Source organism: Pollachius pollachius (genome assembly GCF_949987615.1).
Source record: "Pollachius pollachius genome assembly, chromosome: 6".
NCBI lineage: Eukaryota > Metazoa > Chordata > Actinopteri > Gadiformes > Gadidae > Pollachius > Pollachius pollachius.
In genome coordinates, this window is record NC_136939.1 from 8,284,903 (window position 1) to 8,337,402 (window position 52,500).

Sequence of the window (52,500 nt, forward strand, 5' to 3'; positions counted from 1 at the left end):
ATTACCTCATGGTGCACAACCAGGGTTCGAGTTATGAAGATGGGGGCTGGGGGCGGGGGGGGGGGGGGGGGGGCGTACCGGCCTTGCGCCGAGTTGTTGAAAATAAGTCGTAAATAAGCCCCTTCAGGTCGACGCAAGACACCTCCGTTTCGCGTCGGTGTCCGGTTCGCCCTGTCTGGGCTTATTTTCCCGATAATGACCGGCGTTCTATTATCCCTCACTTAACGTCAATATAAGTCTGTATGTGGAAGGGAAAATAGCTTTATTTGTAATTACAATATTATGCTGCTGTATTTTCAGAGACCCCCACCGATATTTGAGTTTGCTGCTTTCATGGGAGCCAGACCTCTCTCTATGGGAGCTCGAGCTCCCACTGGCTCTGGCTCCCACCTAACGCGAACCCTGTGCACAACTATACACAAGGGGCAGGATAACACTGACGTGGACGGGTCTCATCGAGAACAAAGACTTTATACTTAACAAATAACATTAATGAGATAAAAAAAATTGTGTTTACAAGGGAGTCGTTTATGTATTTGGGTCGTGACCTTAGGTACCTCTTCGTGAGTGCGATGGTGGCCCAAGTCCTCCCACCACGCCTTTTCTCCGGTCCGAGCTGAGGATGTCCTGACTGCATCTCAAAGTCATGTGTCAAAGATGAACATTGACTCGGTTCAAATCTATGAGCTACACTTGAACAATCTTGTGGGGCCAGGGACAGTGGTGAGGTGTGGGTGTTTGACTCTCACCTGGAGGGTTCTGGTTTCCTACCCAAATATCAGCAGGCATCCTTGAGCAAGATTGCCAAACCATACCTGTGCCGTAGTGACACATCTAAAGAAGAGTCCCCGTCGCCTTAGTCACTTTAGATAAAAGCAACGGCTGAATTACTACATTGTTATGAAGGGTGATAATGGGACTGACGCCTCGTTATCCAGCCTTACCCTGTGAGTGCATCCTGTGCGTCTCTGTAGCTCTGAGCGGAAAACGACTCAGGCTGTAATGAGATCCTTTTCCGCTCTATTCGAGGCATCTGATGAGGCTGTGTCGTCGTCTAGAGCCCTATAGACCCCATGTCCTCACGATGAGGGCCTTTCCCTCTCCTGTGTAATCTGTGTTTACCTTTTCAGTGGGAGCAATTAGAACCGCGCTTAGCAAGGATGGCGTTTGAGTGCATGCGTCTATACATGTCGTCACACACCGCAGGTAGAAATGTGCAAGGCTCCCCGCTGTTTTGTTAACTAGTAGGCCTTGGACTAGGGATTTATTTGGAGTAATTCATGAACTGGACACTGAGTTATTACAAGCCTCTCTCGCTCTCAAAAGTTTTCTTAAAATATTTCTGCATACTCCACTCAATCAAAAAATGTGACTTCCCCTTATATGCCATTTACACCCCTGTCGTTTCAGGTGGATCATAGGTTGTATGATCTGCATTTCGACTGAGCTAATGGTAAAACACTTCCCTCTGCTGGTGAGAATGTGTCATACCTTCGCAATTATACTCGTAGGAAAGCGCAGGTCATGTTTTAGACTTGTGAACAGGGGCGTAGCCAGGACATTATAACTGTGGTGTCCGGGGGACTGGTGTATGATCTATTTTAATGATAAAATAGATCATACACCAGTCAACAGCAGTCTAGTTTCTATAGATACGCATTTTAGGTTGAGATATAGCGTTGTGTCGGATAGTCTTCAATGACTTGAATAGTCAACTTTAAACAGTTTTAACAGTAAAATAAATAAAAACAAACACAGAACACCTCTGTATAAATAACAAGATAAATAATCTTTATTTTCATGTCTTTGTCGTTTATAAAATTATGTGTCCACATTTAATATTAACAAGGCAATACAGAGAACCCTTTTAATTCAATTTTAAGGTGGGATTCTGGCTCTAGAGACAGTTGATATTTTAGACAAAAGGACGAGGGACTGGGTGGTCAACATACACCAACCCAAGCCAAACTAACCTTTTAAAATAATATGGCGGGTAATTTTTGTTTTAATCGTTAACGGAGACAAGACCATGAGTACCATGCTTGAGGGAACACAGTCCCTCGTTAAATGGCCGACCGACTATGAGGTCTCTAGAGCCAACAGCCACATCAAGCCCTTCAATGCACGCTCGTAAAACGCCATTAAACTGTGATCGTCCCGTTTCGCTCATCAGTGTAAACCAGACAATGCATTCACAAATTCTTAAACATTCTCCCACCAGGTCACGCTTCACTGGATCCTCGATCAATAATAATCACCATCATCGTCGTCGTTGTCTTAACTCAAGCACGATTCCTAAACAGGATACACATTTCCCTACAGTAAAAGACACTAAACCCCAGCAACTGTAAAAACCAAACAGGAACAACAAATAACCAACCGTTCTATTCTAAAAAAAAAAAGAAAAAAAAAACTACAACCTTATAACAAATCATGTGCTCAAAGATAAAAATGGTTTCTCACAACTGTTTGTTTTTTGTCATTGATTATCGGTAAATAGATTTTTAATTAACGCAAGTCAAAAAAATTAAATATATATATACTGTATAGGTTATTAATTACAGTAACAAGGTTCCATGCTATCAGCTTCTGTACAGAAATGGAGGTTCAGTAGTAAATAACAAGGCTATGCAGATCTATAGTGCTTGGCGGAAGCCGAAGGGGCCCGCATGTTGAGGGGCCACAGGGGACCCAGGGGACGGAAAGCAGCCGACTAGAGGGTCCAGGGACCCCCATGCCACCGCCGGTCCAGACAGAGGTGGTAACACATCTTAAAAAAACGTAGCAACAAACCAATGAAAACCAACGACCTCTGACAGCCTTTTTTTGTCTTTTTCATTATTCTTTTTTTTTTTACAGCTTTTTGTGCAGGTTTTTCTTTTTTTTAAACAGTTATTGATATTGTAACATTAAAGTCCACACTGGGTTCAAGTCAAACAGCTTGGAAGTTGTTGCTGCCTTGTTTGGAAATCAGATATGACGTTTGACGTGGAGCTCGGCCTGCCACGAACCAGGCACGGTGGCCCGGGGACGCTATCGAGGAACTTAAAGAGTGGTGTTCTCCCCGTTGCAAGCCACTAAATCAGCCTAGCCCAGCGCACCAGGGACCCACAGAAACATAGAAAACACGATAATAATTAAGAACTTAAGATACAATCCGAAACCCCCTGGGCTCATTCAGTCATATACATTATTAGGCGTTATAAAAAACGGAAGCCAAGTGAGCCGGCGTTACTAAAGCATCTGAAGCTAACGCGCTGCAGGTAGCGGCGCTGAGCCAAACAAGCAGGGCAACAGGAGGGAAGACCCCCACGGTACATGAAGATCATCAACTGGGACCTTTAAGTGGAAAAATAAAGGGGTGGGATGGTTGAAAGTAATGGTGGATGGGGAGGGGGGACATTCATTCATCTTTAACCACATAGTTCATGTGCCGTGGGCTGTGTAAGGCATTGACGTTGATGCCATAGGGTCAGGTTCCATCTTTTTAAAAGGTGACATATTACACCACCAGGTGTGAGTGTGATTAGCCGTTACAAGCTCTTTTAAAAATGTGCCTCTTCTGACATCACAAGTGGGCGTTTCCACCTAGATGTGTGCTGGATAGATGATCAGGCTACCAGCCTACCCAGTGGACCGTAGCAAACATTGCTCATCTATCCTTCATACATCTAGGTGGACACGCCCACCTATGATGGCAGAGGAGGCAGAATTTCAAAACGGCTTTTTACGGCTAATCACACTCACACCTGGTGGTATAATATGTCACCTTTAAGGTCTAAATCACGTCTGAAGTCAGGTGGAAAAATGAAGGAAGGGTAGAATGATTGAAAGTAATGTTAGGGGCTGGGCAGAAACATTCATTCATCTTTAACCACATAGGTCATGTGGATGTGTGGTGGGCTGTATAAGGCATTGAAGTTGTTGCCATGGGGTCAGGTTCCTTCTTTTTAAGATAAGCGAGCAAGTAATTAATACACAAGTGCAGTCAAGTCTACCGAGCGACTAACTAGCCAAGCCCTGCCTCAATTCCTGCCAACGGTTCAATGTTGTGCCATTGACCGCCCAAGAGCTAAAGCCTCATTTCACCAAGACCTCAACAGAAGATCAGGGGGGTGGGGGAGTGAGTGAGTGAGTGAGTGATTGAGTGTGTGTGGGTGAGTAAGTGAGTGTCTGTGCGTAAAATTTGACACCCAAATCCGGCCCCCAGGTCGTGACTGTGAAGGACTGAGGGAACCGCAAGAAAGGGCAAGTGATGACGTGAAGAAGCACAGCCGTGGTACAGCTGGACAGGAGGAAGCCTGTAGTGTAGTTTGACGAGGCCTTACCCATGCAAAGCCAAGGCTCTTGTTGTGAACGCATAACGCCTTGTGTTTTGGCTTGCCTTAACCAAAAGGGGGCTGCAATGGAAACGTGCGTACACCGCTTGTGTGAATCCCAGGTCCTCATCTGTGTCTCCTCTGGGGGCCCTGAGCTGACGGCAGAAAGCCCCTTCACCCGACTCAACTCGAGCCCCCCACCCCCCAAATTAACCTTAAGGTTAATCTAACCTTTGACTGTGCTATCCAATAAAAACGAGCAGAAAGGATTGTTTAGAAGCACATGACACTCGGTCTGCATGGTACTGTACTGCTCTATATCTAGCAACAGCAAACATGCTGCCCACTGAACACACATTCGCCTGCTCACTTATTCACACATTCGCTCCCGCCGGTGCAACCGCTGGTCCACTCATGGGCATCGAGCACTCGCTTCTAGTGGTGGTTGGACGGCTGGAGGGAGGACTGATCATGCATTTTCTGGCTGGAAGTGTGTGTGTGTGTGTGTATGTGTGTATGTGTCTATGTACGTGTGTATGTGTGTGTCTGTGTATGTGTGTTCTAAGATGTCTGCCGTCTCCTATATTTGTGCGCGTCGTCACCTGTCAATCAAAGAAAAACATGAGGCATGATGGTTAATATCGGCACAGCAAGGATTTCCATGAGACAAGAAAGGAAAGCAAAACAAGAGAAAGGTTATGCATATCGTTATCACCCATTTGGAAAAATGAATAACCTTTTGAGTGAAAGGTTTATGAAAATTTAACTGGAATTGTTTTGGGGATTATACAAAGCATTCTCAATTTGAGATTAAGGTAAATCTCCCCATTTCCCTTTCCTTCCAAAAAGTGGGTGCTTACAATTCTAAAAATGCAAATTTGGGTGCAAACAATTATAAAAAAGAGCCAATCAGAAGAGCCAATCAAAAGTCTTTGGGCAGCCTTTAATATCGGGGTGGTAACACGCAGAACTTTGGTTTGTGTCTCTCGTACCAAAACATTCATGTCATGGGTTAAAAATATTTAACAAATTGGAAAGAAACTCTTAATTTCTACAATTGGTGTTACTAGGTGATATGCATAATCTCTGTTTGTTTCCTTTAGAGATCTGGTATCGTGATACTTTTTCATATTTATGGATAATTTTCTCATTGCAAAAACAAATCTATAACAATTGCAGAAGCAGAAGGAAGATTCAACAAGGACAACTGTAGCCAGAACAAGGCCTTGCTGATTTACAACGCTAAAAACTAAATTCATAGTATTCAATTATTTGGAGTATCGCTCTAAACCCTTGCTTCCAGAACAGAATCAGGCTGAATCAGTGTGGCTGGGCCTACCGTCCTGATGGTGCCTGGACAGGCATTTCAGCACCTCGTCCAAAAGGATGACCGGAATGGAAATCTTCAGGACCATGACCCACTGGGACCAGTGCAGAGGCGTCACCTGGAAGATCAACTGCAGACCATACGAGGTTCAGTGATGAGCCAATCAGAAGGCCTCGACTTGATGATCATCCAATCACAAATAAATAGGGGCACAATGTACATTTTTCTTTATTTTTCTTTTTTACGCTGAAGATTCTAGACGGGTGTTCCAAAATGTCAACCCTCCCCAATAGTGAGGAAATATGGAGGCCCACGCAATCTGTCCTTTGTGGACTAGGGAAGCCCTTTCTAAAACTCTGAATCCATTCGAATTTTAATATTTGGCCCTTTCTTTCTTTCTTTCTACACCTAATATTCAAAATATGATCACTAATTAATGCCTAAACACATTCTAAACCACAAGCAAAAAGTAAAGTATTAAAGTATTAAAGTATAAAATATTAAAGTATTACAGTTATCAAATGTGTGCATGTTGTAGTTACTCTAATTTGGCTGTTTTTTTGCCTGGGCCTCAAGAGACTGCCATTTAATGTTATTTCCGCCTGATGGGCTCAAATGAGTGTTCAAATTTGTGCCGGCAGAAGCCATCTTTTGTAGTAATCAACAACAATTGGCCAACTAATGTGTGCCAATTAGAGGGCTACATTGTAATGACCCATAATTTCGATGTAATTATTTTGCTATGGTAATGTTGAGTTTATTCAAACAAAAAAAACAAATTTTCCAATCACCACATGGATAAATAAAAGTTGATCTATGGACGACATTACCCCCTAAACGTGCGAGGGCCCGGTACTCACAGGCAGCGGCTCGACGTAGAGAATGAGGAAGTGGAGGGACATGGACAGGACGATGGCTCCCAGAAGCCAGAAGTTGACCCAGGGAGGCATCCGGATCAGAGACTGGTTCTCAGACAGGCTGTGGGTGAGATGAAGACCGAACCATCAGCGTTGGAAGTGATCAAACACACAAAACAACGATGCATGACCGGGAGATGTGAACGCACCGACTTTTCTCAGGGAGTTGGGACAACTGAACCCGAGTGGATTGGTAGCCCACTGAGATGTAAACAAACCATGTGACATTGTCGTCTTCTGTCGGTTAGGCAGAAGAAAACCAGCCACAAGAAGCCGTTCATCCTATGCATAATTGAAGGCAGTGCTTTTATGGGAAGGTAACTTCCCCTTTTCATTAACCATTTTAAATACAGTCACGATCTGACGCACTCCAGAAAAATGTATTTCACGTTTTCACCTTTTAGGTTTAAACTCCCATCATTAGCAGCAGCATTTGCGCTCCATGTTCAATTTGTTATCTGTTCTCGTTTAACCTCAAAGTGCGCTGACGACAAATGTATCACAGCGCTACGCTCAGAGTGATCACAATCCATGGCCTCCATGCAGGTTCAAGTACAGCTAATGTCCCCCCCCGAGAGGGGGCCGGCCCACTGACCTGTTCAGTGCGTTGAACATCTCAATGGTGACCAACACGGACAGCGCCATGGTGGTGGGGTAGCGGGACTCAAACACCTCGCAGTCCACCCCCTCGAATATGGGGTTGTCACCGCCGCAGTGCATGAAGTTCCTCTGTGGAGGGAGACCGAGAGCAATGGGAATCGGCTGGGAGTCAAGTGCAAGCATTGGGAAGATGTGCCTTTTGGTATTCTACTTTTCTATTTCAAATGAACTGAGCTTGATCTAAGAACACTGTTCCTTTGAGTCTATTGGTTGGATCTCAATGCTTTACCGTTTCCAATTAGGTCTTTTTATTTACTTTTACTTTATTTTATTGTATTTACTTCTTAGTACCCGCACTGTCAAGGAGAGCTTGGAACACTTGAATTCCATTGCCAGCAATGACTGCTACTGCATGTTTGCTGTGCATTTGACTTGATCAGAACTTGATCATGAACATACTGGTCTTTATTTAGTCACTAAATAGATAGAAAGAAGGTGGGCCTCTTGCTCAAGGAGGTCTACGGTTGGGCTGCGATTGTCAGGGATTGAACCCAGAAGCCTCATGCAAAACAATTAAAAACTTCAAAACATGTAATGGCCTTAAAAATAGAAAGATAAGGCGGAATGGTGTGCGAGTGTCCGTTCAACTCGCTGCTTATCTTACCAGCTGATAGAAGGACACCTGTGGACCCGTGTCGTCGTACAGGTACCACCACGTGGCAGCACCCACGGTGCCGAGACCCACGTACCCTGGAAGAGAAACCCCAAGAATCCCTCTCAATGCACAGGAACCAACATGGCAGCCTCATAGATACTACCACGGGTAGGGACTGTGTGTCCATCGTTTAGAACAGTCAATAATCAGAACAATTAGCATGAATTAAAAAAATAGGTACATGTCCTTGATTCAGGGTTTACAGGAGAAATAACTTTAGTCACGTGTGTTTCGTTCTTGCCCATTTTGACTCAACCACATGTTGTGCTAACAATGACTGTATCAAAATGACAACGCGTTAGCCAGTGAGCAGTAGCGCACCTCCGATGGCCAGGTATCTGAAGAAGAGCCAGCCGGAGATCAGGGGCTCCTTGGGGTTGCGGGGGGGCTTGTCCATGATGTCCAGGTCGGGGGGGTTGAAGCCCAGGGCGGTGGCGGGAAGGCCGTCCGTCACCAGGTTGACCCACAGCAGCTGGACTGGGATCAGGGCCTCGGGAAGACCCAGGATGGCTGTCAGGAAGATACTGCACACACACACATGCACACGCACACACACACACACACACGCACACGCACACACGCACACTTTAGTGAGTGTGTGCCTGAGAGCAGCGAGTGAGTCAATGAATCAGTGAGTCCAGTAATTCAGCCTCCAGTGAATGAGTGAGTGCAGTCATTGAGTGCAGTCATTGAGTGAGTGCAGTCATTGAGTGAGTGAGTGAGTGAGTGAGTGAGTGAGTGAGTGAGTGAGTGAGTGAGTGAGTGAGTGAGTGAGTGAGTGAGTGAGTGAAGTGAGTGAGTGAGTGAGTGAGTGAGTGAGTGAGTGAGTGAGTGAGTGAGTGAGTGAGTGAAGTGAGTGAAGTGAGTGAAGTGAGTGAGTGAGTGAGTGAAGTGAGTGAGTGAGTGAAGTGAGTGAGTGAGTGAAGTGAGTGAAGTGAGTGAGTCAGCGAGTGACTCCGGTCTAGGAATAAGCAAGTGACTGACGTGGAGTGAGTCGAGTGTGTGCGAGTGTGCGGGGGGGCTGCCCTCACCAGACCACCTCCCCCACGTTGGAGGAGATGAGGTATCTGATGAACTGCTTCATGTTGTTGTAGATGGCGCGGCCCTCCTCCACCGCCGCCACGATGGTGGAGAAGTTGTCGTCCGACAGCACCATCTCCGAGGCCGACTTGGCCACGGCCGTGCCGGAGCCCATGGCGATGCCGATCTCCGCCTTCTTCAGGGCGGGCGCGTCGTTCACGCCGTCGCCCGTCTGGTGGGGCCGAGGAGGTGGGCGGGGACATAAAGGCATATACTGAAAGCCTTGAAGCTCATTCGTTTTAAAAACGGTTAACCAGACGGCCCCCAAATCACAAAATACATGCACTCGATGTTCTTTCATTGTTAGTTATATTCATTAGATCATTTTGTATAGTGCCGCGTCAAAAAAGATGTCAAACGTTCCGAATGGCTAGTTATTTAGACCTCCTAAGTCAACACCGCCCCTTCAACGAACCCACGTCATTTCAATAGCCGACATGTAGGGGTAATTATTTATATTTGTCATACATAGACTCTCTCTCCTCCTCTGTGGCCGCTGGGGGTTTACACGAGTGGCGAGGATTAGATTGGAGCGGAGCGGAGCTGGGATCCAGCTCTGCTTGGGGTTCATTATGGTTCTCCCAGCGGACCGGACTTATCCGGAGAGAGATCAGCCTCTGCTCCCCCGACAGGCCACCACACGGCAGCTCTGCCTCTACCGACGCTACGTGACGAAGGGTCAAATGGTGCCATGTACGTCTTCAGTCCCCGTCTTTCCGTGCCGTCACGGCCCCCCCCCCGTGTCCCCGGCCGTGTGTTTGTGATGACAGGCTCTGATAGAGAGGGGCCGTGGCAGGCAGGACTCACCAAAGAGAGCGGATAAGCCGTCAGTCCCTCTCGGCGTTCTCCTCTCATACATACCAAGGCCGTCGGTCACCTTCAAAATAAGTGACTCTCGTTCTATGCGGACAAAACTTGTTTTGTACTCGATGCGGCTTTGGGTTTGGCCAGGGAATCTTACAGTAGTTAAGACCAGCGGGGACTTCCCAAGTGAGACGAGGAAATTGGATCAAAATATTAAATCACGTAAGCTTTGCTTTTCGGACCACCACACGCAGTGCGTGCATTGAAGTCATCTACAGAGATTTCAGAAAGTGACTAAATCTTTGCGGGTGGAAGCAGTGCCGGATAAGAAGTTCCGGGAGGTATGCGCTTGTTTGTTTGTTTTCTCAGAATCTGCTCAGCCCTGGATAAGACCCAACCCCGCCATTCCTCAACTGGTAGATAAAAAAGGCATGGAATATTTTCTGCAACATTTAATTTTATCAATTGTAGTGAAATATGTAGTTTGGGGTTAGGTGGGGGTCCATGTGTGCTTGCCAAGTTTTGACTTGTTTTTAACCTTTCAGACAGTTTCAGTGGCTTTTCAAGACTCTTCTCAAACAAAGAAACAAACAAAACACAGCAAACAAACCAACATGAGCTGCCCCCTAAAAGCGCACGCACGCACGCACGCACACGCACACACACACAAAACAACACTCCAATACAAACACACACACACACAGGCTGCTCACCATGGCGGTGATCTCGTCGAAGGACTGCAGGAAGCCCACGATCTTGGACTTGTGCGCGGGCTCCACGCGGGCGAAGCACTGCGCCCGCTTCACCGCGTCGCGCTGGGAGTCGCCGGGCAGGTCGTCGAACTCCCGGCCCGTGTACGCCCGGTCCGACACGTCCTCGTCCTCGCCGAAGATGCCGATGCGGCGGCAGATGGCGATGGCCGTGCCCTTGTTGTCGCCGGTGATCATGATGACCCGGATGCCCGCCTCGCGGCACAGCTGAATGGAGCCCACCACCTCCTTCCTGGGGGGGTCCAGCATCCCCACGCAGCCCACGAAGGTGAGCGCCGTCTGTGGGGGGCGGGACATGGGGGGGGGGGGGGGGGGGGGGGAGAAATGAGAAGGATGGAAGCAAGTTTGTACCTAGAGGTTTGTGAATAGAGTTTAAACCTTTCATGATTAGCTAATTGCAGAGGCCAACATCGAGATTTCGGTCACGTTAAATTAATTCTGCAGCCCTTACTTAAACCCAACACGTACACATCAGACACACAACTGAATCATAGCACTGACACATTGTGTTAACAAATAGATGCGCACACCCATACAGTACACCTTCCTTTCGCTGACAAAGAAAGAGGGATGTACAACAAATACTCTCCCTACAGTCACACACTAGGTCGATCTGCTGCAGCTTTACCAGACCCAGTTAGCCGCCCCCCGTTAGCTGCCCGCGTTAGCCGCCCACGAGCGCCACTCTACCTCATACTCTGCGAACTTGGGCGAGTTGACCAGGTCCATGTCGGCCGGGTGGGGGGGCTGGTCGCGGGTGGCCAGCGCCAGACAGCGCAGCGTGTCCCTGCCGGTCCCCCACTCCCGGATCTTGGTGAGCAGCTGGTCCCGCAGGGCCGGGGTCAGCAGCACCTTGGCCGTGCCCACGCGCAGGTACTGGCACCGCTCGATCACGCTCTCCGGCGCCCCCTGGGGGGAGCCAATCAAACAGGAGAAGATAAACACCTCAACCAGAAGGAGGGGAGACAACGATGCGAACGGATGTAGCGTCTGGTAGAATGAGGGAAAGAGGCGGGAAATTGGAGGACGACAACAACGCTTACGAAACTAGCAACTGTTAGAACGAGGTAAAAGAGGCGGGAAAGACGAAAACAAAAGAAGCCGATGCAATCTAGCACCCAATAGAATTAAAGTAATATTCCAATTGATTAGATATATCGCTTTTTGTAGACCCTTTTACAGGAAAATAAAACAAATATATAATTCAACTCAATCTTATTTGTGTCGCCCTTAAACACCATGACAGTCTCAAAGGGCTTAACAGGCCAATTATTTATGACACATAAAAGGCTAACAACTTTTAAGAGAACAAACGGATTAGGCAGTGTGAGGGGATGAAGTGGTTGTAACTAGAACGGCAGAGGTGGATGTAAGGGGCTTATTAAAGCTGGACAGGGTCAGCCTAATGGACAGGATTTGGGAGAGCGTTCCAGGGGAGGGTGGAGGAAGGGGGAGGTTCCCCAAGTGATTTGTAGTGATAGCATTGGCAGCACGGGAAGGGTGTTTTCGAACACATACCTTGACGAACATCTTGCTCTGGGAACCCTGCTTGGTGGGGGTGCAGTAGACTGACATGGACTTGCGGTCGCGAGAGAACTCCAAGGTGAACTCCTTCTTCATCAGCTGTTTGATCACCTGGTGTACCACAGAGTGAGACGTACAGGTTAGAGCACGGGCCCTACAGCTGGGCCGGATACCGTGGAGTGGCTAGGGTGTTCCCAGCACAAGTAAAAAAACCTTGAGCACAATCTCCCCACCTGAACTGTATCTGAATTTACTGACCGTATTAATTGCCTAAATAAAATAGGAGTAAACAGACCACAACACAAGACATCTAAAAAAAGAGAAGGAGACTTCTTGTGTGAATGCCTGTGCGAGCACCGTCCATACCACACCTAAATCAACTCTATATGCACATCTTCAACTGGTCTATATTTGTTCTTGAAAACAAAGTGTTAAACAGGTCGAATGTAAATGTCAACACACATGAAGTCATGTTTGTCAGGGAACGGAGAGCCAAACAAAGACCCAGTCCGACAACCTGATGCATGTTGACAGCTCCTAATCCTTTACCACACACAACCAGATGTGTTTTGTTTTACAAATACAAACAAACCCAACTTGAGGATTAGAACCGGAGAAATACTGCCTCATCAGAGGACTATGTGAACAGTAGGAGGTAATAGATAGCAGGAAGGTGGCAACTAAATGCAGCCCATTACAAATATAGGACTGCACCACGAGCAGGTGGTGACGCATACAATTTCCACAGTCTATTTTATCCTATACCAATATTCTCCTAAGGATCCGCAGGGATGTGATAGAGAACCGGTCTATTTTTGGGGGAATCCTTGGCTCATTTGCTCAACAGCGACATCACCAAATTGTATTCGGTGATGCTGTACTCCGTTCCACCACTGGGTGTCATCCCAGCCCCGAGCCGACCACTCAGACGTTCCTCCCCCACCCCCTCCCCCCCTCCCCGCCCTGCATGACGTCAGAGCTCACTGCCAGGGGGTTCCGCCTGTCTGACAGATGTCCTGAAAACCGTTGATAAGAGTGAGGCTGACGGGACCTTGGCAAGGCGGAGCGGGAAAACTAAACTCACTCCCTTTCCTTTCAGCAAACCCACCCCACACCCCACCCCACCCCACAACAACGGAAAGACGGATAGAGTTGACATTTACAATCAGTCTTCTTCTAAACCTTCAGGCCAGGCGGGGGGGGGGGGGGGGGCCTTTGCCAAAGGGTTTCTAATCCCTATTAGCATGCTTTAACAAAAACTAAAAGCAGTTATTCTTGTTGTTCCCAACAACACAACCTTTTGTGTCCTTGGCCCCACAACAAAGCACTGAGGATATGTGACTGTGTCCGTCTGCGGGGGTCTGCCTCCGACAGGATATGTTTTTCCCAAGGAGGGATTTGATGTGACCTTTAATATCCCTGTATTTCAGGTGCAAGTGGAAAAATGGAAACTCCTGTTCTGGTGTGATTCAGCCCAGCGAGCCGCAGCGACACACAATCAGTCATTGTCAGCTGAAGGTAGGCTGTCTTTTGAGCTACTTTACAAAGTGTGGCAGCAAAGTCACTGGAGATTTACTGAAATAATAATGAATGCGTTTACATTTTTTTACCAACTAAAGCATATATTATCCAAAAAGCCAAGCAAACGGCTTACTGAGTAATGACTCAGATAAATACATATTCTGAAACCAAATCATTTTCAAATAGAGGATAAACTACACTGCATGACTTTTCAGTTTCTATCAAGTCAGTTTAGTTGTGTACAAATAATATTTATTGTGTCTTGCCCAAAAGGTCCCATATTAAACTGGATCAAATTAAGGCCAAAATGAATACAAGATGTGAACAATGAACAACCATAAATAGTGTATAGTGCTTGTTCATCGTGACGTCACATCGCAACAAACTTGTCCATTTTAGAAGTATAGGAATGTTATAGCTCTGGTGTTTTGGTCATAATTTAGTAATTAAATGATTTGTCATAACGGGTAGATGTTGGATTTGAAACCGCCACAGTGTTTCTCACGCTAGACGTGGCGCAACAAAATTTTGCTAAGCCAAGGTTACTCTATGTTTATGTTTATTTAGGATTTAACATTACTAACACTCTCCGGAGGCAACAAAAAATGGCGGAAACTAAATGGCGAAACTAAAAAGTTCCCATGATGCATTCTGATATACTAAGGCCTATTGTGGAGTGTGTGGGGTGATGGCTGGTTTAAGCAGGCTCACCAGGCCCCCTGAGTCAGGTTGATTGGACTCTGGGGCCGGGTGAGGCTGCACACCTGTGGAGCATCCAATAATTAGGCCACAGATTAAAACCAGCCGTCACCACACTTGGGAGTGGGCTCCAACAGGTCAGCATGAAACACCTGCTCTGCTTGGAACAAACTTCTATCCCTACAATAACTTATACTCAACTAACTAATATTCAACAGCTCCCTGTGTCCTGGTCGTCGCCAGAGCCCGAGAAAGACACTTGGCCGGCGTGTGGCAGGTGTCAACTGTAGGGATGGGGATCGAAACCCGCTTCTATCAAGGACCCGGTTCCACTTTTTTCAAAACCCGAAAATCATTAACGTTTGGGCTTATCGATACCACTATCGAGTCCCGTCATTTATTTATTTTTTTGTGCCGTATGTCCTGTAAAGTAATGTTGTGTCCCTCGAGCGCGTCACGGCATTTAAATCAAATCAATCCAATCACTGCAGCGTGTCCACCAATGTGTTTGAATGGGATTGTTAGCAAACAGGTATTACAGGTAAAACAAGGGAAGTCTGGCAGTTACCTTTGCTTGCGAGGATGGCTGAATGGGCGAAAAGGGCGAAAATCATTTATGTAAAAGGTGGGAACACAACCTCAATGGCCGAGCACATTAGCATTGTGCATCAAATAAAGGCCAAATGCAGTACCTTCGACTGACTCCGAGTTGAAAAGTCTCCTCCTTCTCCTGTCACACCACAGACGGGCCCGTCTTAATCATCCAACCAAATTACAAGCGGTAATCGCACACACAGACATTGTCGCTAGCCCCGTCAGTTAAAAATACTAATCCAATTGTGAGATCTGTGTTTTAATCGTAATCAGACAAGCTAGTTATCTTAAAAAGTAAATAAAGTTTCAGATGTGCTGCGAGCTGATGTGTTGTATCGAAAATGGTATCGATAAATGAATATTAATGATCCCCATCCCTAGTCAACTGCCACACAGACTAAATAATTAAAAACGAATTATGAATCCATCAAGAAACCTTGTCACTTGGAACTTAGCTACTCTATGTGGTGCTAGATTATGTCATCATTTCGAAACACCTTACAGGCCACCATAGATTGGAAAGGAGGCGTGGGGGAGGGGGTTAGTTGGTTGCAATCTGCAACCTCACCTCTAGATGGCACTAAATCCTACACACTGCACCTTTAATTATAATCAAATTAATCTACAATCAACAACGGCTAATTAGCGCAGGCGTTATTTATTTACCGAGTTGCAGAACCCGGCCCGCTCTACTTTGCTGATGCCGGTGACGTTCGACTTGAAGACGTTCATCTTCTCCACCAAGGTGGTGAGGGCCGTTTCTGTGGCTTCCCCAACCTTCTCGTACACCCCCTTGGCCTGGAACAACATCACACACACGCAAAAATTTTAGTCGTCATTCACCAAGCAGCCACCTCTATACTAGACGTCCGCAGGTACATTAGTATTAGCTTATCGTTAAAGCAATTACAGCAAAGAAAAGCTCACTGTGGAATACGGATGCATGAGGAGATGTGGAAACAACAGGTTTGCCTACCAGTTCCATGACTAGCTCAATCGTTCCTGATCGTTATGCAGTACCATACTTCCAATTTTTTTCTGTGTGTGTGTGTGTGTGTGTGTGTGTGTGTGTGTGTGTGTGTGTGTGTGTGTGTGTGTGTGTGTGTGTGTGTGTGTGTGTGTGTGTGTGTGTGTGTGTGTTAATGACCTCATTGTAGTCGAGAGACGAGTCATTGCACATTGCACACACTGTAGCCAACTCCAACAGCCCATCATAGTCCCCACACTGCACTGGTTTGTCTCCCTTCAGTCTGGGGAAACACAAACACAAAAACACAATTTGATCAATTGTTGACTGCAGAACATGCGTGTCTGTTTTTCCAACCCAATAGTACAGAATGCATGACAACGATGGATCTCTTCCCACTGAGGGACTGCGGCCGTTGCTAACCGCTCCCACACAGTTACACTTGGCCAAAACATACTCCTGTAGAGTGATCGTCTACTCATGTAGAGCTCACCAGCAAACAGCTAAAACAACGCTGCACACAGCCTTTGAACAGTGCGTTGTTGTTGTTTGGACACTCGAAAAGATACCCATTACACGAAACACGCAAAAAGTTACTCTAAAACGTTAATGTGGGGTGCTTTGTAGGTTGGCTGAACTTGGTCCCAGATGTCTTGTTGTACCTGGCTTGCATGTCGACATGGAGATATGTGTGAAACAGGGCAAGATGCCATGGCCTGCAGAAAACGGCCATGTCCTGGAAACATGGCTATTTTGTGTTTGTTGTACAATGGGTGCCTAATATGTGAACCAATATTTAACAGAGTTGAAAAAAAAAAAAGAATTAAGGGATTGGATCGGGAAGGGATTTCAATAGATCTCGCCAAAAACAACAACTCAGTGGAATCTGGTTCACAGGAAAATCTTCAAGCAGCACGTTGTATTTAAGCCTCCACCAAACATCCCATTATATTTAGCAGAGGGGAAAGCGATGGCAACCATCAGGAGTGCATGAGAGAAAGCCGAGGTATCCACACGGAGGTCAGAGTCACCGTGACATTTCTGGAATCAAACCACTAGCGCCCGCCTGGGACCCCATCACCGGGACCACAACCAATTGTACTCTCTCTCTCTCTTTTATATCTCGTTATGTATCTTGCACAGTGGCAAGAAACACTTCTTGCTGTGACTGTGAGGTATCTCAAACCATCCCCATGGTTTTCACAAGAATTACCATGGCAACCGATGAAGCCCAGGCAAAGTTTTGACCAATCAGTGGCCAAGGATCAAACTATCTGCTAGCTAGATCATGGCCTACTTAAGCCGCTGTACTCTGCAATGCTGCAAGAACACATTGAGATCATAAGGATAATGACTGATCAGTCCTTCCTCCTGGAACCGTGGGCGGAGAGAAACTGCTATATTGACATTTAGGCAATTTCCAAATAATCGTAATTCATTTAATTTTCCAAGGTTAAAACCAACTATAGCTGCCTGATACACACACACACACACACACACACACACACACACAAGTGGGAATCGAACTTGTGGCCTGGCGGAGCACTTACATCTGTCCCTCGGGAGCGTAGGTAGAGCCGGAAATGGAGAACTCGTGGAGGGAACAGCTGGTGTCCTGCACCGTGTCTGCGATGAACATCTGGCGGGCGAGAACACGGGGAGATATGAATGTACATCGGGTGATTCATCCGCTGGGTTCAACACCAGCGCCGAAATATCTGCTAAATGTAAACAGGCTCTCTCTCTCCCACACTGTTTGTGCACCGGTGTGTGTTTGCGTCTTTGCGCGTCTGTGAGATGGTGAGTAACTGCAGTGAATGAGCATGTGGAATAAAAGGTGGAAATAAAGTTGAAATATCAACGAGTGGGCAAAGGATTTTGTGTGTGTGTGTGCAGACACACACACACACACACACACACACACACACACACACACAGAGAGCCCCAGCCCAGCGATACAGTGCAGAACCAGAATCGGAGTGGGACTGGACATTAGGAGCTAGCAGCCCCGATCACCAGCTGTTTTCCACTCGTCAGCCATCATGGACTGGGAGGCTAAAGGGGACACCGGACACTGGTGATGGCTTGAACTTTGGTTACTTCTTCTTTGGGGTGAAACCATTGATCAAATACTTCCACTCCCCGTCTAGTCATTAAGGTCATGTGAGAACATGGGAAGGAGAACAGCGATGGTGGGTGGGTTTCCACGTCCTGATGATGCATGCAGTGAGTTTGTTTTTAATCATGTCCCGTTTAGTAATAATGGCTGGATAAAAACAGATTTGAGTGGTGTTGTCAGAGGTCCTACCAATGACCATTTACCCCCCCCCCCCCCCCCCCCCACACACACACACACACACACACACACACACACACACACACACACACACACACACAGACACAGACACACAGCGTGTGCGTGAATGTGTACAGGTAGTGCAGACCAGCACCATACCAGTAACCAGAGAGCAAACATACAAACCAGAGGCCTTACAGTATAGACTTATAATGAGCTTGCTCCGGTGTGTCCGTGAACAAGCGACGCTCTCCCATAACGGTCGCTTTCTCGCCGTCTGATCTGCTGCGGTCGCTAGGGCAACGACACACAGTGGCCCCACGGCACACTTACTGCTGCTGCCCAAGTTTTTGATGCTTTGTATTTCAGTTTCATTTTCTAAACAGCTGGCAGGAGTTTTTCTTTAATCAGTGTTGGTAATAAGCAAAAAAAGGAAGCCGTGACATTTATCAAGAGAAAGAGGGCTTGCGAAAGAATGGGTAGGAGTAGTATATTGAGTTATGAAATTAAAGCTGTTTGAACTTCCTGTTGCCCTACTAAACAATGACCACACTACACTGCCATGACGACATCACACACACACACACACACACACACACACACCACTTCATGTCTAGACCAACCCCCAGGACCGGCCGTGAGTTTGTGCCTGACTCTGACATTCCAACCGCCAAAGGATCCCAGAGCCTTCTGACTCAGAGACCCGGGTACCAAAACACAATAGCAAAGCCCTTGAAGAGACTATTAAAAAAAAACTGAAAAGAAAACACATGAGAATGCCTGTGAGCTCTGTGTCGTGCTCTGCTCCCGGCCGCCCGGTTTGTTGATAGGAGATCAACTTTCCATGACAACTGCCGGTTCTGCGCTACAGGCTAGCTCAGAGCTCACATTAAACTGGCCCAATTAGGGGTGCTTGGATACACAGACGGGGCTAACGCGGCAGACATGACAGCTTTGATTGATGGTAACCCCCCTTGGACTCCCTGGTTTGAACTATAATTATATTTTTTTACATAGATAGTCGATTTATAGTAATGATCACTGGCCTGTTAGATGGATACTGGCATAACTAATGCCATACACATTTGAATGGAGAATGTTGCATACATGTTGATAATGTGACATATGTTGAGCGATAACAGTGACATGGCTCTCGCTAGCTTTTTTGAGCTAGCTTATCACTGAAAACATAAGACTTGGGCCTTCATTACACTCACACACCCAGACGTGGTTCAATTTGGCCATTTTATATTTCTTTGGGTAATGCAACATTGTGAATGGTTCAATTATTGTTCAAGACAGCCATAAAGCCATAAAGGGCAAAAGTAACTCTCTCGTCTTCAAGTGCTTAGCTTGGAACAGTTAATTTGTCGATCTCCCTCAGTAGACAGCTGGAGGACTGAACTCAGAAAAGGTTTGAAAGTGTGTTAAAGTGTTCTGCATGGTTGGTTGTTTTAAGGTCATTTACTAAGGGAAAGGTTAGAAGGAGGATGTTAGCAGAAGAGGTGCTAACGGGGTGTGTGTGTGTGTGTGTGTGTGTGTGTGTGTGTGTGTGTGTGTGTGTAGCTCCCATGACAGCCAAGATAAACAGCATAGCTGGCATATACGCTATACTTGGAAGAAGTCTGTCATCATAGTTGGCCACACACACACACACACACACACACATACACAGAAATATGGAACTGGGAGCTGGGGAAGGATATTAAACGGTATTGCAAGTAGTTGTTGTTAAATAATCCTTCCATATTTGTTGACTTTCCCGGGATTTGTGTATTCAACACCCGTCTCACAGCTCTATCCGCCTACTGCTGGAATGCAGTACATAACACACGCGGCCACCTGTATGTGGTCTACAGCAGAGGCTGCACTGCTCCAGGCGCTGACTGTTCTGCACTGGAGCCTCCAGCACCGAAGAGAACAAGCATTCCATCCGTCTAGAACACAAGTCACCAACACCCCCCCCACACACACACACACACACACACACACACACACACACACACACACACACACACACACACGTCACCCCCACACACACACACACACACACACACACACACGTCACCCCCACACACACACACGTCACCCCCACACACACACACACGTCACCCCCACACACACACACACACACACACACACACACGTCACCCCCCCACACGCACACACACACGTCACCCCCCCCACACACACACACACACACACGTCACCCCCCCCCACACACACACACACACACACACACACACACACACGTCAGCCGCCCACACACACACACACACACACACACACACACACACACACGTCACCCCCCCACACACACACACACACACACACACACACACACACACGTCACCCTACACACACACACACACACACACACACACACACACGTCAGCCCCACACACACACACACACACGTCAGCCCCACACACACACACAAAAGTAACCCCCATACACACAAGTCACCCCCCCCCCCCGCCCGTGGGCAATAGCCCCTGCGTCCTATCCTGGTCAGCGATACGTGGGTGCAGGCGGACGCAGACGCCACTCACCCTGCAGACAGACATCTGGTTGGTGGTGAGGGTGCCCGTCTTGTCGGAGCAGATGACCGAGGTGCAGCCCAGCGTCTCCACGGAGGGCAGTGACCTCACGATGGCGTTCTTCTTGGCCATGCGCCGCGTGCCCAGCGCCAGGCAGGTGGTGATGACGGCGGGCAGGCCCTCGGGGATGGCAGCCACCGCCAGCGCCACGGCGATCTTGAAGTAGTAGATGGCGCCGCGCATCCAGGAGCCGCCGTGCACCGGGTCGCCGAAGTGGCCGATGTTGATGACCCACACCGCCACGCAGATGAGGGAGATGACCTTGGACAGCTGCTGGCCGAACTCGTCCATCTTCTGCTGCAGCGGCGTCTTCTCCTGCTCCGTGGCCGCCATCTGGTTGCGGATCTTGCCGATCTCCGTGGTGACGCCGGTGGCCACCACCACGCCAATGGCGCGGCCCGACGCGATGTTGGTGCCCTGGGGGAGGGGGAAGGGTGGAAGGGAGGAAGGGGTTGAGGAGGGGATGGGACAGAGCCTTCGCTAGGGAACGGTGGCTCAGCCACCCTGTCCCACCCTTCCTACTTGTTGTATGTTGTACGTCCTGACACTTAATGTATGCACTTATTGTATGCCATAGTAATAGTACTTAGTTATGTAGCATGTTACCCTAGCTATCTTTGTTGGTTTGGGAATGGTTTAACATAGCGGTTGTTAGTGCTTTGCAATCTGGGTTCGACCACAGAGCCTACGGTCTGCCCTTGGGGCTACGTGTCGTGAACCACTGAGGGGACCGTAGACCTCCCTGAGCGACGCGTCTCACCCCTACATTCTCATCTACGTGTCCAAAAAACTAATCAAATGCACTGCATTTACCGTGTTCGTTTTTATTAATACAACACAAAACGACTCATGTGTCGGGATGCGGTCACAAAGAGATGAGGGGCCACCACTAAGGTCCCGTTGGGGCTCTCACCGAGAATAGCATGTTCTTTTTGTCCTGGTTGACAGATCTGGGGTCTGGAACGGGGTCAGTGTGTTTGATCACTGACACAGATTCCCCTGAAGAAGAGGAAGAAGCACCGGGTTATTTTCTGTACACCAAGCGAGTCAAACTAATAGGCCCCGACAGAACTTTTGAAGGTCATGTGGACAAATCTGATCGTGGTCATAGTCATTTAGACTTAGATGAAGAAAGCATGGTGAATAACGGACAGGAAATCATTTGTGATTTCACTAAAGGCATAACCCTTTTTACCCAATATAAAATCACCTTTTTGCAACGTTACGCTTCAATTTGTATATATGGTTATTGTTTGGGGGTTACTGTGCCTTAAACTTGAATTGCCATCTTTGAAAAATTGGGTGAAACCACTATATAGGTAAATGCCACACATGTCATCATTTTATTATGTTAGATAATTAATTGTATTAAAAGACAACAAAGCTGACATTATCCATTAGATAATTCCTTTTGATCAAAGACAATCAAGACTAGATCATGTGTTCGATGGAGGAGATTGGGGTACCTGTGAGAATGGACTGGTCCACACGCAGGGTGGTGGACTTGATCGAGGTCAACCGGATGTCTGCAGGCACCTTGTCTCCAACTACACAGCACGTTGACAAAAGGGGCATAACACAACGGTGAGGTGAAAATGATGCGACACCGAAACAAAGGGGGGACTAAACCAGGGGACACATTTTGTTAGCAATTTGTCGGACGTGACAGCGAAAGCTCAGCTCTTAATATAAAAAATAGAAAATAATGTGTTGCGGTTTTATAAGCTGGCGTTTCAGTGTGTGACGCAGTGACAGTGGACCCGCAGGCTAGGGAACCGACAGCGGGTGAGGTCCGCGCTCCGTCCAGGAGACCCTACACAGGAGACGCAGCAGCGGTGGTAGAGGTGGTGAAGCAAACAACAGCTCGATACAATGCCTCGGTTCATGTTCACGCTTTGGAAAAAGAGAAAGAAAACAGAAGGATCGATGGTGCCTACTCCATCTTGCTCTCTTTGTTCCCTCTGCTAATCTGCCCGCCTGGATAACACCATCGCTCAGAGGGGCGCGGAGACCAAGAGAGAAATGGAACTCACTTGAAAGATCTCTGGACACAAAGATAAATAAATAAATGCCCTCTCGCCGTTGTGGGATATTAGAGCTATATTTCTCTCCCGTTATGCAAGCATTTGTGCCTAATGCCTTACAAAGTTGTTATTGCTTTACATTTGTAGGGGCTTGATGTAAAGTTGTTCGACAGTTATGTGTTCTTGTTCATCAGAGACTGGATGGGGTAACGGATAGATCCTTTAAAAAAACGGTGTCTCGTATGTAAAATCAAGTAATATACAATTATTCTCAACTCTGATGTTGCATCTTTGTAGCTAATGTGGAACAGCAAAAGTCTACATCCTCATGTCCCTGCGGAATTGTTTGAATTAATTTATTCCTAACATTAGAATTGCTTCAGGACTTCCAAAAATGATGAAACAAGTTATCATGGACAATTATCCATCGTTTCCGTTTGCTCTCCCTCGCTCCTTATGTTGTTCTTTTCACAGACCGCCTGAAACCTGATTGGTTTCTCAAATTGAACTCTTGAAATTTCATCCATTACTCTCGAAATTCCATTATTTCCCCCCCCATCATGCTCTCTGGCTTCACTACTTTTTTTGGCATTTCTGAGGTGGGAAGAAAGGAAAACAATCAAATAAGCAAGACAGCCTGTGTTTGTGCAAATGTGTTGCGTGTTGTAGAGTATTCTGTGCTCTCATTTGCATATTCCTCCACAATTTCCATCATTCCCCCCCCCCCAAACAACAACTCTCCATTGCGTCGGAGCCCTTTGTTTGTGGGGACGTTGCAGAGTGTGGACAATGTGGGAGATAGTTTCGGGGACATTGGTGGTTTGGTTTATTTGTAGTCAAATGCCGGTTTAGCAGGCAGCCAATTTGAGGTTTGCGAAACGCCTACCCGCAGAAGGCCATGCTTCCAAAACACACACACACACACACACCCTTGTTGTTTACAGTTGTACACCAACACACATAAAAGAGTCACTTAAACATTACTCATTGTTATTGTTTTTCTTTAATGGTTGCGCTGTGTGAAGTTCATTCCACTGCACATCCATTTAGATAACCAGTAACCACTGAAGTGGACCGAAGCGGTGGCGTTAGGCCTCTCCAAAAACAAATGAGAAAATTAGACCGTTCAGGCTGCTGCAGTACGTTCTTCCATTTGGTACATTTGGACCAAAACCTCAAGGTGTTGCGTAACTTCTTTGGCACGGCGGCCCAGACCCACGTGCTGGTTAACCATGATCGGTACATGGGCGTGCGCGTTTGCGTGTGCGTGTGTGGAACAGCTCACCGTAGGTTTCCAGCCCTGTGTAAACGCTCTTTAGCCGAAAGCCTGGCTGAGTTACTACTCATAAACACATCCAGGAAAGTTCCAGAAAGTGTATCATGATTTATGGTGCTGGCCTGGGGAACCAACCTCCGTTCGGAAGACTGGTGCGCTACAGGGTAGGAAACGCGCACGCACGTGCCCGTGTGTGTGTGTGTGTGTCAATTTATTTATGTTCTTCGCTCAAAGGAACCCTCAGTCAACGCTGTCCTTTTCCGAAAAAACCTTCACAGGGCTTATTTTACCCCAAAGCATTATGGGTTCCCATGGAAATGGAAATCAGCGGCTGATCTGAGGACCGGGAGGAGACATGGGGGGACGTGATGAGGTAAACGTCTAGTTGTTCTTAGTCAACAAAGACCGACCAAGTTTCACTCAGCGTGAACACGGCAATTTATCTCAAACACACACACACACACACACACACACACACGAGGAGGAAGAAACTGGTGTGTCACCTTGCTCATGTGTTTACCACTATATAAACTCCTCATAGCAACAGCATCATATCATGCAGACTGAAAGTCTATATTAAATACTGGGAGTCGAAAAATGGCTTGATTTTAAAAGAAGAAAAAGAAACGTCAGGTCAAATGATCGCCGATTTACTTGGCAATGATGGAGCTTAGGGTTGAAGTGACAAGTCTGACCATTCCCTGCCATCGAAAACACTTCTTTTAGAGAATCGTGCCACTGGCTGCCATGTTTCACAGGCAACAGCGTCTCTCCGTTAGCGCCTGTCACTCATCGTCTTTGTGTCGGGGGGGGAGGTAGCCTCAGCTGGCTCAGGGAACCATTGTTATGATGTGGCTGACTAGAGGCGGCAAAAGGCTTGCAGCATGTCCCCCTCTCTCAACAGACCGCGTATCCTTCAGGTATGTTTGGGGAGGGGGGCGGGGGCGGGGCCTAGGGAATGAGATTGAAGGCAACGACATCAGACGGCGTTCCTCTACGAACACACCGCAACGGTTCACTCCGTATCGCGGTTTGTTGAGAGTCCTACCAAAGTGAGCGCACAGGCGAAGGGAAATTCAAAAAAAAAAAAAAAGCATACAAATAAAATAATGGAGGGGTGTCGTCATGGCGACACCCGGGTTGTTGTGTAATGGTGGCAAGGGAGACGGCCGTGGCGGAGGTAGAGACGGGAGAGCGTCGGATTTCAGAGCCCATCTGTGCCGACTTGTCTTGCTTGTGTGCGTGTGTGTGTGCCTGCGTGCGTGTACATGCACACGCGTCTCAGTTGGACAACTTTGGCTCTGATCCTCAGAATTCCATCAAACACTGCGCGCGCACACGCACGCACGCACGCACCAATGTTTCATTTTCCATCCCAGCTCCATAACAGAAGGATTTTATTCATTATTTTGCCATTATTAATATCGCCTCATTTTCTTTTTCATTCAAAGCATCCACAACAGCTCCTGAGTGACTACCAAAGCGTGTTGTAAGAATTACTTGTCCCTTTAAATCTCCACTCAGTGTATAGAAATAGAGTGGGGCGATGACTGCATTGCAGTAAGCACCCGGTTCATTCAGAGCTGGCGAGGCTCCGCTCTGCCTGCTGCACGTACCGGAGCGCGGCGATGCCAGTGCTTATGAATGAAAGCTGTATCTCTCATTCACAACCTGAAGGCGTCACCTTCCTGCTGTTTCGTGAGAGGAGCTGCCAGCCGAGCCAGTGAGGAGTACAAGGGTTTGGCTTATAAGTTAATAAGTGCATGGTGTGATGCATATTTGGACATGAATGTAGTGTACCTAGTTCTATGGAGTGAGTGAGTGATTGTGTCACGCACAGATGTTCTGGAACCAGAGTGACAACAGGTCTAATTTTATACTAGGCAGCCGACACATAAGCAAGCTTAGTGTATGTGTCTCATATGTGGGGCATGGCGAGGGAAACTGACAAACATTGAGCAGTATCCAGGTGGTGAGACTGAGAGTATGGAAAGAGCAGGAAAGGGGGAAAGCTGTGGAAATTTAAATAGAGGGGGGGCCACACGCACGCACGCACGCACGCACGCACGCACGCACGCACGCACGCACGCACGCGCACAACTGTGCCGGCCGTGGTGCTGGAGGCTCACCTGCAACCTCCACTACATCTCCGGGGACAATCTCTCGAGCCTTGATCCTCTGGACGGCCTTGCGGTTCATCCGGTACACCTTGCCCATCTCCGGCTCGTACTCCTTCAACGCCTCAATGGCGTTCTCGGCATTCCTCTCCTGGGAGAGAGAGAAGCACAGAAAGACCATGGGGAACCCCGACCAGAACAGGATTAGAGCCGGTGCAGGGCTGGAGGGGTCTAGGCAGTGAGGCGGGGGTTACGATGTTGAACAAGGCAAGGCAATTAAAAAATAAAATAATGATAGGCTTTCTTGATCCCTGCTTTTTAGAGAACTATCCAAGGAAGGCAGCATCAATCAATATGCATATTTATTGATGCAATATGCCAGTTTGAAATGGAAACTACAGAATACCGTTGAGTGGCTTCACATCTAGAATACATTTTTAAGTAAACAATAAAAAGGTAAATACTTTAATGATAGGATCACATTTGAAGCAGGTTGGCCATCTTAGCCCGTTTGCCTCTGCATAAATTAAATTTTCTAGCTTATAACTCCATAAAAAGGTGCCTGGCACAGAATGTAAAAAAAGAAAAGTTCAGAAGGGTAACATGTTTCAAATATTAACTCATTCTAGCCTGCACCTGCGTACCAAGATGAAGACCCCCAACCTGAATCCCCCACACACACACACACGCACACATGCACACACATTACCTGCCAGACCCCGATGACGGCATTTGCGATGAGGATGAGGAGGATGACGATGGGCTCGACGAAGGCGGTGGTGGTCTCCTCGCCGTCCTCGAACAGAGCCAAGACCTGGGGGGAACACAGCCAGGTCGTGACGGTGTCCCTCCCATCACCACACAAGTAAAGCCACAACCTTCTCGGAACCATTTCGTCTGTTGAAACGGTAGAGCATAAATGTCGAGAGACCTCCGCTGTCTTGCGGAGGATGTGACGATGTTATCTCCAAGCTTTTGAGAGGAAAAAGTACAACTACGAACGTGAATCCTAACCTCGGTAACCACATCCTTTTGCACTGGTCAGCGAGAACAGGCTTGATAAAGGCAGGAGATATACTTTAAGTGCCTGCGTACTTCTCCAAGCATAGCAACGACGATGGCGCCACTGAAAGGTAATTGCCACAGAGCAAGGGGTCCCAGAGACCTCGTAAAGTCCTGCCTTGGAAGAAAAAATAGATTTCTTCGAGGCAACGAGTTAGCAGAGTTGACAGGAGTAATGTAGTGAAAGTGAGAAAATCTAAAATCAGCTAGAAGCAGCTTCCAGCTCTCAGGGTCAGCGATAAACACAAGAGAGTGCCCATCTGGGGCTATGTGTACTAAGATCATTAAATTAAGAGTAAATTCATTCAAGAGTCACATTAGGGACAACTTGGTTACCAACAAGTCTAGTTTACATATTCATTTGTCAAAAAGAACCATTGTACACCGCAAGCCCATTTTATATCGCAATTGATGGGAGAAAGAAAGTAAGGAAATGCAAGAAGGAAGAGATGAAATCCTTTGTTATTTGGGAGAGTTTACTAATTATATTTTAGTTAGTCGTTTTTTGTAGTTAGGTGCGCCATATGCCCTAATCATTCTACAACTAATAAAGAAATCCTTAATTATACAAACAAACTACAACTTGGTCCGTCACAGCATGTACCCATGGTGGAATATACACTCCGGTATACAGCGCACCTCCAGCTGTTTCCATGGTAATTTAGAGTATTCTTACCTGCGTCTCACACACACACACACAGACACACAAACACACACACACACACACACACACACACAGACACACACACACACACAGACACACACACACCTTTTTATCATTAAACGTTTCTTAGAGTAGGAGAGTGAAAGTTAATCAGCTTGATTAATTACTTACTTACTAATGGGCAGATGTTTTGTCTGCCAAAAAAAAAGTTTTTAGTTCTACAGCTTACAAAATAAGCTGTTAAACTGAAATTAGTTGGAAATGTATCTTATTTATAAACACTTAAATTAAACCACACCGTTAAAGGCATCCCAATCCAAACCTGAATAAATAACTCACATTTAGTGACCATTGATAGCACACATTTACAAATGCATGTGGCAATTGTTTTTAAACAGCAAAACCATTTCACTATGAAGAAATGTATGCAAAATCAACATCAAAATAAAGCTAAACAAATCAACACAATCTTACAACCTTTCCCCGGAAAAGTGCATGACCTTGCATCGGCACGGGTACGGTTCCCTGTCCTTCGTCTTGAAATATAAAATGAAAAACCTCATCATCCATCCACCTTTGTTTCATGCAAACCAAGCGGTCATGAGATCAGATATCAAGCCTCGTTCGGGAACATTCAACCAGACAGACAAATGAGCCAGGTGCCGCGGTCCCACCAGCGCGGTGCTTCAACCTCACACACAATCAGGGGCTCCCTGAATCAGAGTGGACAGGCGGCGGCCGGTTCCGGCCGTAAACACAGGACCGGGCGAAAAAACAAGACCATGGAGAGGGCAATCAAGGGAGTTTCAACACGGATGATCTGATTTCACAAGAGCCTCAAAATGTTTGGAGCACTTCTGGTTCAAAAAAAAAAAAAAAGGTAGGAAAAACGAAAAATTGACACAAAAGAGTCACAGTGAAACAGAACACCAGTGATGTTAAGATAAGAGGGTAACTCCATGCCAGGCCGCTATAGGACGTGCCCTATGTAGTCGTAGTAGTATTAGGAGGGCATGGCACGCTTTCCAAGCGGTGCAGCAGAAGAGGGGCCTCGTTCCACTATAAACAACACATTTAAAAACACCATCAAGAGCCAATTTACATTAGGAAAAGGCAAGCCTCCGCTCCAAAGCCCTGAGGGGGGAGGCTCGCTCCAGGCCCCAGGGCACACAGGAATATACATTATGTCATATACACAAAGTTAGCGGTTTTCCAACACTCAGAAATAGCCCGGAGATTCCAGCCCGAGGCTCCGAAGTGGACTGTAATAGACGGAAAAAGTCATTATGCAGGGAGGATTCCCCGGCAACCAGCTAATCCCACCACCTCCGCTGGCTGGCTAGGACCATGCTCGCAGTTTAAGGCCTTTGAGAGTTTACCAGAGTTGTGCCTGCAATCTGCCTGCCTGCCCCCCCCCGACACCGCCCCACAGCGATGGGGGGAAATCCTTTGACAATGAATGGAATAAAATTGTCTGTTGACATCTATACAACGCCTTTATTTGCCATGCAGTAACTACCGGCCCGAGTCAACATCCTCCTGAACACAACAGTTGCTGTAAAAGCCTCATCAGTCCTGCAACACGCGTTGTGTACATTAGGAAAAGCCCCATATCGGAATCGTTTCAGAAGCATTAATACAACTCATACTGCTCATTATGAATTCTACACTGACAGTTATATTTCTCAGTTGTTGGCACACGACTGAATCCACCGGTTGGCTTCACGACGGAGGCGATCCTGCAACGCTCGATCGATCATGGTAAGTTTTAAAGAGATGGTGCAGGAAAACAGATGGGGAGAGAGAGTTGGCCGGACTACAAGATGAAAGCACTGCCAGATCTACTGGTTAACTAACTCCCACTGCATTGCATTGCTTGAAGAACTAAGGGTTCATCTGACAAGCGTTTATTATTTGGGCTCATTTGTAGAATAACGTATGGCCCCCGTCAAATGCATCTCTGGTCCAAACGACGACTCTTCTTCCAGACCACCATCTTTATTTTTTCCACATTTAGTTATTTCTTCATTTAGCATGGTATCCTAAATTTGCCTGAAATGTATCATCCAGCACTCATACAGTAATATGATCATGATACTGAACACGTCGTCTTGTTGTTTGTTTGAATACACTTTCTGGCTGTTGGGTGAAAGTTCAAATTGCACAACGAGAGAGCGAGTAGGTTGGGTACTTACAAAGGACACGCATGCAGCGAGCAACAGGATCCTGACAAGGAGGTCCTCAAACTGCTCCGCCACCAGCTCCCACAGGGACTTGCCTGGAGAAGACACACACACACACACACACACACACACACACACACACACACACACACACACACACACACACACACACACACACAACACTTAACATGTTTCCATGGGATCATGGGGCGTGACCGTGTTTGAGTACGTGTTGACTTATATTCCGTCTGTGGTTGATTTGGCCAAACATCAAGAAGGAGTTAAGAAGTTAAGCTTAGAAATGTTTAGGGAGATCGAATAGGGTTAGGGAGTGTTTTTCTGTTGGCGGAGACATGTTGCACACGTCTAAAAGTTTACCAAGGAGACTATAGGGAAAATAATAAACCCTAGATCAGGATTTATTTATCAGGGAGGGTGAACAGCAGAAAAAAATAGATATTTTTACCTTCTTCAGCAGGGAGCTCTGTTGGAGTCCCATCACACCAGAATGGAGGGATGAAGGAGGGAGGAAAGAAGGAGAGGTCAGGGTCATTGTAGCTTTTCAAAAGAACAGAAGGAACAAAAAACATAGTAACTGGATTCATTTTATTTGTTGAACAAAAGAGTGTGCCTGTGTGAAGGTCACAAAGAAACACAAATAAAGCTAAAACTGTACATACAATGAAGCAGCATCATGTTTAAGAAGTGATGCCAATATGGTAGGAATAAAATGTACACATACACCGAGAGGAGTGGCCGGAGTTCAGTATTCAAATTGTACTTTATTCATCCACACAATCATAATTTGAAGATACAGCAAAATGACTAACACTATTCCGAATTGACTAAACCTCAGACATTGCACTGCTTGCCATATTTTAACTCTGCTAGCTATTTTAAGCAGCTTAGTACAGCTTAGATTAGCACAGCATAGCAAAGCAGCACATTTAAAAACATCTGATGAGTGATGAGGAAGAGGTGAAGCGATGAAGCCACTCCAACTTTTTTCCATTATGGTTTGGCTTTTTATACCCCCCCACCATGCAGCAGAATTAACTGGACCACATGGGTCAGGCAGAGCCTGGAGCTAAATACGTCCCATCTCTTTCCCCTCTAAACATCACCCATTTCCCGCCAGTGGAAACGTAGAGTGTTCCCTCTGATGCGTTTCTGACCAAGCGTGAGTTTGGAGAGTGGTCTGGTCTCCTTTCAACGGCACCCGCGGAAAACATGTCCCGAGCATCGGAAATAAATCATTTATTCGTTTTATTTAAATATCTCTTGGCTCCTGTGTGTGCTGCAGCGTGAACTAAAGAGGACTGTGTGCGTGTTGCCACTAGCAACCAAGAGGTTTGTTTTGGTGGTCGGATTAAAATATCTTCAAGTTAATTGCCTGCCTTACAAACTAAGTTAGAGCAAAGAGTGCAAAACAAACAATGCAAACCGACTACTAGATATCCCACATAAAAAGAAATAACGGAATTGGTTGATAACTTATTCTTGGGAAAAATAAATATGTTTACATGAAAAGCTAATATTCTTTTATATATTTCATTCATGTTGCCAAGATAAAGCAAATGGTGGTGAAGACATTCATGTCATACACATAGTTATAACAACACTTGAGACAAAAGAAGACTTTACACACAAAGATGAGACCTAAATGTTCCCAATCATTGACCCACAATGGTATCGAAATCATGTTGCATGCTCGTACAACATCAGTCTGGCCAATAGAAATGGCAGACAGGCTGGTTTAACCGAGGAGTAATGCTGAGTCAACCCATCTCACTGGAGTCCAGTAGGGCTGTGTGTTGTTATGTATGCGCCATAGCAATGTTGCATAGTACGCACTTTGCCCACTTCAATAGGATGTGATAGCGAAGGAAAATTAGGTCAGTCACCGACATCATGTCTCACCTTTCTCACTCAATACAAAACAAAGACCTTTTTTCTCCAGGGTTTGCATTTAACCCATTTGTGCCGGCTGCTGCGCGGCGCAACATTGTATCCACTAGATACAATGTTGCGCCGCGCAGCAACCGGCACAAATGGGTTAAATATAATAATATAAATAGCACAATGTCTGTATTTCCAATATCTAGCAGTACTTCTGTGTGTGTGTGTCTCTCTGAACTGCCATTGGCAAGAAAAATGTGGAGGAGAAATGGGCACTTTCTGTTGCTCCAGTGGTCCGTCACCCACTTCCTTTACTCCCCTACACTGTGCCTCACTGTGCCTCACTGTGCCTGTGTAGCACGTTTTTTACGAGTCTGGCTGGCTGGCTGGCTGGCTGGCTGGCTGACTAGCTACACCCCCACTGGTGTGACAGGCTTCGACAGGCTGTCAAACGCGGTAGAGAATAGGGCAGAGAGGAGGAGGGAGGAAGAGAGGGACAGAGGGTAGAACTGGGCTAGGGAGGGAGGGAGGGAAAGAAGGAAAAAGAAGGAGGGACCGTACGGTAATGGAGGGACGTAGGGAGGGAAGGAAAGAGGAAGGGAGGGAGAGGGGGAAAAAGGGAGGGAAGGCGAGCTGGGGTTGGTTAACCGGGGTTCCCCGGCTTCCCCCAGCCAAGGATTCCCTCAGTCATCTGGGCCCTGTCAGCTCTGGCCTTCCCAGGCACATTCCCTAGTGCTGACTTCACCTCTCTCTCTCGCTCGCTCTCTCTCTCTCTCTCTCTCTCTCTCTCTCTCTCTCTCTCTCCCTCCCTCCCTCCCTCCCTCCCTCCCTCCCTCCCTCTCTCTCTCTCTCACTAGCTCTACCCATGATACCCCTCAGTTGCCAGACAATGAATAGTGGAAGCCAGCTTGTTTACGGCCCCGGAGCGAGGTGTGCAGAGCGGAGGGGAAACACTTCCTGGAAACCGTTGCCAACAACAGTTAACAGTCAAAGGGTGCTTTCCATGAGAGTAGGGTGGTGGTGGGGGGGGATGACGGATATATATATATATATATATATATATATATATATATATATATATATATATATATATATATATATATATATATATATATATATATATATATATATATATAAATAAAAGAGAAAAAAAACAGGTAATCTAACCGTCTGCCAGCTCTCAAAATGGAACTGGAGCCTTTTCTGACCCCACTCAATCCTCTCACGCACAGAATAAAAATTCACCCACCATTAAATGTCACATCATGTTTGGTTCGAGTGTTTTCAATCGTGTTGCCGTGGTTACTTGACTCAAAACACAGGGAAAATAAATGTGGTTTTACTATGTCATGAGCTGAGGTCCACCAAAATCCACCAAAATAATAGTTATGCAATAGGCAGCCTTGAATTAAATACAACCGGCGTTCGAAACTGCTTTCCAAGACCTTGTTTACAACCTCTGTAAATGTTGTAGATTGCACCCAAGTTAGCCAATAGTAATTCAGCCTCTTTATTTATTCTTAGCCTTTCCATATCGGTATAAAATTACAAAGAATACACAATGGTCTGCACTTACTCCAGACAGTTCAAACTGAACTTGCACAACAGAGACTGAGGCTTGCCTCCAAGTGGAAGTCCTGGAGTTCCCAGCTGATTAGAACAGGGGTCCTGGGAGACACGACTACTGACCCCCACCCCCCAAACAGTGACAGTGACCCAGGGTGCGATGACGTGGAGAAGGTGCTTAACACAGGGGCAAGGAGTAACCTAAAGATAGCTTCTGCTGTTGTGACACCACTAGATAAAGCTTGCTCACGTTTGTCACATAATACAAAAAGATGTAATGAAAAATACAAAAAGTTATAAGGTGGCAGTGGCAGAGAGGCGTGTGCAGATCTTCTCCTCCTCTGCGGACAGCGAGGTCACTCCCATTGGTTAGCGTTGTAGATTGGGATCAGGTATGAGAATAGGGCTCATTTGTAATTTATATTTGATGTGGTTAATCCACTCAGACCCTCTTCTGGGCCAGTGAATTCATTACCGTGGACGACCGCAGGGAGAAGCCAGCCCTTGCGTGACATTAGGAGTTAACGTCATGGCATTTAGAGGAGACGTTTCGTATTCCCCAGCGGAACATGGTCAGGATCGCTACCCCCTCTACCAAACAGGTCTTTCTACCTTCACTAGCAGAGCTGCAGCAAGAAATATTAAGCACATATAGTGAGAATATCTGCAGATTATTCTTTTTTAAAAAGGGACAGGGGGCGGAAAGGGATCAGTCTGGATTCATCACATGCACACAGTTCTGGGGCCAAGTTCTGGTGTTGCTTGTAGCAGAAGGAGGCAAGTCAGAGGAGGCTCATATTGTGAGTAAGAGAAAGGGGAACTTGCATGTAGAAAATTTTCCGTTCTGGTGTCTGCCAGTGTTTATACATATGGTGCACACACAGACACACATTCACATATACACACACCACATGCACTTTAAATAATAGTTCAACAGAAACAAGAAGTTCACCACTATCGGGTACAACGAATTAGGAACCATGTTAATAGATCTGTGATCATTTGTTGTCCTAGAGCGATATGTTGTTCTTGTTCCATATAGGCTGGCTTGGCTAGATTCATTGTGTCAAAATTGTGTCCTCTATCGTTGTGTCAGAGCTGCTTCTTTCTGAAGCCTATGATATTTAGGCTTATCTAAAATATACATTTCTAATTTCAGAAGACATAGACACAAATGTGAGTGGAGTAGAGGAGAAGTGGAAGGAGAGAGCGTACCCGAAACCGTGAAACTACATCTTTTCACTTTGGCTGTGTCACATTGACCTCTAAAAAGGTAACTGGTAGGAATTAATAACATTATGAGCTATAACATTAGCCAAATTTGAAACACTGTTCTTTTCCCATAGCAACACGCTATAGCTTAGTAGTCCTGGCATCACCGCCATTACAAAACGCTTGGGTAAGCTGTAAAGTCAATGGGTTGGAGCAGGTCGAGTCAGAATTCTACTTTATCCTCAGATTGACAGTTGGTTGCATCTACAGCAAATGGAACCATGTAGGGTTCCCATTTGTTGTCCTTGAGCGACATGTTGTTCTTGTTCCATATAGGCTGGCTTGGCTAGATTCATTGTGTCAAAATTGTGTCCTCTTTCGTTGTGTCAGAGCTGCTTCTTTCTGAAGCCTATGATATTTAGGCTTATCTAAAATATACATTTCTAATTTCAGAAGACATAGACACAAATGTGAGTGGAGTAGAGGAGAAGTGGATGGAGAGAGCGTACCCGAAACCGTAAAACTACATCTTTTCACTTTGGCTGTGTCACATTGACCTCGAAAAGGTAACTGGTAGGAATTAATAACATTATGAGCTATAACATAGCTCATAACATAGCTCATCAAATGGAATGTCATAAACATTTCCATTTGCTGTTCCCAGGGAACCCTACATTTACTATGACATATTTGGAAATTAATTGTTTGTAGGAGTAAAATTATAAATTGCATGGTGTTGAAAGTAATGCAAGTGAGGCAAAAGAACATTTAAACTCTGGGCCCTAAACTCAACAATCTAGTAGTTTCAGTTTATTTTGGGTCTGTTATCCAGAACACTGTTTTCATTCAATGCAATGAAGGGTACAGCAGAAAAGGTTTGACAGTTCACAAATAAAGTAGTTCCAAGGTTAAAAAAAAAAAGAAAACGAAGAAAGGGAAGTAGTTTGTACTATTACCATGTTGCGGCAATTTCCTACTGCAATCTATTGCAATTAATATGTAGTGAGAAGTCTGCTCTAAGTAGGGCAAAGAGTGCAATATCATGAGATAATATTAAAACATAGATCCCCTGACAGGCAACTGGCTGCCTGTACCTCTGTTGCAAAACCAAACAAAAAGGGAAACATCCAGCCAGGCAAATGCAGGAAAAATACCATTTAGTCACAATTAGCAGACACCTATATCCAAAGCCACTTACAGGGGAATTATTTTACATGTTAGCAAGGACAGGAGCTGTAAGGTGTTAGTGTAACAGGGGTGGGTGTAGACATCTTGCTTATCAAGGATGCTTCAGGTAGACGGCAGGAAATTGGGGTTCGAACCCAAAACCTTTGCAGCTGGAATACCAATACCTTGACTACTACACTATCACCACTCACTGAAAAGGGCTTGTACGTCAGAATGCATGAGGGGCCTCATCGGGTAGAGAGTGTACCACTAAGGGTCAGTCCAGATCGCAGCGACCCGGGTTTGATGCCTGCCCGTGGTCCTTTGCTGCATGTTCTCCCCCCTCTCTCCCATACCTTACGGTCTATCTCACTTTATGCAAAAATCAAAATGGGAATCTCTGTTGCCGGTACTCCACCATATTGAGAGGACTGAAGAGAGTCGCAGTGATGTCAAATCCTAAAATCAACTCACATAAACCGGGACCTAGTCTAATGAAATCTTTGTTTTTCTATGTCTCACATGAGAAATGCCATGGCAGTGTCAAACACAACAATGTCTCCCCATAAAGACAAATAATTTCACATTGAATTACTAAACAATGACCCAAAAATAGCCATGGCTACCAACATAACAAACATTCCAATGCTAGCATTCTTTCAAAAAAGGTGGCGATCGTGATGTTCATGGTGATGTCCCGATGTACATCACACACACACACACACACACACACACACACACACACACACACACACACACACACACACACACACACACACACACACACACACACTATCCTCAACCAATGGATTTTTGGTTGAGTGGTAACTGCAGGAGGTGGGAGGAGGTATGAATTTGAGTCGAGTGTCGACGAGCGACAGCTCAACGCAGCATGGCGGTGCTTCCCTTCTGCGCGCTGTGCAGCTGGGGCAGCGAACGCGACGGCCCACTAGGGGACAGTGACTCATCTCCCAAAAGACTCTGCATTACTTATTGAGCTGCTCAACTGCTATTTCTTTTTCCTTTTTACTCGACACGAAAAAAGGTCGTTTATGACATCATTTTTTGCTGCTAAAATGGAACAGGAAATCAAAGTAGAGAAGGTGTGTATTGGGATACGTGCTACCACTTGCAAGAAGCTAGCAGAGAACCATAACTGAAACTTTGGTTGAAGTCAGTGGAGCGGAAAGTGTCATGCTGCTAGGGGTAGCACAGGAAGAGGGAGAGCACGGTGCCTTGCGGGTAGATAGAGGAAGTTGTAGTGACTTTTCCATTGCTTCAAGTCAAGTGCAAGAGAGATAATGTTTATGCAGTATACGTTTTTAACTAATACTGTAGACCTAATGACGAATAGCCAGAGGGAATAGTCAGGAACAGTTTGAGACCACCTTAATGAAAGAATATAAAGAGCTTTGCTTAGGTTCATCATTTTGTATTTGTATGTTTTACAGTGCTGCAAGTGACTTAGCATTCTTTTAAGTCAGTGTTCAGCTTCTGATGGTAAAATGAGTAAGATGTCACACTCTGGGTTGGGAAGGATGACCATACGAGTTTCAGTACCTTTCAAAGCGGATACATCGGCCAGTTAACTCAATGTTAAAAAGTTCATGACATTTTTCCTCGAAGAAAAACATGCCCATAACATGCAAATCATATTCATATTCCCTAAATAGGCAGTGGCTGCATCGCTGATTCAATCAACAAACCTACTTCTCACATACATCCTCAAAGAGAGAGAAGCCAGTGACTAGAGGATGTAATTCATGGAGGCAAAGCAAACAAGCACATCATTTATGCCAGGATTCTCTGTCTGTGCATATTCGCAGTTCAGGGCGGTAAAGAACATAGTTTACAGAAGCCCATGTCCTAGACCCCAGTTAGGTAGTGGACAAGCCAGCCAAAACGAGGCGACAATGTCCCAATATAGCAGAAAGCCTGGACGACACACTTCCAGTGCCACCCACAGAGCCTCGTCCTCGCTTCACTTAAGCACTTGCAGCACAACCATAAAAAATGTCCTTTGTGTAGACCATTAGACATTCAAAGAGATGCTTTACAGGTTGACTTTCAAAAGAGGGAAAATAGAGATTAATCAATGACAGTGATTAAACAAAAAGGTATTTTATAATGCAAGCAGAAAAGACAGAGTGCTGTTTTAATGCTTAGTGGGTATGCTAAACGTGGCCTTAAATAAGCATACTTACACTGAGGTTATGCCAAATTGTTGAGTGGACATGAGGCGTAAGGCTTACACTCGTCAAATTTCTCATCTTGTTGTCAAGGGAAATCACCCGTTACGGTGTTCAATCATTGACTTTTAGATCCATTTCTCTATATTATATAAACATACTTGTTTTTGACCACACACACACACACACACACACACACACACACACACACACACACACACACACACACACACACACACACACACACACACACACACACACACACACACACACACACACACCTTTTCTAGGACGTGCTGTCCAGGTCACGACTGCGCTCTCATTCTATTCTTCCTGTCTCAAATCTACCTGCGACACTCAAGAGGAACAGCCAATAAAACCCTCTATAGTGCTGTGGTGCCTAGTGAGCTCTAGTTCTCAGCTCCTCGATAGGTTAGTGCTCCGGTCCCAGTAAACTCTACCCTGTAGTGGCAGAAGTCGTTCAATTATAGCATATATAACAGAAGATACATACCGTACATACACACACATATATAATAGGGATAGAGATATAATAATATATAATATCGCTCTGTGTTAACCCGTCCTGTGACTGGTGGGGGGGGGGGGCAAACACATCAGTGAGTTGTGAAAGGCAAGGGTAATGATCCCTCCCCCAAACAATGAATGCAATCTCACAGTCATTGATGTTATAATACAGCCGTAAATCAGTCGGGGAGGACAGATCATCCACTAATCTCTACATACTGAGGCAGCAATAAAATGCTTGAGGGCATTGCAACTAGTGTTTACAAATTTTTAAAAAGAGACAGGCCATTGCGTGTAGCGGCGCTATCTGAGCGATCCGTTTGCACATACAGCCAGGAAGTGCACGTCCAGAAGTGAGAGAGAGAGAGAGATGATATCTGTGGTGGAGACGTTTTCTTTTTCCATGAAGTCATCAAAGGCCCCTAAGTGCAGTGCTGGGTGCAACAAAAGGGCTACTGTTTGATTGGGACAATATGCTGCTCTACTCACACAGCTTGGCAACACATGCAAATTACAAAAAGGGGCTAGGTAGCCCTACCGGGAAGGAACTAGTCCAGCCTGTCATTGTGCACTTTTAACACATCAGCTTTGGAGCAGGTATGTGAAACTTGGTCTGTGATTTGCCCAAATAAAATAAAACATATGTCAATAGCTTGTATTCTAAAGCTAGAGCTGATGAGTTTGTTTGCAAATGGTAGGATATACAGTACATATTTTAAAAAGCAGAGCACATACGCACAAACACAGAACAGTACTCTTAATGTATCTCCACCCTCACTTAGATTAGGTAATATGAAACGGAGTTGTTCCGTTGTAGAAATCTGAAACAGGTTGCTCAAGTTTTTTCTTCATCTCCAAACCAATATCTGGCACTGTGTGTATTACTACACTTCCTTGTGTCAGCGTCAAAGATCGCAAGTGATCCGTTTATCTTTAAGTTTGGCAGTATCTCGAATGAGGTTAAAGACATCATATTTCTGTGTGATGTCCTATAAGTGCTGCTTTATCCTATTCACCTAGAATATTGTTTATTGGCAGGGTGAAAATGAAAGATGAAGCAGCGTGATTAAGAAGAAGAAAATTCAGATAGATATAATAAAATATGAACAAGAAACCATGTACTTTTCAATCAAATTGCGGTTGATTATTATGATTATTGATCCAGTAGCCTGTGTCCGACAAGGTGCATCGTATCAATGCGCAGCCTCATCACACGGTCAACTTTAACCAGCGAAACGTGCCCTCACCAAAACGACATCATCAACATGGGCTGTGACTTATTGTGGGCATCTCGAATGAAAAACAACAACGTACCGAGCAATGTGAAGGCAGCATAGCACACAGGTTAGCCTTGTATATTTAAAAAAAAAAAAGGTATAATAAATGCGCGTACGTTTTGAGTTGCACATAGAAAACATATCGGGGGCGGGAAACTACTCACCGTTGGGTCCATATTTCTCCAAATGTGTCTTCACTTGTTCCAGTGTCAGCCCAGTGTTTTCGTTGACACCGAAGTTCTCTAAAACTTCGGTTGTCGATTTAGTGTGCGCATTTTCCATCTTGGTGGACTGGCTAAACAATTAGAGCGAAATGCATGTAGTTGTTAGTAGCATCTATTATGACAACAATGAGCAAACGGTAACTTCCACCAATGGACTGTTTGAAACTGTCGAGGTCCGTCCGTCGGGACTGTCAGCTCTCCCCTCTCGGCAAGCCCGCGATACCTCGGGTTTACCTCCTCGGCTATTGCTCAACACAGCAGAATCCGGTTCCTACTTCATCACCGTCTGAAGGTGTGCTGCTGGCTGTGTCGCTGTCGTACGAGACCGCCTCTTTGGTGAGGGCGCGCCTTTGAACACTCCCCCTCGAGCTCCTATTGGCTATATTTACCTGAGGAGAGTGTAGTTCCCTAAGCTTTTTTTTGGTAGGTCATGAAGCTGAGTGTAAAGAATGCATGAACAATTTCTTTGTTCGGCCGTGCAAAGATGAAACTCTTTCCGTGCACAGAGGATGTTTTAAAATAATGTCTTGTCTGATAAATTGTCAAATAGGATTTCCTTTCAAAAAGTGGCCAATCTCATGGTACAACCTGGTTTTGTATCTCACCAAGATTTCTTAAGAAAGCCATTTGGAATTAGATTTCAGGTTTAAATAGAGTCAATTTAAATGGATTTGCCCATTCATCATTGGCTGGGGGGGACAAAATGTGAGAAGGTCAACTGGTGCTCCAGATTTCTCTTTCAGCATCTTATCCTCGTGTGCACTGCAGCACGAATGCATACGTTCCACCCCAGAACGCAGAGGCTGAAATGGGGTCTTCTACAGGAGTTCAGAGACACTGGACTGGGGAGAGAGAACAAGGTGCTCCCATTCTGTCCTATTATGGCAGCTGGCCTCCTCTGTTAAAGCAGAAATCCGCCCCTGAATATATATTTAGAGCCAGCACTCGCATAAAGTTGAGAACTGCTGTCCAGAGGATTGTCTTCTTGGGTTGCTTTGCCGACAGGTGTCCCCTGTATTGGTGTCAGCCTGGAGGAGATGAACCCACAACCTGGTTGGAATAGGCCTAGCTTTAGCCGATATGCTAATGAAAATAATTGTGTTCTTTTGGTTTGATTTACAGTAAAGTTAAGTTGAAACCACACCAACTTCAACCATTTTTCTTGGCAGGTATGTTAGCTAGAGCCACAGTCACCCTCTGCTAACCAGAAGCTACCCCAGCCCCCCACCCTCCCAGATATGCTAGCTAAGTTTTTATATATATATATATATACATATATATATATATATATGTATGTATGTATGTATGTATGTATATATATATATATATATATATATATGTAGTTTGATAGATAGATATGTCTATGTCCCTCTATATAGATAGATGGATGGAGGCAAATGCAATGTTTGTGTGACAAGGGAGTGCATTTGTGTGAGGGAGGAGAAATTTGTGTTGGTGTGCATGTCTTTTAACGAAGGCACTCATAACACAAATGTTCAACAACGCTTATGGTCGCACACCATTTCATTAGAGCTCTTTGATTGGCCGAACTCTTATGAATAGGACCCCCACCCCTTCTTCCCCCGCCACACCTCACCTCTCACTCTCCCAGTGGCACACACTGGGGGACTGTGCTAGCCGGAGCCCCAGTCAAACAACACTTTCCACAGGCCATCGTCAGCCTTCCAACAGCATTTGCCTTCCTTGTCCCTTGAACCCCCCCCCCCCCCCATTTGCATTATGGAAATGAGCCACGTCCTCCACCCTGGAATCCATTTCCATTCCTTCCATGGGACGAATGCACCAGACTCGATGTGTGTTTGTGCGCCCGGTTTCCAAGTTCCCGTGTTTGAATTTGTTCTATCGATCGGTCTTCTCTTCCCTGTTTGTTTGCTGATCAGGGAGGAGGGGATTAAAGCATAGATCCCAGCATCCTATTGGTGTAAGTGGATGAAACGCCCCGAATGGGACTCAAGCACTATAACTAGTCCTGTTCAACACCTTTGGACTGAGTCTTTCAATTACTCTAACCATCAAGTGCTGGGTAAACACATGTAAACTACGCTCAAACAGGACCTGGTATAGATTCAATCCAACAGATTTATCCGCCACAGTGCTACCTTCTGAAACAATCTATTTCTAAAACATGTCACACAAGTTGTAAGCGTCTCCTTAATAAGTAAATAGCAAGGTCATCTTTTTAATTGACTTGGCTTGACTCGGATCACAAATAAAAAGGAACCATCCCTTCCATTTTGATCCTCCTTCACCAATTCAACAGAGCTAAGTGCTGGGACAGAGCAGACAGAAGCCGTGTCTGTCTTTGACTTTGAATCAAGGAGATGTGACCTGGGACAGCTGTATCCGACAGGCAGACAAAGTGCCAAGTCTCAACCGCCAACCAGTCCCTCATTAACAAACCCTGTTTCCTTCCCCGCCCCCCTCTGTCCACACCCACTCAGAGCTTGCTGACCGTGGCACTGTAGGTGTTGGGTCTCTCCCGGCAGGGTGCCATACAGACTGTCAGTCTCAGGAAGAGTAAGGCCCTGTGTTTAACCAAAAAATAAGTGTTTTTTTTTACGATACAATATAACGTTAAAGTCCACATGAGGTGGAAAATTGCATTTTCGCTTAACCGAAACGTAAACACGACCACAAATTGTAAGTACATTACACGTAAACACAATGAGATAATTAAAACCTTACAGCACATTGCAACGCGGCAATAGGGTGCAGTAACTTGAGTTGTGCCAAACATACATGCGTGTTATCAGACTGTTATCAGTTTGCTTCCCTATCGCTCCCCAAACATGTTTCCTCTTGGACCTGCAGTATAAATTGTAGTAGCTGTAGCGGCGGGCACACTAGTACACTTCCATAGAGCAGTCTATTGGTTGGCCCACGTCATCATCATGAATAAGGACTCCAATTTCAGACCCCTTTTCCCAAAGCGACCTACATTGACATTGTTAAGATGCATGTCATGAATGTGCAGATAGGGGGACAACAGGGGATCTTGAGGTTCAGGGGATCTTGAGGTTCAAACCCAGATTCCTTCTGTCCGGGAGTCCTCTAAAATATAATAATCTGTCTGGACATAACCAGTGCACTAACGTTCCAAAGAGTATCTGAAGATTGATGAGATCCAGGGATATGCAGGACAGTAAGATAACAAAACGTATAGCAAGGCGTGGGCACATGGGGGTGGCTACAGTAGCCCACAGTAGCCTAGGCCCCAGTAGCCCAGACCACAGAAGCCCAGACCACTGTAGCCCAGACCACAGAAGCCCAGACCACAGTAGCCCAGACCACAGTAGCCCAGGCCACAGAAGCCCAGACCACAGTAGCCCAGACCACAGAAGCCCAGACCACAGTAGCCCAGGCCACAGTAGCCCAGGCTACAGTAGCCCAGGCTACAGAAGCCCAGACCACAGAAGCCCAGGCTACAGTAGCCCAGACCACAGTAGCCCAGACCACAGAAGCCCAGGCTACAGTAGCCCAGGCTACAGAAGCCCAGGCTACAGTAGCCCAGGCTACAGAAGCCCAGACCACAGAAGCCCAGGCTACAGTAGCCCAGACCACAGTAGCCCAGACCACAGTAGCCCAGGCCACAGTAGCCCAGGCTACAGTAGCCCAGACCACAGTAGCCCAGACCACAGTAGCCCAGGCCACAGTAGCCCAGGCTACAGAAGCCTATGCCACTCCCCCCCTGTCCCACATTGGCTGAATTGCCAACAGTGCTATTGCTGCAGATGCTACTGCAGATGCTGTTGCCTATATATAAATATCATTCTAAATACGTCTGCTCAAACTGAATTGGTTATAATTATAGAAGGGAACTCCTGCTCTTCGGGGGGATAATCTACTTTTTGGATGTTAATGGAGGTTGTGTGGCGTTTTTCACGCAAGTTTCTAGAATGTTATATGCTTGCATTTTTTTTATTTAGTATAATTCACCTCTTGGTGATCTTTGATAGCTCTCAAATTATTAATTGTCATCACATGTTATCTTTTGCACTGACTTCACCTCGATATGTGTGTGATGTGATGAAATGGTCTGTGACAGGGCACTCTCTGCTTGTCTCAATACATTTTCTCTTCGAAACAAACACTGTCAGTTCAGCTGGCACACATACACACACGCACACACACAAACAAACCCACACAAACAAACAAACACGAAATCCCCTACAGACACAATCACACACACATCATTCGCCTCAGAAATACACACTCCTATAAACACACACTTACAACCCCCACACACATATACTCCTTTGAATACGCACTGACAGCCCCCCTCCAACCCTCCCACAGCCTCACAGACACAGACACACTCCTGTAAACACACACACACACACACACACACACTGCCCTATACACACACACACACACACCCCTGCATGGTCCAGAGCAACCCTGTTAATTAATCATGTTCCAGGCAGGATGAGTCACCATGGAACGAGCCTCTCAGCCTGTCAATGGGCCTGTCATTAATTGAATCAAGCGCTGCATATGAAGCAATAAGCCCAACACGGACGTTTCCTCTGAAGGCCCTTCTCATCTCCTCCTGAGACACAGGAGCCTGAGGATGGGGAGGCAGACAGGTCCAGAGAAACATGTGGAGGGAAGAAAAACACCTTTTTACCAAAATATCCACAAATCCCACTGCCTTTTCCTACGGCCGTCTCGAAAGGTGAGTCAGAGTTGGAGAATAACTTGTTTTACTGAGAGTTAGGGATGAGAGTTCGACAGCGCCGTCAATTCACTATCTAATCAGCAGATGCTTAACCTGTCCAGCAGATTGTGAAGCAACTATTGATACAGGCCTCAGGCCCTTCAAGAATGTCAAATATTTAACAATCCTCATTTTGCTGCACAACATTCTATAACGTGTAAGAATAACTTGTAACGAGCTGTGCATCATATTCAGAGAGTTCAGCCAATCCGCTTCTACCTTTCAGTTCCATCATTATTTTCTTTATTTTCCATCCTCTTCTATTGTTCTGTACTATGCTGTCTAGTATTGCATGGAATTGTCTCAGAAATGTTAGTTAGAAATCCCATGTTGCTTTATTTAGGCATTACACTTATCTCTGGAACAATCTTTTTCCTTAGATTTAAGTGAATTCTAAAGAGTTTCAGCCGAAAATGAAACACAGGACCAACTGACTCAGGGAAACAGAAATCAACCGAATTTTTTTGCTGAACTTCCCTCAGGCATTGGAAAGTCAACGTAAGCAGTGTTTTGTTTGGTTTGGGAATTCCTCTTTCTGCCATTAAAACCATTTGATTCTATTTAAGGTAAAGGCGGACAATCCTTTAGAAAGTCCCTCCCCCCGCCAAAAAACCCTGTAACATTACATAAAGGTCGCCATTGAGATCGAGTAGTATCAGCTTGTATTAACCTCAGGTAAATACAAGAACAAACAACAGCTGTAGTTTAGGCTATGGACAAACGAATGCAGAGGGAGTAATAAATATTTACACTGAATAATGACTTTCTTGGCGCTTTGCGCAGCTGCTTCAGAAAAAACGGAATCAGCTCGGTCGCTCTTGGGCAACGGACTCCGTTCTTCTACACTGAGCTGTTAAAGGAACAAAAAACAAGGCTCTCAGTAACCTATTAAAGATGAAGATGATGATGAACTTTAGGAGTCGCCCCCCCCTCCCCACCACCTTCCTCCCCCCGAAATCCACCCGCCAGGCCATTTCTATGTAAATGACCAATGAACTGGTCTCCTGTCATTAACGTGAAGAGCACAAGCGATAAGAGCGGCTGTCAGCTCAGCTCTAGACAGTTGCAATTACCAATCTCTGACCTAAGACACGAAAAGTCAATCTGGCGTTGGTGGGGGGGCGGGGGGGGGGGATAATGAGCTTCGTGCTGAGTGATCTATCTGATAACAACAGCAGGGCAGAAGGAGAGACTACAATCGTTTTGGGAAGAGGAAAGGGAGGAGGCAAAATGGCAGAATCGATGTGTGCTCTCCTGTATCTCGTACAAGCATGTGTCACCAAATGGTGGGGGTGACGAAATGAGGCGTTGATATGCAGGGATGTTGATTCTTTCTCTCTCTCTTTCTTTATGAGCTCTGTTTTCCCTTTTCAAGGCAGGGCAGTAAACGTCCGGTCAGGAGAGTGTGTCGAATGAGAGAGAGGGAATGACGTGTGTATGGCAGCATACAACCTGCCGCTCTGTACAACGTTTTGCATATGGTTAGTGCGCCAGCCGGCGGGTAGAAACATCTTCGCCTGTCTGCCTTAGAGTGGAGCTCTTTCTATGGGCTCCCTTATAGCTGGTGGGTCTGTTGGAGAAGACACACGTTTGTGTATCCGTCAATGAGCAGGGGAGGAGAGACATCTCATCCCCAGTTGCAGCTGCTGCCCCAGTCTGCCACACAGCTCAGATTCAACTCCAGCACTGAGCCGAACTGGTGATGCAGAAACACTCACGCTTGATCCAACCTCCCCTGGGAAGGGACTGGGATTCCTCCCTGTCTCACTTGTTATGTGTGTGTGTGTGTGTGTGTGTGTGTGTGTGTGTGTGTGTGTGTGTGCGTGTGTGTGCGTGTGCGTGTGCGTGTGTGTGAGTTTGCCTGCAGGCTCGTGTGTGTCTCATCTCTCTGAATAAAAGAGTTCTTCCCTCCGCAGCAGTGACTCGTCTCTCCCCGTCGTTAGGGTGGAAGTTAATGAGGGACAGATGGCTCCCCCCCTGTCAGCACCTCTTCCTCTCCCTTCATCATCATCATCATCATCATCTGCACATCCAGCCTGCAGCTGAGCGACGGCCGACTGCGGGCAAGACTGATGGCCATGCTAGCCCCGTCGCCTCGGATGACTCCCTGGCCGAGTGGGTTCAGGTCAGGGTGCACAGGTCCTCAACCGGCTACACCCTACCTCCCCGGTGAGCAGCCAGGTGCGCACATCACACCAGGTAAATAGGTTTGTGTGCTGTGTGAGCACAGAGGAAGAGAAGAGGCGGGATTAATGTACACCAGATGACAAACACCAGAGCAGATCGGCCGAGTTCAGAGGTCTGGCAGAGGTTTTTGCCGACGCGGTTCTGCCGAACCGGATATCTTTGGAATAAAGTGGTAGATTCATATCAGCTGGTGTGGTTTCTGAACACTGGGAAATGACCCATTTGCAGACCAGGCTATTTAATGTGGTATTAAGGACATGTGTAGGTTTAACATGGAATCCTGAGTCAAGCATGGAGTCAAACACGAGTTTCTTGTGTCGATTTTTCCAAATTCAATCACAATAGTTAAAACCAGACCCTTTCCCCATCTCTATATCGTTCAAGAACTGGAAAGGAGAAACACCCATCCTCTGTTCAATATGAACCCATTTCAACTTCGATTAAAGAAGCAATGAACCAAGCATTACCAAAGGCATTTTCCCACATATTGGGAAGGGGGACAGAAATACGCGAACCTAACAGCCAATGTAACTCACCACCCTCCCATGTGAACAGACGGAGGCGGCGAGCGCAGTAACATGAGTCTACAGTAAATGACGAGATCACACTGCACCCGCCCAGTGCAGCGCTCGCTGATTCACTCCAAGTATCAGCACCCCCGTGACCAACCTCTGCTGAGCTGCCCACTCTGTGACGACCCAACAAGATGGTTGTCGCTAACAATGTGAAAATGCACAAGCGACCCTGCTGTCTTTGCCAGGCCCAGTGCGATGAGACTGCTATTGCAGGTGTGTTTTAAGAAAAGGAAACCCCCCCTGGTATTTCTACAGAGAGTTGAGCGGCGTCTCTCAAGGCAGGGGGGGTTAACACAGTGTAATCCACTGCACTCTCGTATGATGTCGTGATATAACACAAAAGTTGGCTGTGTGTTTGTGTGTGTGTGTGTTTTAGGTAGGTTTCGATGGGCCTCTCGTTCACTGTTTGCTCTGTGTTACCGTCTCAGAGCAAGGAGGGACCCTTTTGCAAAGTCAAACCGTGGAATTTGTTGTTGTTGTTATTTTCTATTTGTTTTTAATTTCAACAGATAGACTTCTAACAGATAACATAACGAATGTGTAATACCCGTAACATAATATAAACATTACTCAGACTTGGGTTAACTAGGTGAGGGTTTACTGTTCTGCTCTCAGGGTCCACTCAGACAGAACCTCTCGTCTGGCTCCAGGTAGGACAGAACGCATGAGCGGGAAAGCGGAGGGAGAGAAGTGGAGTGATTGTTATGGGGGTCGGAGATTAGGCCAGCGGATGTTGATTCCTCTGGGAATTGTCAGTCTTTTTATAGTCGGCCATGTTGAGCTCTGGGGGCGGGAGGTGAGGAGGAGATCCCTGACATCTCATTCCTCATTGGCTTCCTGTCTTAGTCTCTCTCTCTCTCTCTCTCTCTCTCTCTCCCTCTCTCTCTCTCTCTCTCTCTGTTAGGGAAACCTGGCCTTCCTCTCTCAGTGTCTCTCTATCCCTCTCTCTATCCCCCCTCCCTCAGTCCATCTCTCTCTCTCTCTCTCTCTCGCTATCTCTCTCTCTCTCTCTCTCTCTCTCTCTCTCTCTTTCTCTGTCTCTGTCTCTCAATCCCTCGCTCTATCCCCCCTCTCCCCCAGTCTCTCTCTCTCTCTCTCTCTCTCTCTCTCTCTCTCTCTCTCTATCTCTCTTTCTCTCGCTCTCTGTCTCCCTATCCCTTGCTACATCCCCCCTCTCCCCCAGTCTCTCTCTTTCTCTCCCTCTCTCTCTCTCTCTCTCTCTCTCTCTCAGTTCAACATGGCTCACCTGCCTCAACTCTCTCCGTCTCTCCCTCACTCTCTTTTCATTTCAGTCTTCATTATTTACTTTCTTTCATGCAGACAAACCTGTTAGAAATCCATCCTGTTGTCAAACATAGGTAAAAAGGTACATTTGGAGACATCCCTAACTATGGAGTTATTTCGGACAGTTTGCTAGTGGTTTTGTTTCCAAAACAAAGCGATGGACCAGAGTGTCAGCATTGAAAGCCAAATAGCATGCATCTGGTATATATCAACGGCCACTTGGATCAACACATAACCCTCAGCAAATGAATAACCCACATCCTCCCTCACATCTCCAACCCCCATCAGGACTTTGTGTCAATCATGTTTTTTGTACCACTCGACAGTGCATTACTGTGAAAAAGAGGACTTTTCCATTTATTCTCCCAGAGCCTCAAACGATCGAAGTTGTTGTCATCTGGGCCACTTTAAGTTAAGTCTTTGGTTGGGATGTTGCACCAGGACTTGTGGTATGGTAAGTGTATGTCTGCCCCAAGCGGGTGTAGCCAAGGTGCAGGCAAGTATATAAACACATACACATGCCTGAAAAACAAATGTGCAAAATTTTTCACGTTTGCATAATTTCAAGGCATTAGAGAGCTAGTTAGTCAACAACTAAATACCTCTAAACGGCTTTAGTTAGGCTTTTTGATCTGTCAATCTTTCATGAGGCCTACCGACCAAAGAGATCATTTTGGAGTAATATTTAATGACTTGGTGTTGGACAAGACATAAAACAGCCAAACACCGGAACTGTCAAGGAGACATTTTGGAACAAGAGATGGCCTCTAACACTATAAATGTGCCTCGCTCTCTTGTATAGGATCAAAGATGGGCTTCCCTGGCTCAAACAAGCACATAGTCTTAAGCTCTCAGGCCCAGCTAGGCTGTAGTTCTCTGCGTCCATAAAATAGTGTATCTCTCAGTCAGTCAATCAGCCCTCCCTCGTCTCTCCCTCTCTCTTTCTCGCTCTCAGCATGTACATTGACATTCAGCCCCCTGTGTTTTAATGAAAAATTATATAATAAAATGTACTTGGCTTTCTTAAGCGTGCCAACAAAGGCAGGATGTCGAAGTGGAGAGAACCATAAACTCAACAAAGAGCAGATATCTCTAGGGAACCTCCTTTCACACACACACACACACACACACACACACACGATTACATATGGAAAAACAAACAGAACATTTCATACAAGGCAGCCCGACGACTGCTGAGAGACAGAGGGCTGACTCCCTCCAGAATGTTCTCACAAAACTGGAAGCCAGTGGAAATCAGATTATTCTAACTATGCTAGCCCTTGTTTAGACATTAAGAATCCTTCTCGACTACATAGGATGACACACACCCCCCCGAAAAGATTTTTTTCCCTCTATGTAGACACCCCCCCCTCCCCTCCTTTCCCCTAATCCTAATCACGTTAACGTGTCTTTCATTTAAACCTTCTGTCGAGACACGCGGACGGATGTTTATAGCTTCAGATCCATACTCGCGAGAAACAAGTCATTTGACAAGGAGAAAGTCAACGGGTTCAGAAGACCAGTAGGAGGAAGTGTGACAGGAAGCAGCCTGGGCCTCGGCAGCACGGCTCACGCAGATACCTCCTGACAGCCGTTTAATACCGGCCTGCGCTGAGCTCTGCCTCTTCCTGGTCCGGTGTCTCCGTACCGCAGCAGGGCTGGGCTCGTAATGCATCACGTCAGAGAGCACTGGGAATCCAATATACAGGCTAATCAGTTGATCAATGCCCGTACGGTATGTTGACGCCGTTGCTGTGTTGAACTCCCTGGCACGGCGTGATCAATTGATACAAAGGTCATCGTGTAACGAAGGTCGCACACTTTCTTCTCGTACATCTTTGGTTATTTTTAGACTGAATGGGACTTAACACGATTTTGTGTTGGAAATGGTGTGTTGGTGTGTTGGTCGGCTAATTTGAAAGAGTCGTCCCGTGGCTTTGGGCTACTTAAGCTTATGGAAATCGCACACAAAATACTTACAAATGAGTGTCTAAACACAACAGGCTGAATGGCCCGGACGAGACATCTGTGCTATCACTACTGCGACAGCACTGTGAGTCTGATTCACTTCAAACACTTACACGGTCTGCTGAAGAGCCGAATGCGTGCATGTTTATAACTTCTGTGGGATGTTTGGCTCACATCCACCATAGCTCACCCACTTAGACCATGCAGCTTCGTTGTTCATGGTTGCTGGTTTAGTTCGCATAGTTGGTATGTTACTGTGTGCATGTATTTTTGTGTTTTATGAATAAACATTATCACTGTTTGTTTGTACTTCTATGTAGACTTATCCTCATAGACTTGCCTTCAAAATGTTTAATTTTCCGTCTCTGAGTTTGCAGTGTGTATGCATGCTGTTTGTACAATATGTTTGTTGTTCATGCACGTGCACGCCCTTTTGAATCCCTCAAACACACACACACACACAAACACACACACACACACACACACACACACACAAACAAACAGAGCATGGATGGGCAGGTGGTGTAAATCCCTCTCAACACATCAACGCACACATTTCACAGTTACATGTGAGCCACACTATTTACCAAAATTTGACACTCACGACTGGAGATAAACATACAGCCACCCCATCAAAGTGAGTAAATGCCACCTTCTCTCGCACTCTCGCTCTCACTCTTACTAATGGTGACTCGTCCTAATATGTTGCCCAGCATATTATGAAGCATGTCTTTCAGTAAAAACCATCCACTCGACTTCAGCACTAGGCTGAGATTTGGGAGGTGGGTGGGGATGGAGGTGGGGACAGAGGGATGGAGGGAGAGGTGGATGAAGGAGAGAGGAGGAGGCAAGGTTGTAAAAAGTGAACAGGGAGTCTGACCACTGCTGGAAGGCCTGTTCTGTGAAGCATTGCAGCCCTGAAGGACTTCTGATGCTGCTGCTGCCCACGTTAAAGCCTTAAAATAAACTCCTGTCCTGATTACTCTCTTTCTCTCTCCTGTTCTCACTCTCTCTCTCTCTCTCTCCCGCTCTCTCTCTTCCTCTCTCTCCCGTTCTCACTATCTCTCTCTCTCTCTCTCTCTCCCGCTCTCTCTCTTCCTCTCTCTCCCGTTCTCACTCTCTCTCTCTCTCTCTCTCTCTATCCCTATTTACATGAATCTCTCTCTCTATCACTCTATTTTCATCACACTCTCTCTCTAACACTCTCACACACACTTTTCCTGCCTCTCTATTTTCATCAATTTCTCTCAATCACTCTATTTTCATCACTCTCCGCCTCTCTCTATCTCTCTTTATCTTCATCTCTCTTTCTTCCTCTTCCTCTCTCTCTCCCAGATGTGGCCTCAAAAGGCAGCCCCACTCGCCTGTTTGCCTGGCCTAGATGTAACATGTCACTGTACGGTTCCCACACTCAGTACAGGGACAGCAGCACACAGATGGACATGTGTGCGAGTGTGTGCACGTGTGTGTGCGCGGGTGTCTCGTATTTCTATGGCGTGTCCTAAATAGGCTTGTAAAAAGGATAGGTGGTAAGACGATTGCGGCCGCGGCCAAGGCCTCATTTTAATAACGCCCAAGTCATCAGGTCAGAGGCTTTTGAATAGGCAAATACATTCATCACATATCG

At 46.2% G+C, this 52,500-nt stretch overlaps 1 protein-coding gene across 1 annotated transcript; it reads right to left on the reverse strand.

Annotated features, from left to right (window-relative positions):
* Positions 1 to 1,768: 1,768 nt before the first annotated feature.
* On the reverse strand, positions 1,769 to 40,416 carry atp2a3 (ATPase sarcoplasmic/endoplasmic reticulum Ca2+ transporting 3). The gene is made up of 21 exons (XM_079738476.1): positions 40,062 to 40,416; positions 30,526 to 30,543; positions 30,072 to 30,154; positions 26,860 to 26,964; positions 26,163 to 26,301; positions 22,200 to 22,280; positions 21,647 to 21,732; positions 20,686 to 21,150; positions 17,388 to 17,476; positions 16,018 to 16,120; positions 15,537 to 15,668; positions 12,051 to 12,167; positions 11,223 to 11,441; positions 10,476 to 10,811; positions 8,910 to 9,130; positions 8,200 to 8,402; positions 7,828 to 7,913; positions 7,159 to 7,292; positions 6,507 to 6,624; positions 5,659 to 5,776; positions 1,769 to 4,921 (listed from the first exon to the last, which is right to left on the reverse strand). Exons 1-21 carry the CDS (start codon positions 40,177 to 40,179, stop codon positions 4,881 to 4,883), a joined length of 3,012 nt encoding a protein of 1,003 aa, XP_079594602.1. The 5' UTR covers positions 40,180 to 40,416; the 3' UTR covers positions 1,769 to 4,880.
* Positions 40,417 to 52,500: the final 12,084 nt, after the last annotated feature.

What these genes read in the sequence shown, in the direction of transcription:
- atp2a3 (XM_079738476.1), bottom strand. Translation starts at nt 40,179, where the DNA reads ATGGAAAATGCGCACACTAAATCGACAACCGAAGTTTTAGAGAACTTC. An exon ending in GGGCCGGGTTCTGCAACTCG is followed by an intron (nt 12,168 to 15,536) that starts GTAAATAAATAA and finishes GTGGTACACCAG; the next exon opens with GTGATCAAACAGCTGATGAA. An exon ending in ATGTTCAACGCACTGAACAG is followed by an intron (nt 6,625 to 7,158) that starts GTCAGTGGGCCG and finishes TCTCACCCACAG; the next exon opens with CCTGTCTGAGAACCAGTCTC.